This window comes from Phaseolus vulgaris, chromosome 5 (genome assembly GCF_051622355.1).
Source record: "Phaseolus vulgaris cultivar YP4 chromosome 5, ASM5162235v1, whole genome shotgun sequence".
In the NCBI taxonomy this organism is placed as follows: domain Eukaryota; kingdom Viridiplantae; phylum Streptophyta; class Magnoliopsida; order Fabales; family Fabaceae; genus Phaseolus; species Phaseolus vulgaris.
Genome location: NC_143502.1, coordinates 3,721,430 through 3,793,518, shown reverse-complemented (window position 1 = coordinate 3,793,518; position 72,089 = coordinate 3,721,430). Strand labels below are relative to the sequence as shown.

Here is a 72,089-nt window from a genome sequence, read left to right as displayed (position 1 = left end):
TATATTATTTAATTATAAATTTACTTTTTATTATATATTTATTTTTAAATTCATCACATTAAAAAGTTGTAAGTTGTGAAATATATTCCTACCAACCAAGCATGCAGAATTAAGTTCTCATCAATCACGTGCCGTGCTGCGTGTTGGATACTTGAACAACATTGTTTTTAACTTAAACAAGTTTAATAATTTGGACTATAAGAAATTTGAAATATTTAATTTTTAATTTGAATGTGTCAAGAATAAAAAAATTGATTTTAAATTGGATGAATTCTCATTAAAGAGTGTAATATATATATATATATATATATATATATATATATATATATATATATATATAAAAGCAAAATTGTAACTATTGAACAAAAATATAAAACTTAATTATGCCTATTTAATTAACTAATTATGTTACATAATAACTAATTATATCATATGATAATTGATATATAATTTTCTTAATAACTAATTAAGTCATATAATGATTAATATATCATATGATAACTGATATATCCCTTAGTACTCCTTTCAGGTTAGATATTGGATAGTGCAAATCAAGAACTTCCAACTTGTTGCATAAAAATTCAAATTGATCTCTGTCAAGCACTTTTGTAAAAATGCCAACAACATTTTGTAGAAAAATAACATGGATGAATGTCAGCTGCTTGAAGTTTTTCCCGAACTATGTGATAATCAATCTCAATGTATTTTGTACGTTTGTAGAAAATTGGATTAGCTGCAATATGTAAAGCTTATTGATTATCAACAAAGCCAATTCCAAACAAGTACTTGTCATTGCTTTGTGTTTCACTGTTTTTTCATTCTAATATCAGTGTGTGTGCATCTGGAAAAACTATCTGCATAATCTTTGTGATTAACCTTGCTGTATAAACACTTTTCAAACACAAACAGTGCCAAAATAAATCTATTCATTTTCACATAAATCGATTTATTTTTTGTAAACTGTGTTAAACAACACTGTTTCTGCGAGAAAAATTTAAAAGGTCCATTCACCCTTATTGAACTTTGGCACCCAACAGTTACAACTAATAATACTTTAATCTATACATAATTATGTTTAATAATAATAAACCCGTTAATCAATGAAAACAATATTTTTTATTAACAAATAATTTTTATGGAAAGATATATTTATTAAATGAAAAATATTTTATTTAATATTTTAAATAATTTAGGAACTTTTTTATTTTAATTATTTTAAATAGAACATTAAATAATTTACGTTTGCATTTATTAGAATTTTGAATAATTTAGACATTTTATTTATTTAAGAATTTTATTAAATAATTTAAGATTTGTATTCATTTAGGATTTGAAATAATGTAAAAATATTTTTAATTCATTTTTTTAAATAGGAAATTAAATAATTTAAATTTGTATTTATTTATGATTTTAAATAATTTAGAAAATTTATTTATTTTTTATTTTTTATTTAAATATAACATTAAATAATTTAGAATTTGTATTTTCTAAGATTTTGAATAGTTTAAGAATTTTATTTATTTTAAATATTTTATTTAAGCAGGACATTAAATAATTTAGGATTTGTATTTATTCATGATTTTGAATAATTTAGAATTTATATTTATTTCATATTTTTATTTAAATTTGAAATTATATAATTTATATTTTTATTTATTTAGGATTTTAAATAATTTAACAATTTTATTTATTTATATTTTATTTAAATAATTATATTAAATAATTTAGATTTGTATTTATTTATAATTTTGAATAATTTAAGAATTTATTTATTTTATATTTTTATTGAAGTATGACATTTAATGATTTAGGATTTATTTTTATTAAAAAAATTTAATCGTTTATGAATTTTATTTATGTAAAATGTATGTGTCAAAATTTGTACAATATTTCTACATAAATTTTAATTTCTTTATATATAAAAATAATTAATCATAATTCATTTTAATTTAATTTTAATCTTAAAAGTAAATTTGTAATTTGACACTTTTATCTATTTTAATAAATTATTTTATCAATCACACCTATCACATTAATCACTAACTTTCATAATGTTTTTTCGTTCGTTTCTCATCATCTTTCCCTTAATCCAAAAAAGCACACTTTCTACTCACTTTCTCGTCAAATCCTCTCAAATTCACTTCTTCAAATACATCTTCAAATCCAAACGAACATTAGGGATTAAATTTGAGGAAGTGAATTTGAGTTGATTTGAAGAAAAAAGTGTGAAGAAAGTAAGGTTGTTTAAATTAAGGTAAATAGATTGAAAAGTGTAGGAGCAATTTATGAAAGTTTTTGAATGATGTGTTGAGTGTGATTGAAATTGTATTTTTTAATGGATAAAATGCAAGTTTATAAATTTTCCCTTCTATTTAAAAATTGTTGGTAAATAAATTTGATTTATTTATTTGTAAATTATAATTGTTTGTAATTAAAATATTTTTTCCAGTACTATATAAGAACTAACTTTTTAAAAAAATATGAATTATTATGTTAAATTGTTGGTACATTTATGATTGTCATATTTGAATGAATATTTAATATCATATTTCAATAAATATTTTTTTAATTATTAAAAATTCAAAATAAATACAAATCTAAATTATTTATTTAAATAAAAATATGAAATTTCTAAAATATTAAAAATTCAAAATAAATACAAATTCTAAATTATTTAATGTGATATTTGAATAAATTTTAAATGAATAAAATTACTAAATCATAGAAAATTATAAAGAAAATAAAATCTAAATTATTTATGTGTATTTAAAAATTCTGAAAAATCAACCCATAATTGATTAGATTATGCATATGTGGAATTGATGTTGTGAAAAAATCATGGATAATCGATGTTCTATATGTACAAAGACACCACAATATCGATTCAAAGGTAATACAACATCGATTTTGAACTATAGATGAAAAATCGATGTTAATATTAAAATAATCAGTTTTCGTTGTTTCAGAGGATTTTTGTGCAAAAAATAACAAAGGGCATTACAAAGAATGCATGTGTCACACTAACGTTTTCATGCTTTCTTTGCACTTGAGAAGGAAAACAAAAACAAAAAATAGTCATTTGGTACTCACAAATCAGCAACAATCAACAAAAACAAATGTAAACCTTAACCACCTTTCCATCTACGTGAATAGTGGAAGTACAGAACCAAACAATACATTAGAGTCAAATAGAAGGAGTATTTTAATTCTTTTTTTGAAACTTTTCAAAAGTAAAGTATAATTCATACAATTAATATAGTCTTGAAATTTACAAGTAACATTTAAATAGAAACAAAATTTGAATCAACTATTAAAAAGGAACAGATGAAGTGTAAACTAGTATTTATGAATTAGAGACTAAGTTTTTATTTATTCCAAATAGTCTATTTGTCTAAGCCAATCATATTAGTCAACTCTCTCAAAATAAAAATTGATTAAGAGTCTTAGTTTTAACTCATACATTTGTAACAAACCTTGACCAGTGAAATTTAATATAAGAACATCAAATCATCATATAAAATTTATCTACAAAATTTAGAAGATCACTTTTGGTCAACTCTTTCACCATTGGTTATAATTAACTAAATTAAGACATGTGACTAAATTGACCAATTAATTAAAGTCTATACAAAATTCTAATTTTTTTATTAATAAAATTATCTTATTAAGAATAAATAATACCTTTAATTAAGAGATTAAGATTAATTAACCAAAGTCATTACTTTCTTTTCATGTTTGGATGACATGTCTTTTGTCATGTGACTCTCCCCTCTTTTCTCTCTCTCTCCAAACTTGTCTCTTTGGAGCTCAAGCTTCTCTAGATGTCGTTCTTCAAATAATGTACTAAGCCAATTGTTTGTACTCAAGTCAAACGTATTTATCAAATTTGCCCACGAAGACAAGAAATCATCAACACTTGTGGACTCATAGACTACTGTCTTCATTCCACGTTTCATTTCCTTGTACTGATGGTATCCTTGAAGTTTTCTTGGTATTTTTTTCATAATGTGCCAAAGACACCACCTATGACGTGCATTTGGGAACACAACTTCAACTGCAATTTTCATTGCCCAGCATTGATCGGTCATAATGCCTATAGGGGGCTTGTATGACATGCAACACAACCAACTTTTAAAAAGCCACACAAAAGCATCAGTGTCCTCAAAAGATAGGAATCCACATCCCAACAATATTGATTGACCGTGATGATTTACACCGACAAAAGGTGCAAACGGCATATCATACTTATTTGTTAGGTATGTGGTATCGAAAGATAAAATGTCTCAAAAACTATCCCATGCTGCCCTGCTTCTAGCAGAAACCCAAAATACATGTTGTATGTGGTTATCATCTCCCAAATGAATGTCAAAATAAAATTGTGGATTCAATTCCCTCATGCGACAAAAATGATTTAAGAGAGCTTTTCCATCACCTTCCTTCCCCAAAGCTCTCCTACTTTGGGCAACATAATTACGCACATCTCGTTCAACAAAGTCGAGATTCTCGTAACCACCAACAGCAGACACAAAAGACCTAAAAGTCTTATTTATACGAACCCCAACATCGTCATTAATATCCAACACTCTTTTTGTCTGCAAAGATATTTAATGTGTGAACGCAGTTTGTCTTTAATGTGTGAAGGGAAATCAAAAATTGGTAACATGAATTGCAGGAATTTAATATTAGTTTATTAATTAAGTGCAAATTCAGCATTTATGACATTTATGAATGAACCTACCACTTGCAAAAAGTAGAGCTGCAGCAAAATCATACTTCCACGTAAGATTGTTAAAAAATCCATATTTCTTTTACTTTTAACAATGTCGTACTGCACCTCACATGTGTATACAATGCTTAGCTTAACTCACATTGACAAAAAACATGAATGCATATGAATACAATTTTCGTCATATAACTTAACTTAAACATTTCAAAGAATGAACAAAATAAATCTACCTTGTACATTATTTAACAACTATGACTAGTTTTATGCATTATTTAACAATTTGCACAAAGTTACAAATAAGCTATATTCATGTATATAATTAACATACAACAACAACCCCTGTTTCGGATTGTCAAGAGCATAGAAACTAAGGTATTGAATGTGTCATAGGGGCACCATTAACATACAAAAACGTGGGTAAGATAGAAATAAATAAATACAATGCACCATGGAATTCAATGCAACAAAGAAGAAAAGAACAAATAAATTGAATGCAAGAGTACCTTCACCAACAGAAACTTCAATGCTTGTCTGCTAACTTCAATGTGTAGTTAATGCAATGAAGAAGAAAGATTGCTGTGAATGAATGCACAACGTTAACTTTTCAGTTTGAAAAAAAAAATACAGTGGAAGCTGACGGTGCTGGACTTTCACGAAGGGAACGCAATTTGTCTTTAATGTGTGAAGGGAAATCACAAATTGGTAACATGAATTGCAGGAATTTAATATTAGTTTATTAATTAAGTGCAAATTCAGCATTTATGACATTTATGAATGAACCTACAACCTGCGAAAAGTAAAGCTGCAACAATACCATACTTCCACGTAAGATGGTTAAAAAATCCATGTTTTCTTTACTTTTAACAATGTCGTACTGCACCTCACCTTCAAAAATATTTAAAAAAACATTATTCTTGCATTCATGTTATGTTATTAATTAGACAAGACATTTGCTTTTTCACACAAGTCCCTTTTCCTTCCTTCAAACGTTAACATGTGCCCAACGTTCATCTATATATGGCATGCGATAGGATGAATTTTTTGAAGTATACATCCATTCCAAATGGAGTCATGGAAGGGCTTGATATCGACGACAACGACATTGGTAGTTATGTACGGCGTTGCAACTCCACTACCAATGTCATTCTGGGACCAGCTGGTAATGTGCAAGCCGTGATTCTTAATCGGAACTCTGACCAGCCAGTAAACACTCAAGAATTTATAAACCGTATAGGTGAACAAACTTATGAGTGTGATTTTACATCCAACTAATGGAAATGGGCAGAAAAATTTCTTCAATTCCAAGGTAATACTCAATCACGTTTTTTAGAATGGAACAACAAAATTTTATGTCTAATGATGTTTTCATTTTATTGCGAAGGAGAAATTGATGGACGTGGTTATGAACAAAGATCATTCATGGGAAGTTTGAAAGAATTAGATGTTTTCCCACTCCTAAGTTGTCTAATCAAATCATGTAAGCACACTGGTCTAGAAGAAGACATGTTAATAACAATTAAGGTAACATACGTATTATGTAGTCTTTCTTACATTTTGCAGAATAAGTTGTATATTAATTTTCTTGCTTTACAGGATCCGACGGGGACTGCAAGTGCAAGTGTTCATGGGAAGGTTTTAAAGAATGAAGAATTTGGTTCTCTAATTGAAGTTGGCTCTGTCTTAGTCTTAAAGAATGTATAGGCCATTCACATGGGAGTCCAGGAACCTCATTGGAGGTTTAGGCCATTCATTGGTGAAAGAATATATAACTTTTGTGTTTTTTGGATGCAAATAGGGTTGACAATATAATTGCCACCATTCAGTACAAAGTTGATTAATAAAAACAATAGTACAAAATTAATCAATAACAATACTGTTAATGAATAACAAAATTAATCCACTTACACATTCAGAGTTTCCACAATAATTACTCCTGAACAAAATTATTGGTGCAATACTACAAATTACAATGGTTTCAACAATGTCAATAAAGCATACATCCACTAACTTAAAAACAGAAAGCACCTAAAAACATATCCATTAATGAAGCATCAGTTTTTGGGTTTTTTTGGCTTCCTCCTTGAATATGTGATCCAAGGTGTTTTCAAAATAGCACTCTTGAAACGTTTCCTCGATTCACCGTTCATTTTAGGAAACATGTTGACTTCTTCATTTGGTTGGACTTTATCTACATGTAATTGTTTATCTTCATGTACATCTTCATGACTGTTGACTTCTTCATTTGGTTGGACTTCATCTACATGTAATTGTTTATCTTCATCTACATCTTCATGATTGCTTTCTGCCTTTTTCAAGTATGTGCAATCCATTGCAAAAGGTTCAACTTCAACTACTTCTGACTGAGTATCACGACGAAGACAATTTCTCCTTGCAATTAACTTAACTATGTCATTCACCTCTTTCTCCATACTTGTGATTAATACTTCCTGCTCCTCAGATTTCCGCATCAGTTGAAGAACTTTCACCCTCTTTGCACGGACTTCATCCTTTGTTGGTTTCTTCTTCGTAATTCGACACCCAATTTGGTCAAAAGCTTTTTCAACAAATTTACTGCAAAGTTCTTCATTGGAAGCACATAACTTAAGAAGAACCTGTTTGTTGACATATATAATTCCAAAATTAATTATCTACATTCAAAACAACATCAATGTAATACAAATTACAAAAAAAAACATACCTTATTCTTACATAGACCACGTTCAAGTTCATGGTCACCAACTCTAACATCTATCCAATGCATGATACGGGGATATTTATTCCCACTCGTAGGTACTTGACGCTTATAAGAGAACAAATGTTCCATCGCCCATATCTGAACAGTGAATACAAAAAAAAACATTTATTAAAAGGTCAACACAGATGCACAATTATTACAAACATTTACCAATAACAAAAATGTTTCATTTTACCTGCAAGAGGTAAACGCAATCATCCACATGGATATATGACATATTTGTTGGGTCTATTAGTGTCTAAGTTCAAGAGGGGAGGGGTGAATTGAGCTTATAAAATTTTCGCAAGAACACACAATTTTTCAGTATTCCAGAGGCAAAAAGAACAGATTGTTTTTACATGAAACAGATTGATTTTTCAGAGCAGTATTGGCACAATTTGAATTTCGTTCACTGTAAAATTGTGATCAACAGAGAATCAGAACAGAACCAGATCAGCTTAATATTGTGAGGATAAAGGATATAGCTATGCTTAGAGATCAACCAAAATTACACAACACAAGATTTCAAGAAAAAAAATCCTTTCACAGGTTTTAATGAATGGTCAGTTTGTTCACAATTCACTTAAGCCATTATATGCAGCAACCTTGTTTATGATCAGAAAACTTTAACAAGACAGGAAGAACAATTTTCACTTAACCCAGAATTAACAGATTCAATTTAAAAAGAACAGATTTAGTTCTTGACAGAATTAAGCAAAAACAGAAAAGAGTGCAGGGATGAGAATGCAAGATACACACGTTTTTATACTGGTTCACTCATACAGAGCTACATCCAGTCTCACCTTACCCCAAGGTGGAATTCACTAAAAAACAGTGCCAATCACTTACAAAACCAGCAGTTCTTGAACACTACAAGAACACCACACACAATGCTTAAAAACCCTATTTCAGCACACCTTGCACTCCAAGAAACCCTATCAAGGAGTGACTAACACTTACACCTTTACAAAACAGAATAAAGGAAAGATTACACCTGAAAAGAAGATGCAAGAACTCAAAACCAGTAGTTCAATTTGCTGCAGAAACTGCACCAGCACCTTCACCAAGATTCAAGGTTTCCTAGAACAAGCACACTTGAAAATCTCTTTGGAAACCTTTCAAAAACTCTTTTTAATCCTTCTTCTCACATGGAAATTGTTTGATCTCTGTTAAAAGCGTAATTCCTCAGCACTCTTTCATGTGAGAGAGACATTGTTTATATAGAAAACAGTTTCTAACTTCTTTTCAAAAAACAGTTGAAAAGCAGTTAAGAAAACAACAGATTCAGTTTTGAATCTTAACAGATTTATTTGTGAAAACTGCCAACTCAGCTTAACAGAAATAACTGTCTGAGTGGTACCTTTGGAGCCCTAACTAACTTGTGAAAAACCTTTCAGCACACCAAGGAATAAACCTGTTCTTTCACAGTAAAACAGATTAAAGTATAACGCACAGGCCAGCTCAGCTTAACTGAAATAACGAACTGAGCTTTCCCTTGGTGCCTTAACAGAAATTTAGAAAAGCCTTTTAACAGAGAAGAAATAAACAGATTCTTTCTCCATAAAACAGATTTATTTGTGTACTGTTTTAAAACTGTTAAAACCATTTAAAAAGCTTTTCAAAAACTATTTAACGAAAGCCTTTTTAACAGAGAAGAAATAAACAGATTCTTTCTCCATAAAACAGATTTATTTGTGTACTGTTTTTAAAACTGTTAAAAACATTTCAAAAGGCTTTTCAAAAACCATTTAACCATATCATGTGCTTGATCTAGACTTGGTTAGGCATCTAGGATAGGTTGCACAGCAAAAGGCAATCATACACACTTACAAGCCTAATTACATATGAATCTAAAAACCTATTACAATCTTCAAAGCACTCAAGCCATTTTCTTCATCAAACACACATCAAGCCTTGGTAGGGAAGAAGCTTCCTCCAGCTTCAACAATCTCCCCCTGTTTGATGGAGACAAATTCCCTTTGCTTTGCACAACTTTGAAGAAAGATTATGACCAAATCTGTACAGAACTGTATACAAAGAAAACAGGTGTTAAAGCAGAACAACAGATTTAGAAATGATATACCTGCAGATTTAACATCTGAATTATATCAGCAGCCACTGTGAATATCATCTACAGAATCTGTACCAGGCTATTCTTAGGCTGTTCTCTAGGCTATTCTTCTCCCCCTTTGGATTCATCAAACAGAATGGGAGCACAAAATACCACAGAAACAATAATGGCCATACATAACAGTTCAAATAAAACCAATAAACCATAGAGGTTCATTACAAATCACAAAACAACCAAAAAAACCAGTGCAGAAAAATAAAAACAGTACAGATTAATCCCAATTTGCTCAACAACATATAAAAGATAAAGACTTAGAAATAGGATCACTTGTTGTTGTAATAAAGCTCAGCTAGCTGCACTTGAACTCCTTCAAGTTGGTCATCCAAGTGTTGAAACCTGGCGTAGGTCATCTCATAGTGTGCTTTCTGCTCATATGTGAGTGTGTCCAGCCTGCTTAGCACTTGTCTTTCAAACATAGACAAAGGTTCACCTCTGTATTCAGGTGCCTCATATGCAACCATTGCATTTTGGCTTGTAGCAGCAATATCCTCATGTCCAGCAGAGTGTACTGGTGATGCATCCATGTTCTGCACTCCATCAGCATTTTCTTCTTCATTTTCTGGATCAGCAGCTTCATTTTCAGCTCTGTTTGCAGCATTCCTTCTGAATATCCAGCTATCATCTTCCTTTTGAAATCCCATATTGAGGAGAGTGGAGTTGTCTATCTCACTTGCTGCCTTAATTGTGTCATTTCTTTCATTTGTAGTATCAACTTCAAAGTAATCAATTAGCTTTGACACAAAAATTGCATATGGAAAGCGATAGTCTGGTAACCTTGTTGATTTGAGCATATGCTCCACCATAGTACTTACCCAATTTACCTTGAGTTGATTCATGATGCAGTATAGTAAAATCAAGTCCTCTTCATGGAGAGTTGCATGATTACTTCCTCTTGGAGTAAGCTGCCAAGCAATGATGTAGGCAAAGAGTCTTGGAATGATTGTGAGATTTCCAGCATGAAATCTAGCCACTGGTTCAGCAGGATTCCTCACACAACTTCTGTAAAACTGCATCTTGTTGAATCCCTGGATTCCAGAAGTGTTCCCTTTGCTTACCTTCATTCCAGAGTATTTGATTCCTCCCACATTGCTCCATATTTCCCTTGTAATCTTCAGCTTCACACCTTTCACATGGGAGACCAGATTTTTGCCATCTTGAACCAAGTTGCTGTAGAAAACTTTCACCAAATCTGGATATACATTTCCAGTCATCTCTAGAAAGTTCTTCAGCTTTTGATGCTTGAGCAAGGTCTTTGCTTCAGTCAGATTTTCTTCTCTCAGCCAGGAAAATTCCAACACTTTGGGTGCATTGACTTGCTTCCTGCTTGTCTCATGAATGTATCTTGTCATTGCTTCAGAATCTCCAGCAAACCATTTCTCCAGAATGCCTTGGTTGCTGCTGGATTGCTCCTTGGATTTCTTCCTTCTGTGTGATGAGGATGCCATGCTTAATCTGTGTTTTCCTGCATCAGTTTATTAACATACAATTCTAAAGAAAAAAAAACAGCACAGATTATTACTCAGAACAGAAACGAAACCTGTGGTGAAGCAAGTGTGAATCTGGACAGCTTATAGCACAAATGAGAAAGTGTGAGAAAGAACTGATTTGAGCAGGGTTTATATAGAATTATTAAACCAAAATTGAAAAGCACAAATTTTAATCCAGGGCAATGTAATCAGATTTTGGAAATAATGAATTTTGAAGAAAAATCAAATCCCACAGATATGCTGCAGATTTTATTCCAATGGTGCAGCAGGTTCAGGTGTGGATTCACGTAAGAATATCTTGGAACCTGATTTTGGTACATCAAATCTGTTGCATCTACACAAAATCCAATTAGTTAGGATACCCACACATTAGTTTGCATGGATCTGCTGGTCAATAACCGTAAAAGCAGTCAACAATAAAGTGAGAGAGAGAAAAATAAATCTTTCTCTTTCCTAGTCACAGCTGTGATTTCTGAAACAGGGAATGAAACATGTTAAAACATAAAACAACAGATTGAAATTTTCACTACAGAGGGCAATTCAAGCTAATTATACCCAATTCATTTAAAAGAAAGTGAAACCTGTCTTTAGCAAGTGGTTTAGTGAATAGATCAGCTAATTGAAACTCAGTACCAATGAATTGTATATCACATGTTCCATTAGCTATATGTTCTCTTAGAAAGTGATGTCTAATTTCAATATGTTTAGTTCTAGAATGCATGACAGGATTCCTAGACAAATTTATGGCACTTGTATTATCACACTTTATAGGTATGTTATTTAACAGAATACCAAAATCACTTAGCTGCTGCCTTAGCCATAAGGTTTGAGCACAACAACTTCCAGCAGCTATGTATTCTGCTTCTGATGTGGAGAGAGCAACACAAGCTTGCTTCTTGCAATGCCAAGAGATTAGACTTGATCCAAGCATGTGACAAGTCCCACTTGTGCTCTTCCTATCAACTTTGCAACCTGCAAAATCAGAATTTGAAAAACCAATCAAGTTCAAGGATACCTTGTTAGGATACCACAATCCAACATCTTTAGATCCTTGCAAATATTTCAGAATTCTCTTTGCTGCATTGTAGTGTGATTCCCTTGGATCAGATTGATATCTAGCACATAGACATACAGCAAACATAATGTCAGGTCTGCTGGCAGTTAGATATAATAAGGAACCAATTAAACCCCTATATTTCGTTTGATCCACTGATTTTCCTGCAGAATCTTGATCCAGCTGACAATTTGTTGAAATAGGAGTGCTGATTGTTTTGCATTGGTCCATATCAAACTTCTTGAGCAGTTCCTTGCAGTATTTTTCTTGACTTATGAAAACCCCATCTTTGAGTTGCTTAACTTGTAGTCCAAGGAAGAAATTCATTTCTCCTAGCATTGACATTTCAAACTCACTTTTCATGGTTTTCACAAAGTCTTCACACATCTCTTCATTTGTGGATCCAAAGATAATATCATCTACATAGACTTGCACAAGTATGATATCTTCACTTTTCTTCTTTAGAAAGAGAGTTTTATCTGAATTGCCACGGCTATATCCTTGAGACAGCAGAAATTCACTTAGCCTTTCATACCATTGCCTAGGTGCTTGCTTTAATCCATATAAGGCTTTCTTAAGCCTGAACACATGTTCTGGATTCTTGTGATCTTCAAATCCTGGAGGCTGAGATACAAACACTTCTTCATTGATGTAGCCATTTAGAAATGCACTCTCGACATCCATTTGAAATAGCTTGAAGCCTTGTATGCTGGAAAATGCTAGAAGAAGTCTGACAGCTTCAAGACGTGCTACTGGTGCATAGGTTTCACCAAAATCAATACCTTCTTCTTGGTTATACCCTTTAGCAACCAGTCTTGCTTTATTTCTAGTGATAGCACCATGTTCATCCATCTTGTTCCTGTACACCCACTTGGTTCCTATGATGTTCATCTCATGCTTCCTTGGAACCAAAATCCATACTTCATTGTATTCAAACTGGTTCAGCTCTTCCTGCATTGCTGTTATCCAATTGCTGTCTTGCAGTGCTTCTTCCAAGCTTTTAGGCTCAATCTGTGACACAAAAGCTACTGTTCTGCAGAAGTTATTGAGTGAATTCCTTGTTGAGACTCCTTTCTCAATTTTACCAATTACATTTTCAAGAGTGAGATCCCTTGGAGTCTTCCATTCTTTAGGCAGTCCTGCATTCACAGTAGATTCTTTGACAGAATTTGGATTAGTAGCATCAAGCTCACTGGATTGATTATGTTGCATAATTGTTCTTAAATCATCCATACCAGGTTCATCCACAACAGATTTGGGCACAGAAAAATCTGTTTCATCAAACACAACATGTATAGATTCTTCAACAGCAAGCAATCTTTTGTTATATACTCTATAAGCATGACCATTTATAGCATAACCAATATGTATTCCTTCATCTGATTTAGGATCAAACTTCCCTAGATTATTCTTACCATTATTTAAAACAAAACATTTGCAGCCAAACACCCTAAGATGACTAATGCTAGGCTTCCTTCCTTTATACAATTCATAGGGAGTTTTCTTAAGGATTGGTCTAATCAATGTTCTGTTAAGCACATAAGAAACAGTATATACAGCATCAGCCCAAAAATATTTAGGTAAACCAGATTCATTTAGCATAGTCCTAGCTAACTCTTCTAGTGATCTATTCTTTCTTTCAACAACACCATTTTGTTGGGGTGTCCTAGGAGCAGAAAAACTATGTATGATCCCATGTTTTTCACAATATTTATCAAACTTTGCATTTTGAAATTCTCCCCCATGATCACTACGAATCTGTTTTATCCTATTTTCATTCTCATTATGCAGAACCTTAGCAAGTTTCTTAAAGGCTTTATATGCATCATTTTTAGAAGCAAGAAACAAAGTCCATGTATATCTTGAAAAGTCATCAACAATCACCAAAGCATAGTAATTTCCAGCTAAGCTAGCAGTCCTAGATGGTCCAAACAAATCCATATGCAAAACATCCAAAGCTTTATTTGAAGAAACCATATCTTTTGATTTAAAGGAAGTTCTAATCTGTTTTCCCTTTACACAAGCATCACACAATCTGTTATTTTGAAACTTTATGTTTGGTAAGCCAGAAACAAGTTCCTTAGATTTTAGCTTGTTCAAGTGATTTGTGTGAATGTGAGCTAGTCTCCTATGCCACAGCCATGACTCATCATTTTTAGATAGCAAACACTCATTTTCAGAACAGCTCTTTATAATGTCTAGGAGATAAATGTTGTTTACCCTTTTTCCAGTGAACAGCACCTTACCAGAATTCTCATTTGAAATTGTACAAGTATTTGCTTCGAAATTGACCTTGTATCCCTTGTCACACAGCTGGCTAATGCTTAGAAGACTATGTTTTAGCCCTTCAACATATAGAACATTCTCAATTGTAGTTGAGTCTTTAGTGCCAACATCTCCTCTTCCAAGAATTTTTCCTCTATTGTTATCTCCATATGTGACATGCCCTTCAGCTTTGAGTTTCAGATTTATAAACTGAGTCACATCACCAGTCATGTGCTTTGAGCAGCCACTGTCTAGATACCACTGGTTTCTCCTGCTGTTTTTCTGCAACAAAACAGATTTAGCACATATGGTACCCTTTTAGTTTAGGGTCCAGCATGATTAACACCTTTCCTTAGGAAGCCATTTGGCTAAACCTTTAGGAACAAAATATTTCCTAGCCTTACATGTTCTAGATACATGACTAGATTTCATACAATAAAAACATGTTGCAGTATGCATTGTTTTTGAATTACTAAAAGAGGAAAAACCTGTTTTGGAAGGAACAAAGAAACTGGACAGCTTTTTCACATTACCTTTCATTCAGGATTAAATCCTAAACCATTTTTATTGAAAACAGCATTCTGTGAACCTAATAATGTTTCAAGATTTTCTCTTCCCTTAGTGAAATTTGAAAGTGTTTTCAACAAATACTCAACCTGTTTTTCCAGCTTTTTGCAATTATCACAAGTTTTAATTGATGCATGCAAACATGTCAATTCAAGACTAATTAATTCAGTTTTAGCTTTGTGCAGTTCTTCTTCAAGAGTTTTAACCTTTGGTTCAAGTACCTTATTCACTTTATTCAATCTGTTGCACATTACAGCCAACCTGTTTGCTTCATCATGTGTTTCCTTAAAGGCTAATAGCAATTGATCATAGTTTTCAGAATCAGTGGAGAAATTACTTACTGAGTCAGAGTTGGATCCCTCATCATTCACCATGAAGCAAAGATTTGCTTTTTCACTTTCAGTTGAAGAATCACTAGATGAGGATACATCATTTTCTTCCCATGAGATATATGCTCTTCTACCTTTGCCTTTGTCACTCCTCTTGCTTGCTGATTTTTCTTTACTTTGATTGCTTGGACAGTCAGCTTTTATATGACCTGGTTTACCACATCCAAAACACGTGTAATTGAAAGAATTTGAATCAATAGGTTGTTTGGAATACCTCTTTCTCTGCTGAGTTCTGTCACGGTTTTTCTTTCTAAGAAATCTGCTGAATTTCCTGGTGAGCAGACTCACAGTTTCATCATGTTCTGGATCACCTTCTTCCTCACTTGTATCATGTTCTATGGTAGTTTTCAGAGCAATTCCTTTGGCCTTCTTTTCCATTGTTTCTTGTTCTTTCAATCTTTTCAGCTCAATTTCATGTTCTATCAGCTTTCCAAAAAGTGCAGCAGTGGAGATCTTGGATAAATCTCTGGATTCTGAGATTGCTGTTACCTTAGGCTGCCAGCTCCTATCAAGACATTTTAATACCTTTATGTTGAGCTCTTCCTTATCAAAGACTTTACCAAGGCCAATGAGGTGATTTACAATATGTGTAAATCGTTTCTGCACATCTGCAATACTTTCTTCAGATTGCATTCTGAATAGCTCATACTCCTGAATGAGTGAGTGCTTCCTTGCCCGTTTCACATCATCAGCTCCTTCATGAGTCACCTCTAGTACATCCCACATCTCCTTTGCTGAGTTACATTGAGAGACTCTAAAGAACTCATCCATATTCAGTGCAGAGGTGATGATATTCTTGGCTAAAGAATCATATTGGGCCTTCTTCTTCTCAGTTTCACTCCATTCAGACCAAGGCTTCTTTATTGTTTCATCTTTGACAACCTGCATAGGTATAAAAGGTCCACTGACCACTGCATCCCAGATTCCCATGTCAATAGATTCCATAAAGATCTTCATCCTGATTTTCCAGAAAGCATAGTTAACACCACCAAACATAGGAGGTCTATTAATAGATGCACCTTCAGCAAAAGGCATTTTAAACTCAGACATCATACACACACTTGAGCAAAATACAAGCCCTAGCTCTGATACCAATTGTTGGGTCTATTAGTGTCTAAGTTCAAGAGGGGAGGGGTGAATTGAGCTTATAAAATTTTCGCAAGAACACACAATTTTTCAGTATTCCAGAGGCAAAAAGAACAGATTGTTTTTACATGAAACAAATTGATTTTTCAGAGCAGTATTGGCACAATTTGAATTTCGTTCACTGTAAAATTGTGATCAACAGAGAATCAGAACAGAACCAGATCAGCTTAATATTGTGAGGATAAAGGATATAGCTATGCTTAGAGATCAACCAAAATTACACAACACAAGATTTCAAGAAAAAAAATCCTTTCACAGGTTTTAATGAATGGTCAGTTTGTTCACAATTCACTTAAGCCATTATATGCAGCAACCTTGTTTATGATCAGAAAACTTTAACAAGACAGGAAGAACAATTTTCACTTAACCCAGAATTAACAGATTCAATTTAAAAAGAACAGATTTAGTTCTTGACAGAATTAAGCAAAAACAGAAAAGAGTGCAGGGATGAGAATGCAAGATACACACGTTTTTATACTGGTTCACTCATACAGAGCTACATCCAGTCTCACCTTACCCCAAGGTGGAATTCACTAAAAAACAGTGCCAATCACTTACAAAACCAGCAGTTCTTGAACACTACAAGAACACCACACACAATGCTTAAAAACCCTATTTCAGCACACCTTGCACTCCAAGAAACCCTATCAAGGAGTGACTAACACTTACACCTTTACAAAACAGAATAAAGGAAAGATTACACCTGAAAAGAAGATGCAAGAACTCAAAACCAGTAGTTCAATTTGCTGCAGAAACTGCACCAGCACCTTCACCAAGATTCAAGGTTTCCTAGAACAAGCACACTTGAAAATCTCTTTGGAAACCTTTCAAAAACTCTTTTTAATCCTTCTTCTCACATGGAAATTGTTTGATCTCTGTTAAAAGCGTAATTCCTCAGCACTCTTTCATGTGAGAGAGACATTGTTTATATAGAAAACAGTTTCTAACTTCTTTTCAAAAAACAGTTGAAAAGCAGTTAAGAAAACAACAGATTCAGTTTTGAATCTTAACAGATTTATTTGTGAAAACTGCCAACTCAGCTTAACAGAAATAACTGTCTGAGTGGTACCTTTGGAGCCCTAACTAACTTGTGAAAAACCTTTCAGCACACCAAGGAATAAACCTGTTCTTTCACAGTAAAACAGATTAAAGTATAACGCACAGGCCAGCTCAGCTTAACTGAAATAACGAACTGAGCTTTCCCTTGGTGCCTTAACAGAAATTTAGAAAAGCCTTTTAACAGAGAAGAAATAAACAGATTCTTTCTCCATAAAACAGATTTATTTGTGTACTGTTTTAAAACTGTTAAAACCATTTAAAAAGCTTTTCAAAAACTATTTAACGAAAGCCTTTTTAACAGAGAAGAAATAAACAGATTCTTTCTCCATAAAACAGATTTATTTGTGTACTGTTTTTAAAACTGTTAAAAACATTTCAAAAGGCTTTTCAAAAACCATTTAACCATATCATGTGCTTGATCTAGACTTGGTTAGGCATCTAGGATAGGTTGCACAGCAAAAGGCAATCATACACACTTACAAGCCTAATTACATATGAATCTAAAAACCTATTACAATCTTCAAAGCACTCAAGCCATTTTCTTCATCAAACACACATCAAGCCTTGGTAGGGAAGAAGCTTCCTCCAGCTTCAACAATATTTCCCCGCGTAATCCATTTTGAAGCTGAACACAAACTATCAACCAAAATCTCATACACTAACCCCCCCCCCCCCCTCCCCCCAATTATACATATCAAGTTTGTCTAAATCATCAACAAGGTTAAACAACCCATCATGAACTAAACCCAATCTAGTGGGGAGAATAAACTCCGACAAACCTAACAAGATATACAACTTACAAAAGTCCTCTGAGGAAATATCATTCCCAAGTTTCAAAATAACAAAATATATCATTTCCTCAGTTACATGACCTTCTTAAAAAAAACTCCTTATGTGAGATATAATACTACTTTTCCTTAAATCAATTTTTCTACCACCTACTCTAAGACCTACACCTAAACACACATCTATCAAACTAAACGACACAAATTGATACTGAATTGAAAAACTTTGCTTCCTCTCCACCCAAGAACTACATAACTTACTTAAAAGTCCACGACTCAATTTGATGTCCTCACGAGCAAACAAAAGCCATCCAAATGGGGGTGGACTGTATAATACTCTTTTGTTGCAAATTTATAACCATGTTCACAACAGCCAAACGCTTTGACCTGCAATTATGCCTAAACACCTGTATATCAAAATCAAATACACATACACTATAATAATTAAAATTAAAGATAAATAAATGTAAATATCATGTCTACTTTAAAACAAAAAACATCATTTCAAAGAAACCTTAGCTTGACCCTCAGGATGATGATCAATCGTAAGAACCTCCTCATCTGAACATCCGCTAATTGACATTATATCCTCAAACAATTTTGTGAATGTTTCCTGTTCAGAACCAAACCAACATACACTCTTATAACATCGGTATGCTTATGCTTCAATAATAGAGAATTCAGTAAATTTAGAGCAACATGAATTGTGTTGGATGCCTAGTTTTAATGGGAAAGTGGACTTATAAATACCTCAATTCTTAAATATATGTGTAGTTCTATTAATAAATAAGTTTTTTATTCTACATGCAGATTTGGGTCTATGTAAACAGTTTTGAATATTTTTTGGTGGCAGTGGTGGTCCCTCAAAGAAAAGCCCATGAGGATTGGGCACTGAAGCATAATTACAATGTCTAATAATACAAGGTTTTTGAAATCATAGGGATTAAATTGCTCAACCTAAATAATCTCAAGGACTACCAACAACTTACTCGTAGTTATTCCAGTTGTGGTCTTATACTATATTTTTATCTTGCTGGGTAAATATGACGCTGTTCATATTCTCTCACTTTTGATATTTTTGTCAATAATGTAAAATAGACACAGTTGAAGTCCCAATGTTAAAAAAATTAAAACAATAATATAAAGCTATATATATATGATACCCTAAACCTATTTAATCTTGGTTGATTTAAAATTAACAAAAACTAATTTGTGTGAATGTTTCCTGTTCAGAACCAAACCAACATACACTTCTTCTAATAAAGTTTTCTCCATACAAAGGGGAATAATATCTCTATTTGAATCTCGCTAGTAAGAAATTATTTGTAAAAGATTGCCAGGAGGACATTACAGAATGCATGTAATCAATTTTAAATATTGGAAGAAGAGTTAAGGATCAGAATTACTATAAACTACAATTTAATTCCAAGCAATTACTAAGCAGTATGATCACAAAAGTGGCATCAATTGTCACTTGTCTTCAGCTCATCAAACAGGGCAACATACACTTACAAATGGGAGCAATCAAGCCAATAAAAAAAATCCCAATAGACAAGGTTTTGAGACACGGATTATTGACACACTTCATCTCTCAAAATAGAAATATTTTCTTAGGTTTTGATCTATCCTTTTAACCAGACTACCTTTCATTTAAGAAACAACGCATATAATTTTGAAAAAACAATACTTAACAGAACAACTTACATGAAGTAAATTTCTTCTTCAAAAAACTAAAACAAAATCTAGAAACGAAAATTAACCTTTCCTCCCGTGACTTCTTTCTAAAGAAGAAGAAGCGGCCACACTTGTACTTTGATACTGAAATCGATGAGATTTGTTCTTGGGAGAGACCACGACTCTCACTTCCAACTGTCTCACCTAATTCAAGTAGTTCATGCGATACATAAATTGATATCAATGTGAAGAAAGGTTTAAGAATAAAACCAAGTAAAAGAAGTCTGTATTTCCAACTATTACAAGGAATTCAGATTTTCAATTAACCAAGCCTTTTCCACCACCAGGTGGCGGCACATCATTAGCAACTACAAAGGGATTTAGAGAGAACATAAAATAATATTGTCCCACAATTTCATCAATAACTAACATAAAAGAATACTTCCCTATAGTTGTTTGTTACATTAGTGTCTCACACACCCATCCATTGCAAATTTAGGAACCAAATAGCAATTTCAACATAGTTGCAAATTTTAAAACTAAATAACTATTTCAACACATTTACAATTTAAGAACCAAATAACATAATAATTTATAACTAATTTAAAAAGGTACATGGTGGAATCTTCACTCTAACAGGAAGGCTTGTAACATCAATGACGAAAGGCTTTTCAAGACACCAATAACTAAATTGGGGCAACAAAGGTTTAATGATATTTTCAAATATTTTTCACAAGGCATGTAGAATGCAAATGAGTCAAATGTAGAACAAATTTACTCAGCTAACTAAACTCCCGAGAAATTAGATGAAAATAAAATAACATTTTAACCAAAAATGATTCTACTAACCTCTTCTTCATCTTTGGTCGGATCCAATATATATACAATAACTATCTGTTACAGAACGACATATTGGCACCAAAGAGACGAGGATGAGAATTAATTACTATTAATAGAATTAAAATATAGAAATAAACCAAGAGACAAACTAACTAGTATAGATTACCAGGAAGATGCTTTGAGGAATTCCAGTCTCTATAGGTGCATCACATGCTGCATATACTGTACATGGAAGAAGCTATATGTTAAGTTAAGTTAAGATATAGATCTCTTTAAGTAAGTTAGTATAGGATTAGGTTTTAGAAGCAAGCCTGGTTAGCCAACAAGAAGTCATTGGCTTGAGATGCAGTTGCAGCTTCAGACACCAACGCCTTTATGACCAAAGTCTTAACCTCCCGGGGTTTGTAAGGAAAACCCTCTCTCGCATACGAGTTAACCAACACTGCAGTTCCCTCCTTCACCAATTGCTAGGAAACCCTAAAAAGTCAAATCCAAACCAATACAAAGGTCATTCAACATATAGAAAATCAAAACACCAATAAACCCCAGTGTCCAACACTCCAAAAGCCCAACATCCAACAAATAAACGAAATCAAAAAATGCTAAGTCCTAAAAAATCAAAATGAAACCAATGAAAACTTGACGAAAAATTATATGAAAATAGATGCCAAATCAAATAGGTTAACGGAATCAAAATCGCACTACAAATCGCACTGGAATAAGAATCGCTACCACTCCAAATCGCACTGAGAAAATGGGGTTGATTTTCGCTTTCTAAAACCTAATCTTTTACTACAGAACCCTAAATTTTAAAATTTTCCACCTCAACAATACTGGCCCCACATCATAATACTTTATTATATTTTCATCCACATCAGCAGGCGTAATCTGGCGCAACACTTAATTGGGGTGTCAAATTATCGGTTACCTAAAGAAAATTTCTCTATATATTATTTCATGTTTGTTTAGTTTTGAAGACCCACACAGTGAGAGAAGGTGATAGATACAAACGTTTCTCATTTGTTTCTTCAAAGAAGAACTGAACTGAGAATTGAGTCAGGAAGAAGAAACACGATGAAACTCAGACTCAGATCTTTGGAATTCAACGGAACCCTCAAAATCAAAGTTCCAAATTCATGTTCTCTGCAACAACTCATCGACACCCTAATTATGCCTATTTAATCAACTAATTATGTCACATAATAACTAATTATATCATATGATAACTGATATATAATTTTCTTAATAACTAATTAAGTCATATAATGACTAATATATCATATGATAACTGATATATCCCTTAGTACTCCCCTCAGGAAATCAAGAACTCTGTGCCAAGCGCTTTTGTAAAAATGTCGGCCAACAACATCTTTGTAGAAAAATAATATGGATGAATGTCACCTGTTGAAGTTTTTCCCGAACTATGTGATAATCAATCTCAATGTGTTTTGATGTTCGTGAAAAACTAGATTAGCTGTAATATGTAAAGCTGATTGATTATCACAAAATAACGAAGCCGGTTTGTGCAATGTCATTGCTTCGTATTATGCTTTTGTCGACGAATGTGATACATTCGTTTGTTTCTTTGATATCCAAGAGATGAGTGGTGATCCGAGAAAAACATAGTAATCATAAACAAAACGCCTTGTACTACGACATCCTCCCCAATCTAAATCATAATATGTATTAAGAGTTAGATTATTTTTATATGGTAGAAAAAGACCTTGACCTGGCATCCCTTTAGTATATCTAAGAACCCGCAACGCTACTTCCCAATGTGGCTTTTGGGGTGTGTTCATGAATGGACTAAGGGTACGTATCTCCAATGGAAAATATCCAATGCATATTTTCTTTGAGACATAAAGATCTCTCTTTTGGAACGAGAGAATTTTATCCCCATAAAATATTTCAATTCACCAAGGTTTTTAATAAGGAAATATTTGAGCATATACTTTTGAGCAACTTGATTTCATGCAAATCATTACCAGTCAACAATGTCATCAACGTGTAAATGAGGATAACAGTAAACTTTTTACCTTGAGATTTAGTAAAAAGTGAATAATCTGCCTTTGATTGTATGTAACCAGCAGATTTAACCATAGTTGCAAAAGTTGAGAACGAATTTCGTGATGCTTTTTTAAACCATAAATAGATTTGTGAAGCCGACATACCAGATTCTCCCCATGTAGGCAAAAATCAAGAGGTGGAGTCATATACACCTCTTCTTGTAATGTTCTACGAAAGAATGCATTGTGCACATCAAGTTGATGGGTATACCAGTTGCGGGAAGCAACCATAATTAATAAACAACGAAGAGTGGTGAATTTGGCAGTAGGAGAAAAAGTTTCCTTATAATCTATACCTTCAACCTGGGTGAAGCCCTTGGCGACCAAACGAGCTTTATATCGTTTAATGTGACATTAATTTAAAACGAGAAAAAAAGGGATGACCTAGGCGTAAATTCCATAAGTCGGACGGTTGAGAGACATGGAAAATAGTCGATTTATTCTTTGATGGATGCATGTAGTATAGACCACCACACTATCTACCGAAGCCAATCATCTTTCCCGAAACCAAGTCCTACAAAATACAAAATTCAGAAAAGAATAGAATGCAACAATTTAGGTCCTTTGTGAGTTTGCTGGATGAAACTAAGTTCAAGTTAAAAGATGGGACACATAGGACATTTTTAAGTGTGAGTTTGAGATTAAAAATAACGGTGCTAGTGTGTGTGACTTGTGTCGTAGCACCATCCGGTAAATTGACACTTGTAATATGAATACAATTTTCGTCATATAACTTAACTTAAACATTTCAAAGAATGAACAAAATAAATTTACCTTGTACATTATTTAACAACTGTGACTGGTTTTATCCATTATTTAACAATTTGCACAAAGTTACAAATAAACTATATTCATGTATATAATTAACGTACAACAACAACCCCTGTTTCGGATTTTCAGGAGCATAGAAACTAAGGTATTGAATGTGTCATAGGAACACCATTAACACACAAAAACGTGGGTAAGATATGAATAAATAAATACAATGCACCATGAAATTCATGCAACAAAGAAGAAAAGAACAAATAAATTGAATGCAAGAGTACCTTCACCATCAGAACCTGTCTGCTAACTTCAATGTGTAGTTAATGCAATGAAGAAGAAAGGTTGTTATGAATGAATGCACACCGTTAACTTTTCAGTTTGAAAAAAAAAATACAGTGGAACCTGACAGTGCTGGACTTTCACGAAGGGAACACAGTTTGTCTTTAATGTGTGAAGAGAAATCACAAATTGGTAACAAGAATTGCAGGAATTTAATATTAGTTTATTAATTAAGTGCAAATTCAGCATTTATGGCATTTATAAATGAACCTACCACCTGCAAAAATTAAAGTTGCAGCAAAACCATACTTCCACGTAAGATGGTTAAAAAATTCATATTTTCTTTACTTTTAACAATGACGTACTGCACCTCACATGTGTATACAATGTTTAGCTTAACTCACATTGACTAAAAACATGAATGCATATGAATACAATTTTCGTCATATAACATAACTTAAACATTTCAAAGAATGAACAATATAAATCTACCTTGTACATTATTTAAAACCTATGACTAATTTTATGCATTATTTAACAATTTGCACAAAGTTACAAATAAGCTATATTCATGTATATAATTAACGTACAACAACAACCCCTGTTTCGGATTGTCATGAGCATAAAAACTAAGGTATTGAATGTGTCATAGGGGCACCATTAACACACAAAAACGTGGGTAATTATGTTCAAATAATCTCTTTGGGGTCATTAAAAACTCCATTTTTAGTTTCTATATTGTCTTTAGAGCACCTCGATAAACAAAAGAAATTGATGGGACTTACATGATCTTCACTTGACATTAGAAGGATTCTTACAAGGAATCAAAACTTCAACCATATACACAAGGACTTATGGATTTATAAGGGCTTTAAGAAACTTTAAGAACTAACAAAATGGCTAAAATGAATATTTGAATGATTGACTAAAAATGAGTTTGACTTCGTTGAATTAGAGTTCAAGCACCTTTTTTTTATATTTTTTTTAGGGTTATAGTTTTCCTGAAAACTATGTTGTGTTGTGAGTAAATGTCAACTTGAATCACTAAAATGAGATATTTTTTTTCTTGCATTTTTTAAAGTTTGATTGTTTTCGTTTAAGTTTCCAACTTTTCACTATCAAATGTTATGTTTGAATTTTGTCAAGCTAAAACAAACATTTTTCTTAGAAACATATTGTTGTATGAGCAAATAAAAGGTGGAATCATTAAAAAAAAATCTTTAATTTCTATATTTAGTTATATATTTTCACTTCTTAGGTAATTTTTGTTCTATTGTAAGTGACTATATTTTTTTATTAAGTTGTTGAAAAGTAAAATCATTGAAAAATAATTTGTATACATATTTTTAATGTTTGGAATTTATTATACTACTATTTCATTAATATATTTTGTATAGTTATTGTTATTAAAGTCATTATGTATAGGATTTGATTATGTTATTAAAAAAATTCTTATTTATCATTATATGAAATCAATGAAGGTTTATTAGGATGTTTTCGAAATATAAATGATAATCTTTATTTTAATGAATATCTAATTAAAGAAAAAGTGAAATAAAAAATCTACATGTTAAAGATAATCAAGGAGACACGAGACTCTTTAAAGATCAACTATGAAGAAAATAGGATATACAACTAAGGAAAGTTGTCACCTTCACCAAGAAATATGAGAGTTTCACCCTGAAGAAAGGTGACATTGTAGTGTCTAGGAGGATGTAAGTCCTCTTAAACAAGGTAAGAAGCCCTGAGTCACACCTTCTCAAAGGCTCAGATTAATCTGAAGTTTCTGGACAACATGTCGGGTTGTGGGAACCAAAGATCATAATTATCCAAGAAGTTAGAGACTTGAAGGAGCTTATGTAGTTGTTGAGTATTTTTAAGAGTGCATTAAGTCTATCTATAAAACAAAGATCACTTGGACAAACCCTCAACAAGCAAAAATGATGCCCTTAAAGTTAAAAGTCCAAGAGGAAAAACAAAGCAAAAAAGGAAAATAAGTGTTGTAGGCCCTTATAGCTATATAAAAATAATCATGTGAAGACTCAAACACATCCATGAATGATGGGATTACTCTTCATATCTAGAAAATTCAAGTAGATATTAAAAAAGGGGAATAAATTCAAATATTTCCCAAAGAAAAAAGAGTTTACATATGAAAGAAGGACAATGCAAATAATCAATAAGTATATGTTACAAATATAAAAAAAACTTATGAAATAACAAGTTAACTCTAGAAAGGTGGTTGACTGAAACTTTTGAAAATTTCTTGCAAAAGCTAGTTGAAAAATAGATTTTGGTGACTTAATAACCAGGAAATGCTAGTTAAAAAAAAAATCTAACATAATGATAAGTAAAATTTTTACTTATTAAAATATTGATTTAGCTACAAATTAAGTGAATAGAATTTATAAATCTAGAAATAACTATCTTTCCATTTAGAACTGTAAATGTGTTTGAAATTGTTTGATCTTCTGATAATTTTGATTTATTTTGTAAAAATCAAAAGAAAAATTGCACCTAAATAGAAGTGACCCAAAAATAGACAATACGTTAAGGGCAGACATCAAGAGTTGAGTGCATTCAAGGCAAAGAAGGCCAAAAAGAATCACCTCCATGCACTGAGTGCCCAAAACATGTGCTAAGAAAAATTATTCGAAAGAGGAGCATATTAAAAGAGCATGAAGCACTAAGTGATCCAGAGATGTGATAAGCACAAAGTAAACCTTGAAATGAAGAAAAACTATGTGTAGAATCAAGAAGGTGTTGAGCGAATTAACTTTCTTAACTTAAAGAAACCTAATTCGCTAAGCGGATTAGCATGCATTGAGTAAATTTTAATGGAACATGACTTTGTGTTTCAACAACATAAATAAAGGTGAAGTTGAACATAAAAAGCGAGGAAGGATGGAAAGAAGGAGGGAGGAAGGAAGGGGGAAAAGAAGAGGGAAAACTTACTATTAAAATTCATAATGTATTAAGCTGCTAGCTAATATTAGGATTTTATTGTATCACATTCATCATTGTGAGTAGCTAAATTGCATCTATAATCATTAAGCGCAAATGTATTACAAAGTCTATTTAATCTCAACACCTTATCATACTTGAACAACTTCCCATTGTACACTTGTTCTTAGTTCTTATCCAACATTACTACTCAGATAACAAATTATTTGATTCTAATGTATGCAATGATTTGTATTATGATTTATAAAAGGAAGTTCAATTAGTGTATTATTTTCTAGTCCTTGTGGATACGAAAACCCTTTATTAATTGTAATATAGTTGACTTAATCTACTTGTCGAGATGTAGAAAAACAACCATCACATATGATGTAAAACTAGCTTGCTTTGGCTTCTTCTTTGCTGTTGTTTTCTATGTTGTAGAAAAATCGACTTGAAAATGACATCAATGGCTGAATTGAAGTGTGGAGAAGATGAAATGAAGAGGAGAAGTAAAGGCTTAGAAGAGGTGTGACCAACTTCTAAGAAGATTCAAGCAAAATACTAATAGAAGTGCAAACTTGAGAGTGAGAATTTGAAGACAAATGAGCTAGCACTTGAGAGTGAGAATTTGAAGACAAATGCTTTCAAAGCAGTCCCATTAAAAATATTGTAATAGCTAAATTCGTTCATTAGTCGTGAAAGTGTGTCAATGGACTTCAAGTGTCACTTGCACTTTCACATAGGACACATCTAGCTTACTTTTCCGTCTTTCCCTCTTTATTTTTTTTGTCTTTAATTCCTTCTTGTTTAATTTCTAAGTCTCCGTGATACCTAGGTGATTGCTCTCCGTTTGTAGTTGATCTTCCTTTCAGTGCAGGAATAAGAGAAGAGCCTAGAAAAACCATTGATAGATTCAAAAGTGGTTTAAACCTTAAAATTTGGGATAGGGTTGAACTTTTTCCCTTTAATTACTTTAAAGATTTGAATGAAATAGTTCAACAATGTGTTAGGATAGAACAAGGAATTACAAGAATGACTACCACTAGGGAAGACTATCTTAACACGTCCTGTTCCAAAAGAGAGTTTGAAAGAGAGGCTCACCCCTCTAAATCCAGGTAGGAAGGGTCACAAGAGGATGAAAGGGAAAGAAAAATAGAAAAGTCTTTTTCTGGAGCTGAACCATATATTGATAAAATTTGCCCTTCAATTGCAAAACCTTGTGAGGAGGATGTGGTTGAAGAAAAATCTGTGTCTAGAGCTAAACCAGATATAAATATAAATTGTTCCTCCACAAAAAATATGAATGAATGTTTGATTGAAAAGGAAGAAGAAGAGGAAACCAACAAAGATTAAGAGTCTTTTATGACACCCCCTGCAAACATAACTGAGAAAGAATCCTTAAAGGAGAATTACAATACTTTGAACTATTCTTTTCAATTATATAATGCTCATTCTTTTTCACAAAAATATGAAAAACAACACTTTGTGATTTTGTTACCTAGTTTAGGCAAAGAACAACACAAAATGAACAATTTTTTTTTTCAAAAAGACCTTATTTCTCAAAACTTTTATAAAAATAAAGGGCCTTATTTTTGTTTTGTTTTCTTTTTCTTTAATTTTCTTCTCAAGAGAGAGGGAATGATGAAAACTCATCCAACCTCGAAACATTTGGCTAAGAAAATTGGAAGCAGGAAAAGGATCTTAGAACACTCCAATCCCAGGGAGAATTAATTGTTGTTTGCTCTTTCATTTTTATCTAGTTTTTATAAACATTGTACAAAGTAGTATATGCTTTATTTTCGGCTTGTATTTGGACCATGTTTTGGGCCTTTTCATGGGCCATGTATTGGGCCAAATAAAGTAGGGTGTAAATAGAAAGAGAAAGTGTCTAGCTAAAGTTACAATTGGGCCTCCTTGGACCCAATGCCACTCTAGACCATCTAGGGTGCACAAATAAATTACTAGAGTGCAAATAGAAAGCATGGAGTGGCAGAGAAGGCATGAAGGTCCACATGTCATCTCCTTAATGGAGAGGATTCCCACCAATGCTAAAAGGACATTTGTCTTAATTGGAATGAAGAGGATTCTATCCAATTAGAGGAGGACACATGTCAACCCCTAATTTGAGAGGATTTGCTCCAATTAGAGAGAGTCGCTTATCCTTTTATGAGTGGAGAATTTTTAGGATTAAAGTTTGCACCTTGGTTGCCCATAATACTATAAATACAAGTGCTAGTCCCCTTGTAAATTAGCTTAGAATTGATTAAAGAATTGTTGCCCAAATTTGTGCACATCTTGTCTTCTTTGGTCACTCTTTGCTAGCACTAGTTTTGTGTCTAACTTATAACTTCTTAGAAGTTGGTCTCACCTCTCTTAAGCTTCATTATCATTCTCCATACACAAATACTTTGTAGTTTCTTTCACTCATTTTAGCCACCCAACCCCACCAAATTCCACACCACAAAATACAAAACAAACAATTCATAGCAAAGCAAGCTAGGATTGCATCAACATACTTTTGGAAAATTGGTGAAAGGATAGATAGGAAAAACAATACAAGTGTTATAGAACGCATATTAAATACTAGTTTGCTCAAGTTTGACCATATTCAAAATATTACAACAAGTATTATCAGTGTTATGTTTGACTTACACAAGTACACAAAATCACTCTTAATTATCTCCTCCTGAGATAAAGAACGCAACTATTATTTGACATTAAGTCACTTTTTTATTTTCACGAGTATTCTAAATCCATCACTTTTAGCTTACAAAGAAAGGTAGGTGTTTGAAAAATAAAGGTTTCAACTCTCGAAAGATGATACATATTTTAAGTTTTCCTTATTTGAGATAACTTCACTAAGAGAATAATTAACAAAGAACATTCACTCATATTTTATTGGCGAGACCATCATGAATAGATTGTTTATCATATTGTCATGGCCTTCCAAGTAAGATATGCCAAAACTCCACAGGGACAATGTTACACAAAATGGTATTTGTGCTAGGTCTCTGTCTACAAACTAATGTCGTAGGTCTTTGTCTACCATCGACTTGTGATCCGCCACCTCTCGTCCTAGCCATAAGTCTGACCACAACGTCATCCTTACATTAGTAAAAATCAAACTAACTTTTTTCATGATAGACAATCTAATTTGGACGGTATTTGATGAATATAAAAATACCTTCCAAATTGTACAAGTCAGAAGATATTCTCGAATATGGAAATACCTTTTAAATTGTATAATCCATAATGCATTTTATAAAAAAAATTGTTCCCAAATTGTATCATCCAGAGTACTTCTATATCATCCAATCCAAATGAAGAAAAAACTTACATTTCATAACTTCAAAACGAACCTTGTTAATGGAAATGGTAGTAACTCTCAAATGCATATTCAATATCGAACAATGGCAGAACAAATGCTTTGAAACACTCTAAAAAACACCAAAAACCTCCAAAGAAAAGCCAAGGTGCAGAGAGGGATGCCTCAGGTGAGCAACTGATGAAGGGATGAAGAAGATCAGGGTTTTACAGATTTAAGATTACTTATTATTTTCATTAAGGGTTAAATAGTCTTTTTGCACAGTTATGGGGTTCAGAAAGAAATTCCTGGAGAAAAAATGTATGTGCAAGAATGAAGGGCCCAAGCCCACTAGTTCCAAATTATTACACATTCCGTTACCTCTGTTTCTCTCTCACAGGGAAGAAGCCGCCTCAGCCACTGCTTCTTGGGTTTCTCTCTCGCTCTCTGAAACCTCAAAAACCTTCTCTTTTCAAAACCTTCTAAAACCCTTTTTTTTCTTATTTCTATGCAACTTCTTCTTATCTAATTCGCACTCCGCCTCTAATTTCTTTGGGTCCTATTCTCGCTGGTAACAAGCCTTCTCTCTATGATATTTTTCTTCACTTCCTGACAAAAATTAAATTAAATTAGAAGAGAACCTTTAAGTGTCTAATTTTCTGAACGTGGGTTTTACGTTTGATGATCCTGTTTTGTGGGTTTTGTGGGAATTGACGAGATAATGAATGTTGTTGTGGTCGTTGTTATATTATACTGAATTCTTATTTCTATGTTTTTTACGTGGTTCTTGTGGGAATCAGCTATTAGAAACATGTGCGATTCTGTTTGTGTTTAAAAGTTGTGACCTTTCAATAATTTTATCTGATTATGGATTTTATATTTTGTTGGGGCTTTAGCTCATTTTAGAAATTCTGTTTTCGAAATTTTTGAGACAGTGTGGCATTAGTTTCATGTGTTACCATGTTTCATTGTTTATGGGATTATGGAGCTTATATCTATGGTGGTGTGCATGCTTTTGAATTAGGTAAAGTTAATTTGTGGGATGGATTGCTTGTTTTGACGTTTATAACAGACCCTTTATTGTACTTCCTTCATTGTTTCTTTTTGCGGTGCGTTGATATGTTTGTTTTGGATTTTAGAAAGAGGAAATGGCTGGAAAATCAAGCAAGGGGAGGAACAAAAAAGTGTCCCATAATACGCCTAGTACTTCAGAACCAGCAGTCCATTCTGATGTTCATGTGAAGGATAGCGTGGAAGGTACTTTAGACTCTGCAAAAGCTGATGTGGCTGAAGTTGCAGCAATCAGTGATTCTACTGGTGCCAATCCAGAGCTGAAGGAGCATGAAACAGCAACTGAAGGGAGCCAACAAAAGCAAGGTGAAATGGGTTAGAGAAGTACTTGTATTGCTCATACATATAATAGCATTGTAGTATGGTAATTGGATGTGAAGCCCTCTCTTGATGTGCTACAGTAGCTATTTTGCATTAAAAACAATATATAAAAGTATGAAATAAAGAAGTTAACGTAAAAATTACATTAAATAAAATATATTTCTGAACATAACATAAACCATAACCAAATAAAATATCAATAGTTGGTTGTAAAAGATATATGTAGCAAAGTAAATAATGAAACTTAAATCAACGAAACACAAGTCTGAATACATCAAATAGCATTCTCTAGTTGGGTTGCTCTCCCAACTCATTACCACACTGCATGCCATTGTGCACACAAAGGTAAGGACAAATTCTTTTGATCGAGTAGGGAGACAAAACATGAAAAATCGAACAAAAAGGAACAAAAAGAAAATGAGCGTCGATGTTTTTGGGGAAAAATGCCTAGTTGGTACCCAGCTGTTTGTAAGCCACACATATTTTAAGTATCTTTGTAAAAAAATACAGTCCTATGTTAAGTGTAACTTTGAGTTTTTGTAGTCCATAGAAAATGTGGCTAACCACATTGTGACCTCAGTTGTAGCCGCACTTGCGTGATATTGTGGTTATCATAATAAGGTGCAAATTAAATTCCAATGTTGTTAATAAACTGTTATGGCAGTTACAATGTGGTGATTTTGGACACGTGCCATCTTTATTTGCTGCTGTATGGTGCTGTCCCACAATCACGCCACGTGCTGCTGCACCCATGATGGAACTCCCCTCATTTTAAAAATCCATTTTCAGGGTTACTTCATATACTTTAAATATATTTTCTTTACAGTTATTTCCTTTTGTTTTCTCCCCTCCCTCCCTCCTTCCATTTCTTTCTTTTTCTCTGCTTATTCTTCATTTCTTTATATCTTCCTAATATCCTTTTATCTTTCTGTCCTTTGTTTTTTTTCCATCACTTCATTTTTATTAATAATTCTTTTCCATCACTTTATTTTTATTAATAGTTCTTTTCCATCACTCTCACGACACTAGATTTTTTTCCTTCCTCTGGTTTAAAATTTGAAATTACTAAGGTTATTTGTAAATAATGTGATTATTTGCAACTTACTATGTTTTTATATGAGAATATATGCCTTGCAACATATTTGATCCTTTATTTTACTAGTGATTAGGTGATTGTGCTATGCATTATGTTTGATAATTTTTGTTGTCCAATCAGTTGTTTAGTCTTCTATTAATAAAATTGGTAATTTAGTCAAATATATTTCATTCCTTTTTGTAATGGATACTAGGACTTCAATTTCATTTTATGACCAATATTTCGTAAAATGATTGTGCAGGCGATCTTCAACTTTACCCTGTTTCTGTTAAAACACAAACTGGGGAGAAGCTTGAGCTTCAGGTGAGTTAACTTCATTTGTGAAGCTTTTGCCTTTTACTATATCACATCACATTAAGAGAAACTGAGTAATCAATCGTTCCAAGATGATCATTACAGAGATCTAACTATTTCCATTCACTGTTGATGTAAAATTGTTTGCACATTTAACTATTTATCATATCATGTTTAAATATGCTACTATTTTACCTGAATAAAAACTGAGGGATCAAGATACTTCTAACTTGTATAATTGATTCACAGTTGAATCCTGGAGATTCTGTCATGGATGTACGACAGTTCCTCCTTGATGCTCCTGAGACGTGTTTTATCACATGCTATGATTTACTGTTGCATACGAAGGATGCATCAACTCATCACCTGGAAGACTATAATGAAATTTCCGAAGTAGCTGATATTACTGCTGGTGGTTGCTCCTTGGAAATGGTCCCTGGTATGTTAATGAACTTGGAGTATTTATAATGATTAAACATTGGTGGATACAATATGATAAATCCTCTTTGCAGCATTTTATGATGATCGATCTATAAGGGCCCATGTTCACCGTACAAGGGAGTTGCTTTCCCTTTCTAATCTCCATGCTTCACTATCAACATCACTTGCCCTACAGAATGAGACATCACAAAATAAAGCTGCAAATTCAGGAGGTATGGGATAATTCTGCTGCTATAATCTGTTTATTTGATAATTCAGGGAGGTTTGGGAAAGTTACTAGACTGCTTCTGCATTTCCTGGAATATCAGATAAAGATACCTTGAAACCTGAAGTTCCTGAGCTTGATGGGCTTGGTTATATGGAGGACATCTCTGGTTCGTTGGGTAATTTGTTATCATCCCCATTGAAGGATATTAAATGCGTAGAGAGCGTAGTGTTTTCATCCTTCAATCCTCCTCCGAGCTATAGAAGGTATCCCAAGATGCATCCTCTTAGTTAATAAAATTTCATTGGCTTGCTTAGTTTATATCCATGAGGCTGTTCTGTGGTTGCTTGTAGGCTTCTTGGAGATTTGATTTATTTGGATGTGATCACTCTTGAGGGTAATAAATTTTGTATTACGGGAAGTACAAAATTGTTTTATGTTAACTCAAGCTCAGCAAACACTCTTGATCCACGGCAAAGTAAAGCTACTTTTGAAGCAACAACTCTTGTTGCTCTCTTACAAAAGATTAGCCCTAAGTTCAAAAAAGGTAATGAAGTGTGATAACTTATTGTTTAGGACTTAAATCTCCGAGATGTTTGCTTTGAAACCCAAAACTTAACCTTTTGTCCAATTTTGAAGCTTTCCGGGAAGTATTGGAGGGTAGAGCAGCTGCCCATCCTTTTGAAAATGTGCAATCGTTGTTGCCACCTAATTCTTGGCTTGGGTTATACCCTGTTCCTGGTAAGCTTAGCCTCTGGCATTTTGTTTCATCAGCCGTAGTTTTCAATTCTTTATGTTGTAGAATTTTCTTTATCTGATTTGATGATATTGTTGCTTTTACTTTAGTTCTAGGTGATGTATTTTTCTTGTTTGATTTTGTGAGAGCACATTGTTATTAAACATCTTTCTATTCACACATCTGGCCATGTAGTTTTTGTTAGAATAGGTCATCTTAAATTGACTTTATTGAAAAGCTGATATGTGCTTTGTGCTGTACCAAGTTTCTAGATGTGACTTTTCGTATTCTTTTCTCTATCCTCTCATTCATTGTATCTGAACTTCCAATAAATCCTTATAAATATGAGAACCCAAAAGAGGGGAATCACATTCTCTAATTCATTTTCTATTCTTTTTGTATTCATCTCAAGTGTTTTCATGCACTTTTTTTTATCATTTACTACATCAGAAGTGAGGCAAATTATTCTGTCACTTTTAGCACTTGATTATATTATCATTTACGTGCTTGATGTATAAAATTTGAGAACTATTTTGTTACAAGTTATAACAATGATGAAAACAGAATAACAGATGGAAACAAAAATTTTAAGCTTTCATTCTATTCTAGTAGCTTGTGTAAAGGGGTTATGGATCTGAAAATTTAGTGTTCATAAAGGATAGTTTAGAAAATCAGGTTGCTTTGAGTTAGCGTGATATAATGCTAGCCAGAGCTATGCTAAGTGTTACAGAGATGAGAATGTCATTAATGAGTGCAATACAAGAATAGATAATAAAAAATGAATTTGTCAAAAGAAAAAGTTGTAGTAGCAAGTAATGGAAGTTAGAGTAAGACCAAAAAAGTTAAATTACTACCCTTAATAACAGATGACACTGTAGATCCAACAAATCTTGCTAGGATAGGTCCTTGAAAAGCTCTAATACCATCTTGACGTAAGGGTGTGAGTTGGAGATTCTACGTTTACTTGAGATATGGTTAAATTATAATATATAAATAAGGTGCAATCCTTACCTTACTAAACCAATTTGTGAGGTTGGGTTAGGCTTAAAATCCACTTTTAAGAAAAACTTCTTGAGACTTGGTTTTTGGTAGAACATGAAGAAGTTAATTAACCTGTGCTGCTGTTGCTGCCTAGAAGGAAGACTTTCATTTTTTTGGTTGTTGTTATGTTCTACTTGATTTGGAAGCCAATTTTAAAATGTCCTGAAATTATAGGAGAACCTTGTAGTCATGTTCCTAATATCTGAATCTCAGACTGGATTGATGTGTTCGTAATTTGTGTTGGGGTGTTGGCATGGCAGACCACAGACGTGATGCAGCCCGGGCTGAGAATGCTTTGACTCTTCTTTATGGAAATGAGCCAATTGGCATGCAAAGAGACTGGAACGAAGAGCTGCAGTCCTGTAGAGAATTTCCTCATACAACTCCACAGGAGAGGTGCCTTTATCTATCATTCATATAGATGGATTTGGAATTGGTCCTGTTCTTTAGTTTGGTGATGAGATATTTTCATTGATTATCTATGTTTTTTGGGTAATTTGTTTATTGGTGTAGGATTTTGCGGGATAGGGCACTTTATAAAGTGACATCAGACTTTGTTGATGCAGCTATTAATGGTGCAATTGGAGTGATCAGTGGCTGCATTCCTCCAATAAACCCAACCGACCCTGAATGTTTTCACATGTAAGTGGGTCTTTTAAATCTTGAAACTTTCTTTTATAGAAATTGTAAATAGCTATTCTTGTATTCTAATATTTTATTATTTTAGGATGTTGAAAAGTAATGTCTAGAGGAAGTTGCATGTTATATTTTCTTCTCTGGGGTTTTAGAAGAGAGGGAACATAAGATACTTATTCACTGATCCATAATTTTTTCACTTGTAAAATGCATCTTCATGATGTGGCTCTCAGTTGTTATATGATGCAATGTTATTTTTGTTTATTATTCTGGTTTAGATTGTTGTTGTCATAGATCATATACTTGTTCTCATTGTTATTGTGCCCCTTTACACACATGGGTTTTCCCTTGTATTTTGAAATCCTTTTGGCTCCTTGCCTTAATTTTGGTGATAGGTATGTACACAACAATATATTCTTTAGTTTTGCTATTGATGCGGACCTTGAGAAGCTGTCAAAGAAATGTGTGGATTCTAATTCAAAAACTTGGAGCTCAGGCACTTTGCAAAGTTCTTCTGATAAAGCTTCCATTCCACTTCATGGAGAAAGTCAGGTTCCTAATGGGGGGAAAGATACTGGTTCAAGTTCAGAAGATCTTAATGGCACAGAAACCACTCAAGACGTTTCTCCAGAAGCTCAGCTGGCTGAGAATGAGCAAGCCACGTATGCTTCTGCAAACAATGATTTGAAGGGCACAAAGGCTTACCAAGAAGCTGATGTTCCTGGACTTTATAATCTTGCTATGGCTATAATCGACTACAGGGGGCATAGAGTGGTAGCTCAGGTTTGTAATGAAGCTCAAATTTACCTATGGCGTACTTGACTTTCTGCTTTTACATCAAAGTGTTGTTATAGTTTGTCAATTTGCTATTGGTCTATGCTTGTCTAGAAGTGCAACTTAATGGATTAAAGCTTGTCAAAAGAGCTTCAAAATAGTGAGAAAACGAATTAGGACATGCTGAAATGTGTCAAGACGGTTATAAAATGTGGCAAGACTTTTCAATTTCTTATTTCTATTAGTTTGTAGGATGAACATATGTTGTATTTGTTATTTTCTTTACCATTGTATATGAGGTGATTATTTTCTATTTATTTCAACACAAATATATTTTCAATATTTTTTATAGGTGCCCTTTTACATTCTTTAAGTATTGTAAACTGTGCAGGATAATTGTTTGTGATATCCCAAATTGCTCTCTTTTAATAATTTTAGATTGATTATAAGTATTAGATTTGTACCTAAAATTTGCTTTAATTCAACTTTTAAATTTGAAACAGTGTGAATCCTTATTCTCAAATCAAATTTTATATTGTTCTGCAGAGTGTATTACCAGGCATTCTTCAAGGGGACAAGTCTGACTCTCTCTTGTATGGCTCTGTCGACAATGGAAAGAAAATTTGCTGGAATGAAGATTTTCATTCTAAGGTAAGGAAGAAGGGTGTGGCCATCTGAGTTTAGTAACAATGTAGTGTCTAATTTGAATTTAAAGCATCTCCTGAAACTTCGGCTGAAATTAAATTGTTAGAAAATTGGTTGCCAGGGAAATAACAAGTATTTTTTAAATTGCATGATCTGTAAAATAAGATGAATTTTTGTATTCTCTTATTACATTAATAGATGTTGGGATTTTTTAAAATTGCATTATCTGTAAAATAAGATGCCTTTTTTTATTCTATAATTTTATTAATAGGTGTCAGAGGCTGCCAAACGCCTTCATTTGAAGGAACATTTAGTCCTTGATGGATCTGGAAATGTTTTCAAATTAGCTGCCCCAGTTGAGTGCAAGGGCATTGTTGGTGGTGATGACCGGTAATTATTTGAGTTTGTTATTTTCAGTTTGTGTACTTTTGTTGGTGATATGATGTCTTCAGATTTCCTAATGCATAGTTTCAAAGGCATAATTTTTTACTGCAGGAAGATTTAGATTTCACCATTACTAATCAATTCTGGCTATTTTTTTCGTATGTAATTCATTGTCCAATAGTTACGTGTTGAATGCAAGTAGATTGTAGTTAACTCAAGATGTTATCTGTTGCAACTTTCCTAATTTTGTTTATATAGCATGTTGTGCTAATGCACTGATGCTTTGCTCTTTTTAAACCGAATCAGACATTACCTTCTTGATTTGTTGAGGGTGACTCCCCGTGATGCCAACTATACTGGGCCTGGTTCTCGATTTTGTATCTTGAGGCCAGAACTAATTACTGCTTTTTGCCAGGTAAGCACACTATGATATGAAGGATATTTGGGGTTTTCCTTGTGTTTTGAATTTTACATAGCTGACTGGCTCTTTATGGGAACAGGCCCAAGCAGCAGAGGCATTGAAACCTACCGAGGTGAATTCTCAAGAGGCTGTCAATTTGGCCACTGATTCTGACCAGCTGGTAAATGATTCCCAAAATGCTGCTGATGCTGATCAGCTGGTGAATGATTCTCCAAATGCTGCTGATGCTGACACGCTGGTGAATGATTCCTGTAATGCTGCAGATGCTGACAAGCCAGTAAGTGTTATAGCAGTGTAATACTAGTCCTTGACTAATTTATGCTGAAGTAATTTTTTTATCTAAGCCAATTCAGTGAAATTTTTAATTTCAGAAATAGTTTCATTTAAGAAGAGTAACAATTAATGCAATTTCCCAATCACATGCGATAAGCAATATGTATGAATGTGAACATGCATGTACCCTAGTTTTAGTGCTACAAATAGCAATTCTCAATGTGTACAATACCCTCTATTGTAGCAAATAACACATCTGGACATGCAAGAGACTTGTTCCCAACATTTATTTTGAAAAGAAAGTACTTGTTTGAGCTTCATATTTAGTACCAGAATCATTCCTTTGCTTGTGCATTAGTAATTTGAGCTTTCAATTGATATATGTCCTGTATTTCTAACATGGAAGATTACTGTTGGAATGGAAAAGGTGAAGCATTAGTTTTGGTATTATTGTTTGCTTCCCATTTACGTTTGTTTCTTTATCGTATTCTCACGTGTTTTAAAAGGGTATGTTAACATATATGACCCTAACCTTGGCTATGATTACAATTATTTGTCTGGTTGAAAGCAACGCTGGAAAGGGTATTGTGTTTCAATTATTTGACTGATTATTAGTTTATGTCTGATAGGAATATTGTCTTGGTGATGAAGTTCCAATAATTAAATTGCATGTCGTTTATTTGCTTTCTGCAGGATTCAACGAAGGAAGAAAAAACTGAGGATGTCAAAGAATTTGCTTCTGTTACTGCCAAAGCCTCTGATGGTTGTGAGGATATTGTTTTTAATCCTAATGTCTTCACTGAATTTAAACTTGCTGGGAGTCCTGAGGTTTATTTTCCTCTTATTTTCCCTTTTCTATATCTAAATACAACTTTACTTTCCATCTATGTAAACATTGTATTTGTCCATTTATTTCTTTATAGTGATTTCTTGTGATGAAAACATCACAATGCTCTTGGCACAGTATTCTTACATTACACCTTTTTATCACATTCACCAGGAAATAGCAGCTGATGAAGATAATGTTAGAAAAGTTGGTCAATATCTTATTGATGTTGTACTTCCAAAGTTTATACAAGACCTATGTACGCTTGAAGTTTCACCAATGGATGGCCAGACATTAACTGAAGCACTGCATGCTCATGGAATTAATGTTCGCTATATTGGCAAAGTAAGCACCATTTATTTTGGTCAATAGTAATGCTGTTGTAATTATTCTTCAGTGCTGGTCTAGTGAATTACCTTTTGTTTATATATGATGGTGATTTGCTTATAGACTTTTGATAATTCTTTCTGATTGCTCATTTTTTTCATTAAGGTGGCTGGAGGGACTAAACATCTACCTCATCTGTGGGATCTTTGCAACAATGAGATTGTTGTCAGATCTGCCAAGCATATCATCAAGGTGAGGAAAGCTTAGTTTAAGCACTTCATTCTGTGGGGAAAACATTGTACCTGAATCATGCTGGAATTGCATTTACATGTGGGTCCAAAGTATGGGTTTCCGTCTGGGTTTGGATCCCTGGCATCTTTTTCTTATAAAGAGCCTGTTTTTCAGGGTTTGATATGCTATTTTTTAATGAAAATGGAAGGGAAGGGTCAAACCACCAATTCATTATTAAAGAAATATAACACTAAAAAATTGTATTGTTTTTATTGGACGTCTCACATCGACTAGATATATGGCCAAATTATAGTATATAAGTGGAAGTAATCCTGACCATAAACACCAATTTTGTAAGGTTGAGTTAGTCATAAATTTACATTCTAAGATGATATCAGGTTTATGTTATGTTTAGCCTATCGGGCCACCATTGGATCACATGCAAATATTTAGTCCCGTGTGCGAGATGTCTTGTCCTTGTTGTGAGGGGATGTATTAGAGATGATCCTATTAACTAGAGATATGATCAAGCTATAGCAAACAAACCGGATTTGTAGGATTGAAGTAGGTTTAAATAACATTTTAAGAGTTGAAGTCATGTTATTTTGGAAGTTTCTAAGGTGGCCCCTTGCTTTTGGTTTGCTTCCCTGTTAGGAAATCCAAGCTTATTTCCTTGGTTTGCTATTCCAGGAATTAGTGATGGTTTAAGAGAGGCTGAACCTTGCAATCACTATCTTGTCCTGAAATTAAATTTGTCCTTTGACCTTTTTTAAGTTAAATACTGTTTGTAGGTTTATAATACAATTTGTTAGCTATATAATGTGTTATTTGACTTAAAAATGTTATCATCTTAATGTTTGTAATTGCCCTTGATAACCATAACCATGATTTTAATACTTGTGAGTGCATGAGATTTATTGCCAGCTGTATATTGTATCTTTTGTACTGATTGACTGTGCATATGTGGTATTCATGTTTTTAATTGATAAATGAATTGTTTTTGCTTGACTGTTATAAGCTATTACTTAAGCATGGGAAACATCAAAGACTTTGATGTTGACACATCAGAGTAGACAACATACCATGAAAATAACTTAGTAAATCCACTTGCATTCATTAATGATATTTGAGATCGTGCTTGTCATATTCAGGATTTATTGAGAGAGACAGAGGACCATGATCTTGCACCAGCTGTATCTCATTTCTTAAACTGCCTATTTGGAAGTTGTCAAGCTCCTAGTGGAAAAGCTACCACCAATAGCACGCAGTCCAAAACTCCTAAAAAGGTATGTTCTTTATGGTTGACTGTTAAGATTGCTGCAACTTAGTTTGCTAGGTATTTTATGCTCTGAACTTTTGTTCTCCTTTTAGTGTGAAAAAAATATTGTTTTCCTGGCTTATTCTACAGGAACATGCTGGGCAACGGTCTCCAGGCAAGCATTCAAAAGGGCAAGCTCGATGGAAAGGCAGGGCATCATTAAGAAAGACTCAACCTCTGTACATGAGTATCAGCTCAGAAGCGCTTTGGTCAGACATTCAAGAATTTGCCTTGGTTAAGTACAAGGTATCAGCTATTTCCTAACCTAAATAGATGTTTCTTTTTAGCTGTTTTTAGTCTGAAAGTAAGTACATTTTGTTATTTTAGCTGTTTTTAGTTGAATAACTGTTAGCCTTGGCACAAGGGTAAGGATGCAGGATTATGAGCTGTGACCTAGAGGTCCGGTGCTCAAATCCTGGAAATAACTCCTTTGTACATGCAGGGTTAAGGCTTCATACATATACCCTTCTTAGACCCTGCTAGAAGGGGCACAACTGTGTTTTTTGAAGCCACCAATTTGTTGTATGTATTTTTTAACTGGCCTTTCTTAATCAATATTTTCTTCTCTTTGGTCACCCTGTAGCTTTTGAATTGTGGCTTATAGTTGCAGTTACAGAGACTTCCAAAACCTTGATATTGCAAAACCATTATTGGTAAATACAACCTCTGTAATTAATTACAGGGCACCCCAATCAAATTATATCGCTCAATGCTGTGTGATGATTCTCCTTTAACTGTTTTAGTTGAATTAATGGTGTGACTATAGTTATTATATCCAAACTACTATACTGTACCAGTCATAAATTATTCTAGTTGTATGAATTGTACAATTTGGAACTGCATCACTCAAGGTCTATGATTCATAAATTTGGCCTTTTATCCCATCTCCGTTTCCCACCAAATTCAATTTTCTTGTATTTTGCTGTTGTTTTACTAACTAGATCCCTATTATAATCTAAACAGCTGTGCCTATTTTATGCTTTGTTTTTCTCTTTGTTAACACCTGTATCTACTGTGATATTCATTTGAACTTCAAATCAATTTGCTGCAGTTTGAATTGCCCGAGGATGCAAGGTTGCGTGTTAAGAAAATTTCTGTTATACGAAATCTTTGTCTGAAGGTAAGCACAAGATAGTGTTCTGAGTTTGTGCTGTAAATAGTTTTTATGGATTTTTTGTTTTCTGGCTTTTTAATTTTAGAGAGTTCCAATGGCATGAAACTCTTTAAAAAAACCAATGTACCAACTTGATGAGTTTTTATATATGTAAAATATTCTCATCATAATCTTGTATTTCTTGACACATGATGTGAAAAAAAAAGATGGGATATATTGTGACTATTTTTCCTTTTTTATGTCGCAAACATAGTGATGATTCTCCAAATCTATAATTCAGTTGTTTAATGCATTTGTGCACTTGTTGCCAACAGTTTTTAAAACCTATTGGCCTCGGTAATACATGTGAGAAGCGTTGGAACTCTTATGTTGGTTTTACTGTTTTTATGCCAATAACCTCTTGAATTTTGTACCTGTTAAAATTCTGAATGGGCTTTACCATTCTTGATTTTCAGGTTGGTATAACAGTTGCAGCTCGTAAATACGATCTTAGTTCTGCAACACCCTTCCAAACATCAGATGTCATGGATGTCCGTCCAGTGGTCAAGCATTCAGTTCCTTCCTGTTCGGAAGCCAAGGAACTTGTGGAAACTGGAAAACTTCAATTGGCTGAGGTATATGCCATTCCTTGAATTTTTTTTTACCATAACAGGAACTAATGTATACATTGAATCCATGGGGACCTGACCTCTAGTTAAGTGGTTTGTGTAGTGTGTTGCAATTCTCAGGCACTGGCCTTTGCTGCCTATAACAAACAATTTAAAGGGATCCGATAATGAGTAGTATCTGTGGCATTCTTTGTTTTTGGATTTAGGATAGATTTTACTTTTGGGCTGAGGTGGTGTTAAGGTTAACAGAAATCTAATCATTATTACTAGTGGGCTATTTTTGAAGTGTTGCAAGAGTTGGTAGTTGTGGTAATTAAGCTTCATAAGATGGAATTCTTAAATGTCTTCAATACTGTGGTATAAATTTATTAATCATGGAGGCTTGATTTTTTATCTATTTTTTCCTTTTCTCGACTGAATGTATTAAACATATATTTTATTGTTTATTACAGGGTATGCTTAGTGAAGCCTACACTTTATTCTCTGAGGCATTCTCAATTCTACAACAGGCATGAAATTCTGTATTGCTTTGTCTTTCTTGAATGACTTGTTGTGCATAAAATAACCGTTGTTGAATGGATTTCAGGTTACTGGTCCCATGCATCGGGAGGTTGCTAATTGCTGTCGGTATGTTTAATATTTATTTCTACCATTCTGGCGTGATCCTACAAGTTTTTCTATTTAAATTCCTATATTAATCATGATATGCAATTCTGCATGCTGTGCTAATTTAGAGCTGAATTATGAATGTGAATTGAGCTCATCATTTTCTGTTGTCCGTCCTTGTAAAATTGAAGATTTATATCCTTTGCTTGTAAATTTCTATTTATCAAGTTTCAGTTGAATTATTTTTATGCTTTGTATTTAATCTCTGTTGAAACTATTGTATTTCAGATATCTTGCCATGGTTTTGTATCATGCTGGAGATATGGCTGGGGCTATCATGCAGCAGCACAAGGAACTAATTATAAATGAACGTTGCCTCGGTCTAGATCATCCTGACACAGCTCACAGGCATTCCCTATTCTATTGATCTTCTATGTTCTTTCCCATAATATCTTATGGTTGTGCAGTGGAATGTTAAAAATTACATTGGGCCAAAAATATAAACTGGGATACCCAATTATAGAAAAAATTGAGAAGCATTTACGGTTTTTAAAACTAAATTGGACTGGGATTGTGAGTCATTCAAATATCTAACGGGGTGCTAACTATTTTTGAACCATACAGACATTGTTGAACAATTCAGGTTATTTTTAATGTATTGAACCTACTTTTGTTTCATCTCGACCTGTTGCAGTTATGGAAATATGGCTCTGTTTTACCACGGACTTAACCAGACAGAACTAGCCCTTCGCCATATGTCCCGTGCATTGCTATTATTAAGTTTGTCATCAGGGCCAGATCATCCTGATGTTGCAGCAACATATATCAATGTTGCAATGATGTATCAGGATATAGGAAAAATGAACACAGCTCTCCGTTATCTGCAAGAAGCTTTAAAGAAGAATGAAAGGCTTCTTGGCGAGGAACATATTCAAACTGCTGTTTGTTATCATGCTCTTGCCATTGCATTTAATTGTATGGGTGCTTTCAAGCTCTCTCATCAGGTATGTGTTGTGGGGGTGGTAATGTTGGCAGTTAAGGTGAGTTGTTAACTGATTTTGGCATTTGGTTTGTCAGCATGAGAGGAAAACATATGATATACTTGTCAAACAACTTGGTGAAGATGATTCAAGGACACGAGATTCGCAGAATTGGATGAACACATTCAGGATGCGAGAGATGCAGGTATCTGTACGCTACCTTCTTTATGAATGGAATTATACATTTCCACATGGCATCAATTTGCATGCTTAAGCTCCAAATGTATTTCTAAAGAAAGACTTGGAGACTCATTTATTCATAATAAGGGGAACTAAAATTCTGACAGAAAATTAAGTAATAAATACGGAAGGGGAGAAAATTGATGAAGATAACATTTTGGGTCCGAGTAGGTAAGATAGAGAGATCTTTGGAAATGACAATGGTTGATTGTAGGATGACTTAGTTGACCAGGAGAGAGAGAAGTGGCCTTCTAGGTTAGGTGGGTTGAGGTGTTTATGAATGTTAGCAGTCATATCAAGATCATTATGTATTCATTGGCATTCCTATATTTTGTGTACGAATGCAGTCTCCATTTCCGTAGTAGCAAATGGTTGTGTTTTGATGGCAGTCTTAGTGTTACATTTTCACAACTTGTTTTAACAGATGAATGCCCAAAAGCAGAAGGGTCAAGCTCTGAATGCAGTATCGGCTCAGAAGGCTATTGATATCCTGAAGGTACCTTATTTTTTGTATGAAATATAATCAGATAGTATCTATGGCTAATACCGATAATATCTTGTATATTCAGCTAATCCTATGATATACTAGTTGTAAAAAATGAGATACTCTTTTATATTCCGAATATCTCAAGTGTTTGCAACAATCTTAGTTATTTCATATTGTACTGTCACAGGCACATCCTGATTTGATTCATGCATTCCAAGCTGCTGCAGTTGCTGGGGGATCTGGAAGTTCAGGTGCTACTGCAAACAAATCCCTCAATGCGGCAATAATGGGTGAGGCCCTCCCCAGAGGAAGGGGAATGGATGAAAGGGCTGCACGTGCAGCTGCTGAAGTCAGGAAGAAGGCTGCAGCAAGGGGTCTGGTAGTGCGTCCCCATGGTGTACCAGTCCAAGCCTTGCCACCCCTTACCCAACTTCTGAATATTATAAACTCAGGTGCAACTCCAGATGCTATGGATAATGGGAATGCAGATGGAGCAAAGGAGGAAGCAAATGGCATGCCTCCAAGTGAGTCTACTGATGTCAAGAAAGACCAAACAATACCAGAGCAGGCTCCTGTTGGATTAGGCAAGGGATTGTCGTCATTGGACGCCAAAAAGCAGAAAGCGAAACCAAAAGCTGGAGCTTGAAATTTTGAACTTGTAAGCGTTGGCAGTGGTAGCTTTATTTCAGATCAATATTCTTTTTGAGATGGTTGGGTTAACCAGGTACTTTGCTCAGTTTTTTTTTCTGAAGAGTGCTTTAGCGATCAGAAGTGATTTTGTTTTTTTGGCCTTTGCTCATTAGGTTTGGTAGATTTAAACATCCAGAATGAATGTGATTGTGATCAAATACATTGTTAATTTTTTCTTCCGGGCGATTCCTGATAATTTTTCAAATAAACTACATATTCCAGGATGCAGGGTGAGAACTATCATTTTTAAAGTGAATCCTGTATCAGTGACAATGACAAATTTAATTTACTGCTGAATTAAGGCAAATTAAATGCATAATCTACTATGTAGAAAATTTTGCTTCAACTTTTGTATGACATTATCATCTTTAATAATATGATGCCAATTCTTTCTGTGAATTGATTGATCCAGAATTTATAAGATTCTCTTAGTAGGGTTTTGGTGCCAAAGTTTAATATTTGTACCTGTTGCTTTTATAATTTTTATTCATTCAAAAACAAGGAATGATGAAAACTATGCCAAGTGTGACTTTGTATTGGGCTCTTTGCTGTTTAAGTTAAATATTTCAGGAGGGACTTGTATGGGGTTTTTCAGGGCAAATACAATGTTAGATAATTCTAAATATTCATGTACTTCAAAACAAATTGTTCCTAAAATAGAGAATGATCATTTTGATTACATGTCATGTAATTTCAAGGAGAGGTTGATTTAGGTGGTTGTGTTCTAAACACTCTTTGCATGTTTTAACAGACATTAAGCAGTTAACTTGAATACAGAGTATTCAACTCAAATAACTAGAGTCATTATTGATTAGGCATTTTACATATTCATCTAAGAATTTCCTCTATCATAGGTTGTTTGAATCTTGCTAAAGAATTTCAATTAGAAATTACTTTTCTTTTAAAGAGTTCACAAACCTTTAAAACATAATGACTAACACCTTGTTTTAATGTCCTATACTTGTTATGTGAAGCTAAGTTTTCAACTCTTCATCTTTCACAATTAGGACTTGTGATGGATTAAAGGGTTTCTTATCATATTTGACCATAGACCAAAATAACCAAAATAATTACTATTTAACTAACATAAAGATAATTTTATAAACTAAAAAAGTTATAAGTATAAGTTTCTATTATTAAGAAAAACTATAAAATAATTTTTAAATTGATATTTAATTTTTAATTTTTAAATTAGTTTATATTAGTCTTTTAGATATTAATTTAAAATCTAAAATATTAGTAGTTAAAATCTTAGTAAAATACTAATTTAGAAGTAATTTTATTATTTTTTATTAATAATAGAAATTATTTTAAATATGAATAATTTTTTAGTTTCTAATATTTAATTTAGTTAATATAGTAACTAATTATTTTTTATTTCTAAATTTAATTATTATTTGATGGTTTTTTAAGTAGATATTTCATTCCCTTCAAAATTATACGAACCATTTTCTCCAAATATCATCCATCATCAAACCTGTTCTAGAGGTAGATTTGCTCAACTATGAAATTGATCCATACTTTTATATATTAATCCATATTCCATATAGTGATAGTTCTACCAATGATCCTCATCCCTACAAGCTTAAGCTTTCTTCCAATTTCTCTAACAAAAAAAGTTGGTTTTCACAATGATTTTGGTGTCTTTGGAAGTAGAGTTCTTTCGGCTTTGTTATCAAAGTTAGGTAGGTTTTTTTTTTGAAAACTTGGTACCTTTTTTCTTTGCCTCAAGGTTGACATCCACTCTGCTGAGAACTGGTGAAGTCATTTAAAAGGTCATCTCACACTATAATGGCATTTTAGACCACATGAAAGAAAAACATAGCTTTTTCCACCATTTTATGTAAGAACTTAGAGAGAAACTTCTGTTAACTTTACCACTTCTTTCACATTTTAAAGTTCCTTGTTTATATGATAGTGGATTACCTGGTAAGATTAACTTTTATACCCTCTACAAAGTTGTATCTTAAATATTTATTTTTTGAGTTTAGTGCCATGTTATGTTACTTTAGTGTTATGATAGGTGAGATCTTGGGACAGGTACTTTACATATAATTTATAAATACTTTTACATTTCTATCAATTGGTTTTTTAACCTTTTATTTAATTCATTTGATAAAAAAAACTAAAAGATAACACAAAAATTAATAATTTGAACGAGAGTTTTTCCATAAGAACGAAACCTAAACAAGTCATATAAAACCTTAAACATATTTAAGTTTAATAATAATAATAATAATAATAATAATAATGTATGTTTATTTAAATAGATCAATTGATTTATTATACTTTAAAAGACTTTTAAAACCATTTAGAGTTTCATATTGACCTTGTGTTTGTTGAAAAAGTGTGCATTGTCTATAGAATCTATTCAGTCATTAACTTCACTTATTTTCATCCTTAACTTTAACTCATTCAACACTTCATTACAATCAAATATCTTTGAAACTTTCCATTCTAAAAAAATATAAAGTAAAATCCAGATGTAAGGTTAAAAAAATTAGAGTAATTAAAAATAAAAAGGATAATGTCATTCTTTTACCTTTTTATATTATTATTATTATTAGAAAAAAAGCTATGTAGATCTCTGAGTTTCTCTTCAATAAATGTTAATTGAATTGCAATTTCTGTTTCTTTTATTTCTTATCATTCCATAAGGATACAAATACGACAAATACTTTTAACATATTATGCAATATCATTGTTCAAAACTTTAATTCTGGAAAATAAATTAAGATTTTTTTCTCTCTCTAAAGAAATGGTTTCAACTTGTAGGAAACTATTATGACGGCTTTTTCAGATGTCAGTATATTAGAATTTAATTTAAACATTTTAATAAAGTTTCACTAAAAAAATTATTAAATAAAAGTTAATTTTAAAAACAAAAAATAATTAATTATTATATTGAAAACAAAAAATAATTAATTATTATATTGAAAACAAAAAATAATTAATTATTATATTGAAAACAAAAAATAATTAATTATAAAGTATTTTTTACAATAATTATTTTGAAAATATAGTTATAATAATTTATAATTAATATACAGTGTTAAAAAAAGCAATAATAACACACGAAAATCAAATTCTTAAAATAAATTAGCAGTTTTCCAATTGTGTCAGAAACATTGAAATACCTCTGATTGTTTAGCAAGAGCATCACACAAGACTGTTCAAATTGAAAAAAAATTATTAGTTATTATTTTTTGAGTAATTATTGCCTAAGATATATTCCTAGTATAATTGCCTAATTCTATTAATTTGAGAAATCAAAGAAAGTGGAAGTTTAAACAATAATTATAGACATTTTTGTTGGTAATCTCTTGGGAATGTTTGGATTCAACCACTTTTAGAAAAGAAAAATTGTTCAGAGTTAAAATTAATTTATGCATAAATTAAAAATAAAAATTAAATAATAAAAGTCAATTTGGTTTTCTCTTCCATGAGTGACTCCTAGCTCCTATGTTTGAAATCTTCTTCTCTTTCTATTTGAACAGTTCAATAATTCTTCTTGTTTTCTGGTCCCACAGGTGGTGTGTTTTCTAGTGAAGAAGATACTGTGTTGGAGTCAGAAAAAATACTTAGAGAAGATCATAATTTGTAGTTTCAAAAGCAATTTCCACATAGAATTCAGTATTGAACTTTGTATTGAACTTTGTGTTACAAAACTCGATCAGTAATCCAATAGAACATATCTTATAGGTAAAAATGAAGAGGTGCAAGATTTCTGCCAAACATGCTAAGACTTTCTGGTTCTAAATCAAACTATGAAGGGGTGAAAGAAATGAAAATCAGAAGTGAAAAATATTCACCTGGATCTAAACTCACACCAGGTAAATGTCAGCATTATTTTATATGGTTACAATGGCTAACTTTGGCACACTAAAATCCATAATTTTGCTATCTACATTTGAATAAATCAGGCACAAGTTCTAGAGGAATGCTTCTCATTACTTGTACATTTGCACTTTGCCTTGCAATCTGAGAGAACCTGCATGAGAAGAATGAAACTTAGTTAGACAGTGTAAGTTTGGTGGAGTTCAATGTGTTCATTACTCTCTTCAGGATTTATGGAAAGATTTTGTAATTCTTTAGTACCTTAACTTGTTGCCGAAGGTCCTTGATGTACTCAACTGCCAAATCTAACATGTCTGCTGTGCTTGTTTGCTGCCATGTGAAAGAAGTGTCAAGTTAACATCAATTTTCAAAGAGGAAGTGAAACAAAATCAATATGTGATGTTCTTGTTGTGAGAGTTAAATTACCTTTTCTGACTTTGGGAAAAGGTCTTGTAATTTCTTGATTCTTTCACTAATTCTTGTTCTTCTTACCTTTGAGGATAACAAATAAGAAACAGCTAAGTTGCATGGTCTTGTTAATATGAAAAGTGACAAATTGAGTGGAGATTTATAATTGCTAGAAGTTATAGAATTTTACCCTCTCTGCAATGCTTCTTGGGTGAGTGGCAAAACCTCTTTTGGCTCGAATTTTACAAGGAACAGAACCTTGAATTTCAAGAAACCTCTGTATGGATGACATCTTAGTAGAAGAGCTAGGTAGGCTCTGATGGTGGGTCAAACCAAGATTTTGATAGCCAAAGTCTGATTCCTGAGGATGATGACAACAATATTCAGTGATCAAAACAGTGGAAAAAAGTTCAAAGTTCATTTGGTTGAAAGTATATCCACAAACTTTGTTATGTACCTGAGATTCCAAACCATTTGAAGTGGAAAACATGATTTCGTCATCACTTTCTGTTTTGGGGGCATTGAATGAAGAACTTTCCCAGATTTCACTGGTGAAGCTAGGTATGCAGAACTTTGAGTTACCATCTTCATTAGCTAGGATCCTACTCTGGTCACAATTTTCTTCAAGGCTTTCATTTCCATTTTCAGCAATTTGTGGCATATGTTTGAGGCATGAAGATGGCCTAGATGAGAAAGCAAGAGAACTGCTCAACCCACTAGATGATGTAGTAGCCTGTCCATTTGAAACATCATTGGCTTTAAAGGCACCTACTTCTCTCAATGCTGCAAGATCTACAAGAAACAGAAAAGTATATATAATTCGTTACACTAAAACTAATGTCTTGTTTACTATCATGCAGCTTCTTATGCATATATCTGTATACATGGAACATTTTTAATAATTTACTTTAATCTCTTTTTGGCTGTTTAATTTGATTTTATGATTAAGATTAACTTCTCACATATTCCTACCTTTTTATCTCTCATCTGGTTCCCATTCTCTGCAAGGATAATATAAAGAACTAACTCCCAATAAGGAAAGAGGGATCTGATTTTGACAATAAGTATTTTGCAAGGTTTAGTTAATTCTGAACATTTCAACAACATATGGTGTTAAAACCATAAAAGGAAAACCATAGACTATAAAAGAAACGGTAGCAAACAAGAAAAAAATGCATACCATTTTGAATGGAGAAAAATCCTGCAGGGGAACTCTTTTGCCTGAAGAGATTGGAGCAATTCCTGGCACCCAATTTAGGTTGAATGGGGTTCTCTGAGGCCATGGAGTTAACCACACCAAAAGAGCTACCAAAAGCACTGGAAGAACCATTTGGCAAGCCTTGAATTTGCTGTGATTGGTAAATTAACTGAGAGCCACCATAAGAATATTCATTCTGTTGTGGTGGTCCTTGTGGAACAGATTCCCCTATTTCCTGCTTTACAGGCTTGCTTCCAAATTCTTGCAAAGCTTCTGAATTGCTCCATCCATTGTTGGATGGTAGCAATTTGGACAACATGGTGTCCATTTCTGAACTTGTGGATGGAGGATAATGTTGATGAATCTCACTTGTGAAAGATTCCTCGTTGAAACAGTCATGAATATTGTTGTCAATTAGGCTTGCCAGCAATGAGCTTGGAGCAGAACAATACCTCTGTAGTCCAGAATTGGGTTGGTGACAGTATTGTTGTGGATTTCCAATACTTGAATCCATTTCTTGGTTTTTCATTAGCCGATGCTCCACATCTGAGTACTTGAGAACAGGACTATACATAACACTCATCTTTGCAATATCTTTTGCAATCACCTGAAAATCACTGAAAAAGAAAAGAAAATGATCATCTATAATTCATACATACCTCAGTGAGGCTACTATGCCAAAAGATTATGCTTCCAAAGGGAAATTCTAACTACATGCTCAACCCTTTTCAAGAGCTAAAATCTACCAATAGTTAAAAACGAGACACAACTTTTCAGCTGAGAATTTTTCTTGAATTATGTTCCTACTGCAATCAAAGTAGTTTTTGGGACTAGAAAGAGCAGAAAATCTTGAAAAGCAATAAAGGGCATACATCAAATTTTCCAGATTCAAATCCAAGGCTCAGGTCCTTCAGCTCCTTGAGTCTGGCTCTGAACTCAAAAAGCATACACACGAACACAGATGAGAAGAGGAAGAAAGTAAAGAGTTGTGAGAGTAGAAAACGAAGATTATTATTTTGTCTTGCAACTGTGACATATTTATGCAGTTTCTTGTAGTAAGCACCCTCATGATTCCACAATATAACGATTATACCTTGATGACACAAGGGGGTCCATTGCAACCATGATTTTTCATTCTCTTGCCGTTGACCACTAAACTCTCTGAACAAGAAATAATCAAAATCTGTCTTGGGATCTAACTTTGGCTTTGCATATTGAATAGTGAAAGTGGATAATTACATAAAATTAAACAAACCAAAGACATTTAAGTACTGATTTACAGAAGCATGCAGTGTCACGTCACCTTTATATATGTATCTTTTGATTCTTCTGCTTAAGTCTTTTTAGACAAATAAAAAACATGAAGAAACTCAAATAATAAACAACTAATAAAGACATCTCTGGTGGAACATAGTAACTTTCTAACAGATGAAAAAGAATGAAAATGTGATTAGTGATGATTTGCTTAAGGATCAAGCGACCTTTGTGTAAGCATTAGAGAAACTGTGTGGTTGGTGTTCTTTGGTTGCAGGAAAGGACACCAACTTTTACTTTACATAATTCTCATGTTCATGCATTATCCCTAAACATTTTTTGTTTATTTTATAATGGTCCTTTTCGTGAAGAACTCATCACAGATTACCACAGGAAGTTGCTTTTCAAATAGTGTTGGTTATCCTCAAAAAGATATTATTCTATGGATTGTGAAAGAAATTATATGTGGGTCATATCTGGAACTGCACTGTTGATTAGAAAAATAATTTTCATTGAAATTACTAGTCAAAGGGAAAAATGTGTAGAATTCTTAGGATAAGTTAAAAAAAAATGGTAGGGTTTTTGTTTTTGAAAACTATGGGTTGTATAGTACCTTGTATTCAGATTCAAGACATTATTAAGATTTTATATATATAAATATGGACCAAGAAATATGACCTCTTTATTACATCCTAGAATGTAGAAAGCAAAGAAAAGATTCCAAGTCGTTGTTCCTTTACCTTGTTAAAAGGTTTTGTCTACAAATAAAAATATAATAAAGTTTTTAATTATAATAAAATAATTAAAGAATGTTTTAATTTTTTTTTCATTCTTATTGCACAATATTTGTTTCTTTCTTTTCATTTTCATGATATTAAAAAGTATATGAAATGTAAGAGTGTATACTACTGCCATTAAGAAAAAGAGAAATTGATGTTATTTTCAAATTTGAAAATGATAAATAAAACAAATATTTCTTTCCAAAGCTATGACACTAAAAAAGAAATAGAGAAAGTTTCAGATTATAATATTAAAAAAATAAGTAAAATATTTGATAAAATATGCTTAAAGTATGTTAATATTTGGTTAAAACTGATGGTTTTTATTAAATAATTTGTATTCCTCTCTTTCTCTCTCTCTATATATATTGTCCTTATATTTTAAAAATGGTGAATTTTTAGAAAAAATAATTTTTGTTCCTCTAAAAATTGCAAATTCGGTTTCTGTCTTTCATGTTTTTTTTTTAAATGTTAAGCATAATCATTTTAAGAGCTAAAAGCTAACTAATTCTAATTAGAAAGACAACAACAAATTTAAAAAATTTCGAAACTTTGAAAAAAAATTTGACCTTTTATTGTTTTCATTCTTTTTTTTTTGTATTAATCGTGTAATGTTAGGATAAGGGATGAAATTTAGCAATTGTTGTATAAAATTAAGGTGGAAAAAACATAAAAACTAAGATTAATTTTAACAAAAAATAAAGGCACTAAATGATATTTTACCTAGAAATATTATACATTGAGAAATGTGTATGAATTAAATATTGATCTTTATCTGAGTTAAGTAGACTGTTCCAATGGTGGCTGGTATTTATTTATATGTGAAAATTGACATTTTATGATAAAAGAAAGTGAATGAGGCAATTGAGTTGGGACCACAGAGTTTGAGAAGCCTATGTTCAATGAAAAAAGGATAAGAAGACAAAAACCTCTGAGTAAGGTGTTTTTAAGTTTCCAGCTCCAAAAAACACCAAACTCTCACACAATTTAATAGGGTAAATTATATAAATAGTTTTTTTATTTTTTTAATATATTTTTTTTATTTTGGTTCTTTATATTCTTAAAGTGGTTTAAAGTGTTCCTTTGTAACTTAATTTTCTAACTTTGTTGGGAATTCACTTCAATTGGGTTATGTTAAAATCAAATTTATTTCATTCTTAACAGAATTTTTTTTTATTAGTTGCACTAATTGTTTTGTGATGAAAGTTAACTGAGATTGTATTTTGATATAACTTTTATTAGGTCAACGTGAATTTATAATCGATATTAGAGTCAATGTGATGAGTTGATTAAAAAACATAATTGACAAAAAAAAATATTTTAGAAGTTTCATTAATTATAGGAGTTTAGATAAAAACAAGATATTGATAAATGATTTGATTTATAGTGAATTAATTATCAAGATAAATTAAGTTATAGTTAAATTTTGAGTTAATTAAGTTACTTCTAAAATAGAAAAATTATAATATAAAATAAAAAAGACTACTTTGTGTTTTTTTTAATATGAGACCAAATCAAATATAAGTAGATAATATTTGTATAAATGAATTTTTTGTATAATTTAATCTAACAAATAAAATAGAATTATATATTTTTCCTATGAAGAAATTGGAATAATAAAAATTTATCATTAATGAAAAGAATTTCATTTGATGATTTCAAGTTAGTAGATAATATTTATGACTTAAAATATAAGTTGTTTCTAATTATACTTAAAGTGAAATAATCTATTAAATAGTTTAATTAAAAATAGTCTAATTAAAACTGTTTGATTTTAATTTATAAAATTTTAATTATACCAATTAGATCATTCATGAATAACAAATGTACAAATTTAGTCTTTAAGTTTGAAGTGAGTAAACTGATTCCATCAATATCATATCAATATATTCTACTCCACAAAATAATTTAAGTTACATAGTTTCAGTCATTAAAATTTTAAAAACTAAAGTTACTTACAATTATGTTACATAAAATATCCAATTGACACAAATAAAATAAAAAGTAACAAATTAAAATTAAACTATACCCTTGTACCCATGAGAGTGGTACGATTGATTACATGTCTCGATCTTTATTAATGGACTTATCGATATCATGGTCCACCTCAATGGGCCGATCGATACCTCAGACCCAGTTACATTTAATCAGAGTTAGTAAAACTAATCCGCAATTAAGAGTTAGGTAATGTATCTCTAAACTCTCTAATGTGGCACAATAAGGAAAGTCTACTAAAGATAATATAAATAACACATATTCTAAGATTCAGATATGTCATCATATATCGTGCTCTGACAACCGAGCATTGAATACCTTTACTGACCTAAGGCCGGAGTGCCTTCTGCAGGTATCATCCGAGTCGGTGTTACAAGAAGACCGAAAGGTGCGACGAGTAGAGAGGAGGAAGGAGCAAACAAGGAGGAAAGTTGGAGTACAGTACGACCGACCGATAAAGATAAAAGAAGAGTGATCTTAATAGTTCTCTAAGAACATTCTTAGAATATCTAATAAAAAAAAATACAATTAAGCTAAAATAATTTCTTACTCTATTAATATTATCTCTCAATTATGTAAAAAAATGTTTTTTTTTCTCCATCTGAAAGAGTTACGTAAAAGCCAGGGAATTATAGTTAATTAGTGGTCTTAGTTTGACTTAATTAACCTAACTCCATTTATTATTTTCTCGTGTTGCAAGGAACTATAAAAAGCTTAAATAAAATTTGAATGTCAACTCCTTCATGAAAAGACAAAATAATGGATAAGAACAGCTTTCCCTCGGAGAGGTGCAAAGAAAGACACAACATTTATTGTAGTTTCATCTCTTTGCCCTCGTAGAAAGCAACATGGATAAGAACCAACATTTTTTTTTAGTAAAACATGTGAATTTAGGGTTTAGATTGGAATAATATCAATGTCACCCTCAACTTGCTTAACCTTCCACATCTCAAATTGTAATAAGTTTTTAACTATTTCAACATATTACAATTTTAATATATAATAAAATACATCAATTTATTAAAAATTAAATATATATTTGTTATCTGTGTACTATAATCAAAATTGATTTTTATTTATAATCCAAATTTTAAACATCTTGAGTTTACCAACATAAATTATATTAAAATATTATAACACAGGTCAATAAATATAAAATATTTTAACATTTTAATACTTACTAAAAATTCGTTTATCACGTAAAAAAAATTGGTAATATTTATTTTAATAAATATTTTTACTACAAATATCCAAATCTAAATTTAAATTAAAAAAAAATATTATAAAATGAAAATATTTACACCAAGACAATGACATAGTTTTTTTTGAAGTATGTATTATTTCTTTCATACCTAGAACGTTTGTAAGTCAATGTCTTCCAATTTTTTGGGATAATGAAGAAGCAAAAAAATTTCATATTCATATTAATGAAACCAAACAAAGTAGCCAATGTGGTTTGAGTTTCCATGGCCGACGTGTGTTTGGTTGTTGCCACACAAACTTTCTAACTTTGGTCTCTTTCCAAGACTTTGACTTTCATTTCAACTCATCAATTTTATAAACCTACTTTGCCTATTTTTTCAAACAATTAACAAGTTTTGTAAGAAAAAATTGGTGAATTTTCACATGAAAATGTTCAATTGTCTTACTTTTACAACTTCACATTATTGCGTTTTATCACTCACAATGTCAAGTTTAAGATGTCTATATGATGTTTTAACTAAATTAAAATATGGCAACGAAATGAAGTACATAAAAGGTATTGCAATTTCATATGTCAAGAATTTTAAAACATAAAATCTATAAGTGAAAATTAAAATTAAAAAACAAGGTGTATAAACTATTATAATATTATTTAGATTGATTAATATAGTGTAGAAATTGATAAAATAACTTACCCATATTAATTAATCTAATGTAATTTTATATTAAATCTTATTACGAAGTGAATTTTAAAGTCTAACTCAACCCTATAAAGCTGGTTCATGGTTGAGGTTTGTGGGTGGCTTGATAAGCTCAAACACTCGAAATGATAGACTTGAAATGACTCTGATACCATATTACGATGTGGACTTTAAGCTTAACTCAAATCCATAAAATCGGCTCATGAGATACTATAATCTCTAGTCGATGTGAAATCTCCAACACAAATCTCAAATAAATGTTCAATATGCAATAGAAAACTAATTTATCCATTCAATATTAAATAAAACAAACTAAATTTATGCATTCAATAAATTAGTGTATAATTAATTATATTATTACACATAATCTTTATTTAACCTAAATAAACTCGTAAATTTTGAGATTTATAATTTGAAGTTTATGTTTTTTATAATTTTGGCAATATAAATACTAAAATATGAACTTCAAAAAAATAAAACAATTTAATTTGTCAAGGTGTCAGAAACTCACCAATGCATTCAATAATTTATACAAGAAATATGATCGAAATAAAATTTAAATAAGGGCATGTAATTAAAAGCAATAATGTAAAACAATCTTTAAAAATTTAGAACAACAAATACATCAACTTCAATTTTGAAGTGCAAGGTGTCGATGTGGTGACAATGGCAATAAGAAGACAACATCTAACCAACATTATTCACTAATATTAAATACTAAATTTTATATTTTATATTAAAAAAATTACTAAATAAAACTCAATTTTAAATAAAAATAATTATTTATTATATTGACTAAATTAGATAATATTTTAAAAATTAAAAAATTTATTAGTTTTTATTATTGATTAATAGTTTCTATTATTATATACTAATTTAAAAACTACTTATTAATAAAAATTAATTTAGATACAGTAAATTTTTTAATTTTTAAAATAGTATCTAATTTTAGTCAATATAATAATTAAATTTTTTTTAACTTAATTTTTATATAATGATTTTTTAATAGTATTAATTAAACATAATATAAGTTAACTTTAAATTTGATTTAATACATATTAACTTAAAATAATAAATATTAATTTAAAATAATAATTTAAAAAAAAAATCAAACATACCTACCTAGATTTTCAACTTTAAATTTTATAAATATATAAAAAAAGATCATTTCAAAACCACCCGTGACTTATGCTCTTAAATTTTTTTGGAAATGAAATTGCAAATGATTGCATTTGGGACATCAGAAAGCGTTTAGATACTCTCTCTTGACGGCCATCACGTGGTCAAAGAGTGTGAGCTCACACCAAATTTCTACATTCAACTTTCAATTTCTACCAATCATTAATCACCACGGTTATGGGATTTTCACTAATCATTTCACAGATTAAATTTTTTTTATTTTTTATTTTGCATGTAAATAAAGAATACATAACAACATATAATTTTTTCATTAAGGAATACTTTACAATAAAATACAAAATATTTTACCTTTTACGTAGTTTTTAATATTAAAATTATTTAAAATTTATCTTAACACAAATTTATTGGACCTATCAAATTATTTATTTTATCGTCAAAAGTATATAATCTTATGTATCTGTTGACAGCATATCAGAATAAGAAAATGTGTTACAGATCTAATATTAACTAAAAATAATAAAAATTAGTAATATATAAATTCACTTTTTAAATTAATTTTATAAAATTAAATTAAATTTAAAATTTATTTATTTAATAGATATAATTAAGATAAGACTCTGACACCTATGATCTGTCATTAACCATAACCTTCCAAATTAACATCTAATAAAAAAAACAGCAAAACATGTATTTGACGTTGTTCACACACGTTGTCGACATAAGAAAGTATGGAAAAAATGCAAAAAGGTTATGAAAGTGACAGGAAAACAGGAGAAGGAAAACAAAAACCTTTATGGTATTAAGATGGCTGATTCAGTAAGTAAGCAGTTTTGATACACAGAGATTCCTTGTTTTTTAAGTAGTGGTCACAATATATATTTATTTTTTGTATCATACCCATCAAATTAAATTAAAATATGATCAAATGCATTCAATTATTTCTCAAATTTTAATTTAAAAGTATCAGACTTGGTTATGTTTTTATTTTTAAACTTGGGATGAAGACGGGAGTGATTCTCTAAATTTCAAAAAAATATTTAAGTTTCTTAAATTTAAAAAGATGCGATTTTTATTTCACTAAAGACTGAAATCGATTTTGAAAAAAATTCTTTAAATTTGTAAGGATTTTTTTTCTCTAGTTTAAAAACAAAAACAAAAAACGGGTTCGTTCTAAATGTTAAAAACATAATGAAGTTAATGCGTAACTATAATGAAATCTAAAGACTCATGAAATGAAAGTATAACTATAATGAGAAAATAATTTATCCATAAAAAATATGCATGATACAAGAATAATAATAATTATTGTTATTATAATGCAAATAATAAAAAGCTATAATAGTATTTGCTTTAGAGTAAATATTTTATTCTATGGTTGAAAATTGATGATTTTTAAACTTTTATTATAATTTTTTATTTAAATTTAGAGCTTTGTCAGGGATTGGTAACCTTTTAGCTTACACATTTTGTGTTGTACTCATCTTTTTATGCTTGAAACAACTTTCAATTTGATAATCTTTTTTCTATACTGGCAACACCATATCCAACATACACATTTAGAAGAAAAAAATCGGTGGATGTATTATTATGTTAGAATAATCATAAGGATAAGTGAGTTAACAACTTTGTATCTTGTTGATGCTTTGGTGAATTCAAATGAATTTGTGTTTTGTGTATACACTACATCTTGTGTGTATTATAGTGAATCTTGTGTATTATAGCTCATTTTGGTAAAGTCTTCTTATATTTAAAAAATGTTGCATATGTTATCAAGATAGTACTATGTAGACTAGATGTTATGATGTTGATAGTTTGATGACTTGTAGGTAGATTGTCTTTTGTTTTATTAAACACTTAAGATAAAATCTTTAGTTCATCAAAATTAAATACTATTTTTTTATGATTAAAACATATGAGATGGACATGTTTTATTGAGATTGTATTAGAAGGTTAAAAGTGAAAACATTTGAAATCTCTTATGGCCTAAAACAAACATCAAAATAGTGGTATACAAAATTTTATGATGTTTTATTAAGTGAATGATTTTCTACCAGTGATGTTGGTAGATGTATGTACATTAAAATTGAAAATGATGGGGTTTTTTTTATTATAGGCTTATATGTTGATAACATGGTAATTTTTGGCAAATGAAATGATATAGTTTTATGAACAAAAATATTTTTGGGATCCGTATTTGAAATGATGAGCATGGTGAAACAAATTTAATTTTGGGAGTTAGAATCATAAGGAAGAAAACTAACATATTACTATCCCAAGAACAATATATTGGAAAAGTTCTTAGAAGTTGTGGCTGACTCTAAGCTAATGAACACATTTTACGATGTTAACTTTAGATTAAAGAAAAATAGAAAAAAAAAACTTATTTCTCAACCATAATATGCCAAAATTATTGGGAGCTTACTACATTTAATGAGCTTTATAGACATGATATTACTAGTAGGTAACCAAGTAAGTGCATTCAATTTCCTAGTCAAGATTATTAGATGTGCTTACAAGACTTATGCAATAGTTAATAGGTACCATGAATTATGACTTTGTATATAGTGAATTTTTCATTATACTAGAAGGCTGCAATGATGGTAACTAAATCATTAAATTGACATGTGAAAAAGGTTCTCATTGATTAAGGAAGCTTGACTGACATATTTTATTGGTCAATGTTTTTAAAGCTAATTCTCACTTCTTTTATACAAACATACCCAGACTCAATATTAGAGTTCATGAGGAAACGATTCCTCTCTAGAGAAAAAAAGTCAGTGCAACTCAAAGACGATTTCTCTCCAATTACAACAACATCCCTACTTACTAGAGTGTTATTTTCATGGGAGGAATCGGGAAAGGAAAAAGAAGAAACCATCAGGGATGTACCTAAAAAAATGGTGATGAACAATAACAAAAACTAGTAAATGCTTTTCCAAAAAGCCTTTGAAGGAAATTATGGAAGCCAGAAAGGTAGAATGATAAAAGATGTAATAAGAAAGAGTGATTTTTTTAATATAAAGCAACGAGAGAAAGTTCAAATGTGTTTTGAAATGTCACATCTTAGGAAAACATGTCAAAGAAATCGAAACATTAGTCACTTAAGTGACATAACGTCTCAAAAAGAGTAATAACTCATCATTAAGAATAAAAACCTCTCATTAAAGTATATTGAAAATCACATTGTTATGAGACACGTCATACTGAATACAATAATCGAAAGTCAACCCTATGAAAGGTCACAAAGCATCAATCTTTGAAACATGGTTGCGAGAATACAACCTCAAAAACTAATTACTCAAGTTGAAACTCAATCACTAAAACTCAATTCATCCGTCAAATTAGTTCACCTACACCTCATTTATTGATTTCGAGTTTGGGGGCTTATGTACGCACTAACTCCAAGATATTCAAAGATATATTTATAATTACACATTACAAAATAATTTTTGTTATCTAAACAACTCATATATATATATATATATATAATAACAATTTGTTATAATTGATTGAATGATAATGACACAGTAATCAAACATATCTCTTACTTATCTTAATTTTTTTTTTATATTTCAGACTAAGCCCAAAAGTTTATAAATACATATTGATTATTGGGTAGTACTCACTCAATTTTCTGAATCACTTTAATATTCATATATTTTATATTTTTTCTAACTGTTAAGGATCGAGCATCAGAAAATCTTCTACAAGTCAATTTCTCATGTGTCTTCATCAATAACACAATAATCGATCCTTAGAAATTCAAGCTCAACTTCTAAAAATTACTCTTTCTTGCTCATTTATGATAAATTCAAACTCAACTTCTAAAAATTACTCTTTCTTTTCTTGCTCATTTATGATAAGAACATATGTAATTGTTGCTAAATATTTTCAAGTCAAAGGTTATTAAAAAGAAACCTTTTGATGAATAAGCGTTTCTTATAGATAGTAAAAGTTATTACATTAAACAATATAAAACTACTTAATGATTCTTAAGGGATTAAAAAGGATAAAATGTAATTTATTTAATAAAATGATGATGATTAAAGTTAGGATGATCACATACTCATAAAGAACCATAGTAAAATGTTGCATTTATTTTGCACCTAAGATTACAACCTTTTTCACACCAAATATAATAAGATGGAAGATCCATGTTATTGTTTTTTATGACTTCACCTGATCCTATATTAGGTACAAAATCACAGCATGATTTAGATTGACCAAAACGACAAAACTTGTTGCCCTTTTGTTTATTTGCTCAGCTAAACTAATAAATTTCATTTTGCACCAATCACCAATTCAGCATTTAAAACTTGACAGCATGCACTGTTTCTCACTTTGGTCTCCAATAGAATGGATTCAAAGAAGATAAGATTAGGTTTGCAGATGAAAAGCATAATCATATATATATATATATATATATATATATATATATATATATATATATATATATATATATATATATTAGTTCTGAAATTCTAGAGGTTGCATGCCACAATAGAGTGGCACATTAATTATGAGACCAAAGAATATAAAAATGATTTTATTTTACTCCAAATGTGTGAGGTAAGCAGCACAAACACTTCTTTTGAGCTTTATAGCTGTAATCCATGTCAAAAAATAAATTAAAATTGAGCAAAAGTATAAATTGTTGTGTGTTGGCCAGCAGCATGCATGCAAGAAAAACTGAGATATTAGATAACAATTAACAAACTTAAATAAAAAAAAGTATCTCACCACCTTAATATAATATCTTAAAATAGTTTATGTGTTTTCCTCTCTTTTTATCTCTCTCTTGTTATCTTCTATCGTAAAAATTTAACTCATATTTGACTCTTTTTAACAATGAAATCCTATTTTAAATGTAAATATAAACAAAATAATAATAACTAATTTTATACTTATGAAGAATTATAGACTCTCTTTTTTTATTTTTATGCAATAAATATATATATATATATATATATATATATATTAATATAGACTCTATATTTTATACTTATATTTAAAATAATAATGTTGGGTGGAAAATATTACGTTGGGTGCATTCAAGGACCCGGATGAAGTTGGTTAATCTTTCTTCTTTTTATTAGCATTACTCTGTCTCTATTATTACCATAGTAACAGAATGATTTTTCTTGTATTTCAATATATTGATCAATTTTTATTCTTGTATATAAATCTGAAAGAGTAAATAATTAGTGATAGGTATTACAAGTTTGTTATCTTGTTATGTTTACCCATATTCGAGGGATTAAGGAACTGGTACAAATAGCCAAAATAATATTTTGGAGAGTACAAAGCCAATATTTTTGTTGGCAGTGAATTTGTTAGGAATGTGTGATGAGAACAATTTTATTATTCTTTCATAGAGCCTTTAACATGGTTTTCTTTTTCTTTAAGGTGTGAGAGTAAAATATATTGATCTATGAGATTTGTGCAATTGAATGAAATTCGAATTAATTAGAATTATTGTTTACATCTAATTTTTAAATATATTTTATTCTCATATCGATTTTGACTATTTCCAAAGATTATGAATTTTATTGAAGTTTGGAAAGTCTTGCTAAAAAAAAGTTAGATAGTGTTCCTAAAACATTCGAGCATCTAATGTTAGAAAAGTTGTTCTAAAAAGAAATCTTCGAATTCAGTTATCCTTTGTGAAGATGTTGAAGATTTTCTTAAGAAGAATTATGTTACTTTGAAGATTGGAAAACTTGGTTATGGAAGAACTAGATGCTCCCTCTGTTTAAAGTCATTAGATGGTCTTCCTGAAGTGTTCACTACTATATTCTTCATTCTAGGAAAGGAAGATATTGATTTGGTAATTTTATTACATTTTTAGTAAGCAATAACCAAAACCAATTTAATCTTATGCGAGAAGGTTCTCTCAAATTATGCAATAAAAATCTATATGCAAAATGTATCAAAAACAAAGTAAATGTCCTTTGAATATATTATTCACATAAATCTTTTGCAATATCATTTGCAGCAGCGGTAAGCTAAAACATTACCTTTGCAAGAGAAGTGAGAATGAGATCTAATAATGATTGAAAAATAAAATATTAAGAGTTCAATTCTTTTCTATAATTTGGATTTCTTGGTTAATTCTCATTTTTATTTAAATATAATTTTTTATTCTAATAAAAATATATTCTTTAAATATGTATTTTTTTTATAAAAACACTTTTTATTTTAAAACACGAGTCACCTTATGTAATATTTTTAAAATTTATCTATTTGGGTAAAATTAGGTTAGAATTGCATTTAGGTTAAAATTGCATTAGTTTAATAAAAATCCAAACTTTGAGCATTCGAATTTGAACTGTATAATTGGACATTTTCTTTGGCATGTCGGCTATAAGTTTGAGTGGAGTCTATTATTGATCCCATATAAGTTTGAGTGGAGTCTATTATTGATCACATTCACATTTTGGAATTGAATTAGACAATTTAGACTGTCATGTCACTGCTATGACTTTACTCTGAGTCTTGTGTCTGCTTCACCAATATGAAGTGATAAGAACAGACTCAACCATGCAGATAAGATAGGAATTTTACTACTCAAAGTTAGGGATATGGCGTGTTTTTAATTTGCTTCTCTCTTTGTTTCCGTTTGAGTGTAACTTCATATATGAAAACGTGTTCAAATGCTTTTAACGTGGTTTTGTAGGTCCCCATGGAAAATTATCAGTTGTAGCTCTCACAACTTTAGCAATTGAACGTGTCTAAACATGTAATGATGGTGGTTGACTTATCTTCTTCTAGGCATTGTTTCTGGCAGAACATCTGATCTCAGTTCTTCTGTTATTTGACATTTCAGTTTTTCAAAACGATACATCTTAATCTGCAGATTATCTAGTCTGTTGAAATGGGATGAGCTATCAGAATACCTTTGGTTCTAAAACATTGTGTAAACATTTTTTTTCCGGAATAATCAGGCACAACTTCGACATTTTATGAATCCAAAGTGAATAAAGAAATGTAGACCTCTAATATATAAGTACTTTAAAATATAAATATATATTCATGAGGAAAAAACTGATAAACAAAACTGTGAAATTTAACCATTTCAGAAAAACAAAATTGATATTTTTTATGTTTAAGTTGAAATTTGAGAAAGGGAAACTGGTTTTGATAGCCTGTTGCAGCTTCTCCCAAAATGCCTCTAAAAAAGGTTGTTTCTTCTTGCTTGCAAATTTGTTAAAACATCTTAAATCATGAAATGACAACAAAAAGAAGTTTACTCATTTAAGATATCATAACACAATAATCAATATCCAACCAAGACACGGGTTAGGCTTCCGAGAAATCACAATCTTATCCCCCACAATATCCCTGTACCACTTCAAAATAAACTAGCAATAAAAAAACATGCTCCAAATCTCAGAAAAGTGAAAAATATCAAGAACCCATTATTGACGGATAAAAATGTGATAGTAACAAACATTAAACACTTTCTCCTCTTTTCTCCCCAAGTCCTACAAGCAGTGCAGCACACAATAACAAAACCCCAAAATATCAACACACAAATTCATCCAACACTGAAAGCTGTTTCCTGAAGACTTGCAGATCCACTGTTAAGTTCAGTAATAAGCCTTTCGAGGATTGTTCTGTAAAAATAAACCATTTAAACATGAAAACAAGGCTTGTCATAGCAAAATACCATGATGGTGACCAAGTAACTGAAATTCCAATAGGAAAAATTAAAAAGAGGTTCCAAGCATTATATACCAGAGGATTGGGTCTGTAACGGTAACCAAGCATCATCCGCTTCTTGTACTGCTCGTATATGTCATCCTCAGAACTCACCTCCCCAGGCTCCTGAGCACCAACCCCCAAGTTATTCTTCTTAACATTACCTGCCATGATAGGATCTGAAATACCCTTCCTGGTTCCGCCCAGACCCTCACCTGAGAATCAATGATTGTCAGAACAAGGAACGATATTGTAAATTTAATAAAATATTAATAATAATGTAATTTCAATCAACTCTCAAAAGAACTGTGTTACTCATATAAGACTGGGAAAAAGCACAAAGCACCTTCTTTCCAACCCATTTTTGACAGGAGCCTGTGGCCTACATTATCAGCCTGAATCTTAGACCTCTCTACATGCTCCTTTGCAGCTTTCTGTGCTGCAGCATCATTACAGCTAGCCAGGAACTTCTCAAGTTCTTCTGGAGGAATGAAATCACCCATGTGATGGCCTTTTTTGCCTGGTAACATGTCACCCAAAAGAAAGGAATCAATAGATTCACAAGAAACGCACAAAAATAACAGTCTAACTAAATGAATATTCTGATCAAGAAAATCCAGTAACAATCAATTTTAACCTTGAAGAGAAGCAGGAGGGGGCATCTCATCTTTTGAATACTTAGGTTGTTTATACTTGTCTTCCCGTGCAGCTTTCTTCATGTAGAACTCCATTAGTGCCAAAGAATCAGCATTTGATGAACCACTGGGCTCTTCTGCAGAAGAAATACACAAAGGAAACAGCAAAAATAATAGGTTACACACCAAGTCCATGAGAAGTGTAATAACAAATAATAGTTAATGCGTAGTTCAGATATCTTTAAACACTTTCAGGAGTAAATGAAATGCAATGGAGCAAAATTATGACTTCCTTTGAAGACACATTAAACTTTATCAAATTGACAGAGAAACAGAGATCAAGCAGACAGAAACTATGAAAACAATAAAAGAATACAGATTAATATGACAATTACCACTGATTCCTACTGAATATGCTTGAATTGAAGATCCAGAAGCTCTTGGATTGTCAGCACTATCATATAAAGCAGATGCAGGAATTTGGTAGGATGTATGCTGCTGAGATGATCTTTGATGGCCACTAGTCTGTTTGGAAGATGAAGTGCTTGTACCCCCTGAATAAAACCATCACAATAAAACCATCACATGCAAACCATATACAAGAGGTAGATGAGAAAGCATATTCCACATATCAGAGAGGTCAAAACATATCAAATATGCAGGCTAGTGGATGAACTAAGCGACATTACTAGGAGAAATATCACATATACTGTTACCGCTTCAAACATCTATCATGTGTAGTTAAAACGCAAATCAATATCAACATACACACTCCACAAAACAATTGCAGTTCTCAGACTTAACAGTTACCAGGTGACATCCATAGAATTTTAAAATATAATCTTTAAGACATCATCTCAAACATAAATAAGATCAATCAAATTATCCACATAAAGCAACTACTAAAGCACATAAAGAACTTGGTTTAAAATCATGAAAATATATTGAAATACTATTAACAATGATCCTTAACCAAAACTTGGAAATTAAATGCATGAAAACTTTAAATGAACAAAACTAGGAGCTTTTTATAAAAAAAAAATCCTAGTAAAAAAGCAGCTAAAATTATGGATATATATTGAAACGAAATACATTGTCATTGTAAATTGGTCTAAAAATATGAAAATATATTGAAATACTAACCATTGCGAGGCACCTGTGATTCCCTTGACTGCGCAAGAGCCTTTTCTTCTTGAGCAAGCTGATATTCATAGTACTTGTATTCAGCACATCTCTCATCAAATAAAAATCTGCAAGTAAAAAAATGCACCACATATAATCATAAATTATAACGGATAAATAAAGGATTAATAAACAAGGACTAGAAATTTACTTCATACTTACTTGAAAGGTGTATCCCCGGGATTCTTTTGCCTCGTAACATCCTCAAATTGCCTTCCATTTTTTGCCACAAAACTTGCTAGTTTGTCAGCAACTTTCTTCACTGTAGGATCACTTGGGGAAGGAGGTGCTGCATATCACTTATAAAACTGATTAATACCGAGAGCATGAACAAGGGAATGCAAATTAGTCTTGTAGCAGGCCTGCCAATACACCATTTCTTGATAGGTACTTGGGGAATAAGCTGCATTCATGAGACAAAAATATTCAAGACACTTTCTCCTCTTTGCTGCATGCCACTTTAATGAGCAAAGAAGGTATACACGGAGAGGACTGCTTCAACAATGAAACCGCAGGTAATGTAGAGGGTGACTATTTTCGAGTGAAGAAAAAAGGGGGGGAAACTGTAATTGCAACTGTATGACTGGCATTTTCTTTCAACTAAAATATCTGCAGGGAACGCTCAGAAATGCTAAAGACTGACCAAACAATGGGTTTAAACCCTTCTTAGTCTTCCATTACTTCAGTTGTGCGACCCAAAGGATGAGTACAAATGAAACAAGCAAGTTCCTATTTCAATGCTGTTACATTACACTGATGTCCCCCTTTCTACCATTCCAAAGCAAACAGATTAAGGGTCTGTTATTTATGCTTTAAAAAATTGATTTTAAAAATGTATATTAAATAGTTATTTTGTCTTTTATAAAGTTTATTAAGTGCAAAAAATTGTATTTTCTGGTTAAAAAATTATATAACCATTTTTTTTTAATAAGCTACACAGCACAACTTTCAAAAAAAGTAAAAAAATCAGACACTTTCAAGATTGAGTTGGAACAGTAACAGAACTGTCAACAACCAACACTCCTTATGGCACAGGCAAAGGCTCGTAATGTCTTTCTGTATCTAATGTCCCCTCCCACAGGCATTAGGGCCAGACACATGAACAATGCAAAGGCTTCCCCTTACCATGTGCTGAAATTGAACTTTTACTCAGAATTGGCAAGGACTGATCTCTTGATCACCCAGTTAGAGATTCTGATACTACATCAAAGACCAGCAAGCCCAAAAGCACAAAGATGCTAGGGAAAGCCTCATGAATAGATTTTGTATCTAATAGAAAGGTTACGATGATATATAAAGTTGGATAGAGAACAAAATAACAATAAATGTAGGGAAAAGAAAAGAAAATCAGAAGCCAGGTTAGTATTAGTTAAGATATATCGAAAATAATATTTATCTTCACAACAAGATACACGTGGAAGGCCTTCAGCACACATTAATGAACTTAAAAATGTAATAAGTGAATCTTAATGATAAAATAGCAAGACATATAATATAAAGGCATGGAATATGGATCACATACTATTTGATCATTCTGACTTTAAAACTGCAAAAAGTAGGAATACCAATCATGAGCCAACTATTTGCAGAAACTAGAAAGTTTAAGAAGTAATTACCAACATCAAGTTGTCTTGATGATTGGTCAATGCCATCCTGGCCTAACTTTTGTCGTTTTAGTGGTGCATCATTTGAAATATACCCAGCTTCTGTTTCTTCTTCATCTTCATCGGAACTCAGCTTAACAGGGGGTGGTACCAGCTTTGACTTTTGTTTTAAACTGAAAGCTAGTTTGCCACCAGAAGCACCCTGGGATGTTTTCCGTGTATCATTAACCTTCAAGTCCACAGATGTTTTGGTAATGGAGGGATTGGGAGACAAAGACCCTGAAATAACCTTAATTGGTTTAGAATCCTCAAATTTGACATTCTTCCCTTTCTCCTGCTCTTGTTGAAGTTGCTTGAACCTCTCCATGAAAGAACCATCATTGACGAAGAGGCTAGGTGGTACCCCCTTATCCATTAGCTAACAGCCAAACAATGCAGTTTACAGCAATCCACTGTCGGACAAGCAAGCTTTAAAGCCTTTTAGATGATGCAGTTGACTTTTAAATCTGACTTTTTATTTTATTTTATACATAAATACATGGTATAATTTAAGTACATGTTTGGTTCAAGTTATTTAAGAAAACAATTTCTCTTTTTTAGCAGCTTCCGATGAGAGCTTTATACAAATAAGTCCTTTTTTTGTCATGAAAGAGCTGTAGCCAAACATGGTATAAATCTAAATATGTGATGAATTATAAATTCAATGTCAAACCTGATATCATCAACAATAAGCACAACCATAAATTACTCAAAACAAGGTAAACAAGCCCATAGAAGAGTGACCATTTGAAGATGCAGATTGTGAAACAAATGTGACAGATTCTACTGAACTATAACAATATATTACATCAATCTACAGATAAACCAAAGAGGGGACCCTTCCAATGAAAAAGGTTTGGTCATAAGAGGCAAGACTTCATAACCAAGAAACAGTACCAAACCATAAATTTTAATTTGTTCATCAGACTAAACTGGCACAAAAGGAGAATCATATGAAAGAGTGAGCCAGGCAAATTTTTAACCATATTTTAAGAATGGATGACTGAGATTAAAATTAATAAAAACGGCTTTGACGATTCATATACAATTGCATGGCCAATACTTACTCTTCTCATCTCATACACGCTCACTATATATGATAGCTTCTCCCTTACATGTTAGTTCATATTTTTCTCAGAGCTTTCAGCATTTAACCAAGGTGACAAAAATAGGAGACAACATATGAATCCCTACAACACACGCCAACTACGACTTTGCCACCATATACGATCCACAGCAACATACAACAACCTAAGTCTTGCATAACAGTTTCAGGGAAAAAAAAACAACAAAAAGAAACACAAGGGCTATCTATTACATGTGAAAGACAAAAACCACGGATTGATATCATGGTATCGAGGGATCGATTTGATTGAAAACATTCACCAAAATGAAAAAAAAAAAAAACCACCGAATCAAAAACTCAACAACACAACACTGTATAACAGAATTGATTCACATGAGATTATCCCAAAAGGCAAACCCTAATTATGAGTTAAATTACAAGAACATCCGAAATCCCTTTAAATCGAACCGCATCCATTGAAGATAAAAAAAAACAATTGAGAGAGAAAACCCTAGATTGGAAGCAGAAACAAAAGAAGACTGACCAAACGATGTTGTTGTGTGTTGAGTTTGATGCAAATCGGAAAAGGCTGAACTTTTCACCCCAAATGTTGTACAAACCTAGCGAAATCGATAGCTGTTTCGTGTCTCCTTCCGTTTATATATTAAAAAGTACAGAAGACCAGTGACAAAATTAAATATTTGTAAATTTTAATAATAATCAATCATTATTATCTCTTTATTAATATCTTTAGAGGATAATTTCAAATCTTAAAAATTAAAAATATAATATATTTTTTTAAATTGAGGGTATATTCATAAAATTAATTTAAATTTTAAATATAATAATTTAATATATAAATTATTAAATAGGTAACAAAATATTACTACTTTTAATTTTTTTAATTTAATAATATATTACCTCTTTTAATTTTTTAAGATTAATTATTATTTTAAAAATAGAGAATTTAAATTAATATAGGTAGTTCACTACAAATAACCTATGTAACACAGACACTGACCATGAATACTGATATGACTCGAATACGTAAATACTTGTTTATACTTCACAATAGTAATTTCCCTAGTTCAACTTGATTAGTTGGTTAGGAACTCAATGTAGTATACACTATCACATGAATCCACACAAAAATACTAAGTAATTTTTCTTCCCTTAAAATTTTACATAGACTTGACATTATGCATAATGTTTTCTATGTGCAAGATTTCAGTCAAATCTAAAAGTCACATCTTAAATATATTAAACGGATCTTTCAATATCGTGTGGGAACCACTGAGATGTTAGTTTCATATTAGAATGAAATTGCAACACAATTTATCCTGAAGATCATATTGAAAGAAAAAGCAC

At 31.8% G+C, this 72,089-nt stretch overlaps 3 protein-coding genes and 1 pseudogene across 5 annotated transcripts; 1 reads left to right on the top strand and 3 right to left on the bottom strand.

Moving 5' to 3' along the window:
- Positions 1–30,606: 30,606 nt before the first annotated feature.
- NOXY38 (tetratricopeptide repeat (TPR)-containing protein) lies at positions 30,607–46,378 on the top strand. Its single transcript, XM_068643110.2, has 29 exons — positions 30,607–30,785; positions 31,354–31,591; positions 32,944–33,005; positions 33,246–33,435; positions 33,509–33,649; positions 33,746–33,908; positions 33,996–34,189; positions 34,282–34,383; positions 35,680–35,815; positions 35,933–36,061; positions 36,451–36,838; positions 37,376–37,480; positions 37,746–37,864; positions 38,165–38,273; positions 38,359–38,556; positions 39,246–39,380; positions 39,553–39,723; positions 39,871–39,957; positions 41,088–41,222; positions 41,345–41,500; positions 42,306–42,374; positions 42,824–42,982; positions 43,429–43,485; positions 43,563–43,603; positions 43,871–43,990; positions 44,277–44,586; positions 44,660–44,767; positions 45,227–45,298; positions 45,477–46,378. The coding sequence occupies exons 2-29, from the start codon at positions 31,363–31,365 to the stop codon at positions 45,933–45,935; spliced, it is 4,344 nt and encodes a 1,447-aa protein (XP_068499211.1). The 5' UTR covers positions 30,607–30,785; positions 31,354–31,362; the 3' UTR covers positions 45,936–46,378.
- A 3,198-nt stretch (positions 46,379–49,576) lies between these two features.
- On the bottom strand, positions 49,577–53,050 carry LOC137834881 (transcription factor bHLH130). 2 transcript variants are annotated; one of them, XM_068643109.1, is made up of 7 exons: positions 52,295–53,050; positions 51,405–52,039; positions 50,682–51,016; positions 50,415–50,585; positions 50,243–50,308; positions 50,078–50,146; positions 49,577–49,970 (listed from the first exon to the last, which is right to left on the bottom strand). In XM_068643109.1, the coding sequence occupies exons 2-7, from the start codon at positions 52,003–52,005 to the stop codon at positions 49,899–49,901; spliced, it is 1,314 nt and encodes a 437-aa protein (XP_068499210.1). In that variant the 5' UTR covers positions 52,006–52,039; positions 52,295–53,050; the 3' UTR covers positions 49,577–49,898. The 2 variants fall into 2 exon arrangements, with proteins under 2 accessions (XP_068499210.1, XP_090158248.1); XM_090302122.1 differs by lacking the exon at positions 52,295–53,050 and having other exon boundaries at positions 49,778–49,970; positions 50,067–50,146.
- Positions 52,359–52,980, bottom strand: LOC150027427 (uncharacterized; annotated as a pseudogene).
- A 12,673-nt stretch (positions 53,051–65,723) lies between the features above and the next one.
- On the bottom strand, positions 65,724–71,426 carry LOC137834880 (SWAP (Suppressor-of-White-APricot)/surp domain-containing protein / D111/G-patch domain-containing protein). 2 transcript variants are annotated; one of them, XM_068643107.1, is made up of 9 exons: positions 71,266–71,426; positions 69,629–70,068; positions 68,175–68,301; positions 67,974–68,080; positions 67,226–67,384; positions 66,833–66,967; positions 66,542–66,715; positions 66,232–66,410; positions 65,724–66,110 (listed from the first exon to the last, which is right to left on the bottom strand). In XM_068643107.1, the coding sequence occupies exons 2-9, from the start codon at positions 70,029–70,031 to the stop codon at positions 66,084–66,086; spliced, it is 1,311 nt and encodes a 436-aa protein (XP_068499208.1). In that variant the 5' UTR covers positions 70,032–70,068; positions 71,266–71,426; the 3' UTR covers positions 65,724–66,083. The 2 variants fall into 2 exon arrangements, with proteins under 2 accessions (XP_068499208.1, XP_068499209.1); XM_068643108.2 differs by having other exon boundaries at positions 69,629–70,084; positions 71,266–71,387.
- Between the last annotated feature and the right edge of the window lie 663 nt (positions 71,427–72,089).

Bases quoted from the DNA above. Each gene is read 5' to 3' on its own strand.
- LOC137834881 (XM_090302122.1), bottom strand. From the start codon at position 52,005: ATGAGTGTTATGTATAGTCCTGTTCTCAAGTACTCAGATGTGGAGCAT. The intron at 51,017-51,404 runs GTATGCATTTTT...TGTTTCTTGTAG, and splicing joins ATTTTTCTCCATTCAAAATG to ATCTTGCAGCATTGAGAGAA. The intron at 50,309-50,414 runs GTAAAATTCTAT...TTATCCTCAAAG, and splicing joins CAAGAAGCATTGCAGAGAGG to GTAAGAAGAACAAGAATTAG.
- NOXY38 (XM_068643110.2), top strand. From the start codon at position 31,363: ATGGCTGGAAAATCAAGCAAGGGGAGGAACAAAAAAGTGTCCCATAAT. The intron at 34,190-34,281 runs GTAATGAAGTGT...CCAATTTTGAAG, and splicing joins TAGCCCTAAGTTCAAAAAAG to CTTTCCGGGAAGTATTGGAG. The intron at 37,481-37,745 runs GTAAGGAAGAAG...TTTTATTAATAG, and splicing joins ATGAAGATTTTCATTCTAAG to GTGTCAGAGGCTGCCAAACG.
- LOC137834880 (XM_068643107.1), bottom strand. From the start codon at position 70,031: ATGGATAAGGGGGTACCACCTAGCCTCTTCGTCAATGATGGTTCTTTC. The intron at 68,302-69,628 runs GTAATTACTTCT...AGTGATATGCAG, and splicing joins ATCAAGACAACTTGATGTTG to CACCTCCTTCCCCAAGTGAT. The intron at 68,081-68,174 runs GTAAGTATGAAG...TTTTACTTGCAG, and splicing joins CCCGGGGATACACCTTTCAA to ATTTTTATTTGATGAGAGAT.